This window comes from Populus nigra, chromosome 9, assembly GCF_951802175.1.
Source record: "Populus nigra chromosome 9, ddPopNigr1.1, whole genome shotgun sequence".
NCBI classification, from domain to species: domain Eukaryota; kingdom Viridiplantae; phylum Streptophyta; class Magnoliopsida; order Malpighiales; family Salicaceae; genus Populus; species Populus nigra.
In genome coordinates this window covers 9,953,575-10,015,782 of record NC_084860.1, presented here as the reverse complement: position 1 = coordinate 10,015,782, position 62,208 = coordinate 9,953,575, and the positions used below count along the sequence as shown (strand labels likewise).

The following is a 62,208-nucleotide window of genomic DNA, read 5'->3' as shown; positions in this document are numbered from 1 at the left end:
CTTTGCCAAAGCAACTTTGATGTAAGCATCATTAGAGAACATTCGAATTTGGTAGAGGAGGTGCACACATTTTGTTTGGATTCAACCTTGCTCAATTTAAAAATCTATAGCTTCACATTTATTCGTTTGAAAATGCTAACTTGATTAGCCCAAAATTGCCCAAAAAGAAGATAAATAGTGGGCAGATAACATGTTATATGCCCTCTATTCCGAACTGTGTGTTTTGAACATAAACCAAACAATGTATCATCTAGGTTAACCATTAAGAGATTAAGGTTTTTAATTTGGGATTTGATCAAAATTCAATTTAGTCCATAATCTTTTAATTTGTTTTAATTGTACCAATAATTGCCTTTAAACTTTTAATTTCATACAATTTTACCCGTGATTAAACCAATGTCAGTCCTTGAAGTTCAATGTTTTTTTCAGTTCGATCCTTGGTTATCAATTCGTGCATTTTGACTCTTAATTGATCAATAAATTTCCAATTTTATTCATTTTGACCCTGATTAAACCAATATCAATCCCTAAAGTTTTGTGCCTTTTACAAATTGGTCCTTAGTTTTGAATTTCTTCAATCAAGTCCCTAATTGCCCATCAAACTTCAATGTTTATGCAATTAAGACCCAGGTTTGACCAAATTAACTTTTCAAAACTGCAATTTAACCATAAACTTTAATTTCTTCTAATTAAAGCCCAAATTGAATTAAAAACTCATTTTTCTTACAATTAAACCATTAATAAATTCAATTGAGTTATTAAATAACTAATTTTGAATTTTTCTCTCTAAATTAAAATTTTCTTATCAATAGAGCTTTCATCAATTAAAATTGAACTGCCAATTTTTCTTGTCATTACTTGGCGTAATGAATTTGTTAAATAAAATATCAAGGTATCAAGCATCTTTTCCACAACAACATCCATTCATGTGCTGGCTATCTCACTCATCAATTATTTTAGAGTTCTCGTCACACACACACACACACACATTGAGATTAATTTCTGTGTGGTGGTCTAAAAAGAATTACACATAATTTCCACAATTTCAGTCGATAATAGATCATACATCGAATCTCTCCAATGTGGTCAATAATAATTCTTGTATAGAAATTCTTCCATTGCGGTAAATCACATCTCAAAATATACTTCACATTATCACCTATACGATTAACTATAAATTACATATCAATTTATGAAGAAGTATGAAATAAAAAAATTTTCAATTTCATAAATTATTTCAAATAAAATAAATAGCAATCAAAAGAACGGGGGACCAAATCTAATATATGAAAAAGTTAAAAGATAATGAAATTGAAAAAAAAATAATTCTAATTTAATAAATTATTTTAAATACAATAAAAAGTTGATATAAATATCAAATTAAAAAGATAGATAAAAAGTCTTAATTAAAAAACGATAAGAGAAAAATAAATAATAATAATAAAATAAGAAACAAAGTTGATATAAATATCAAATTAAATTAAATTTAAAGGGATGAAATTAAAAATTAAAAATAAAAAATAAAAATTATATAAAAATATTAAAGACCAAATCTAATATAATCAATAAATAACAAATTATTTTTATAACTTCCAAAAAGTGTATTTCACAAAAAATAAAAAGAAAAATACTTCTTGAAAATTTAAAATTATTTTTCTTTGATCAACTTTTTTTAATAGTAAATAAATAAGAAAAAAAATTTAGAAATCATTTTACATAAATCAAATAAACATAGTATAAATAAAATCATCAAAGAATGGAGTAAATAATACAGCCCTCCAAATTACAACCCATTTGGCAACGCATTTGTCAAAAACTTAATTTTTATATTTAAAATTATTTTTGTTACTATTTTTAAATTATTTTAATATATTGATATAAAAAATAAATTATTTAAAAATAAAATAAAAATATTATTTTTATATATTTACAAATAAAAAACAGACTGTTATATTAAACAAATTTGACTCGTATAATAAAAAAGAAGGAGCACGCAAGCAAATACGAAATGGCGCAACGTGTTTTATTTTCATTCAACTTTGCAGCAAAGTCCTCCTTTTCCCTGGAGCCAAACCCTACGTAAAAAACACTATAGACACCCCTTTCTCTCCCGATTCAAAATCAAAGAGCCTCGCTCTCGCTGGCGAACACTCTGATCAGGTCTAAATCTACTAACAATCATAATAGGGATTGTTTCTTTTCTTTTTTTAATTAACAGCTTCTTTTCTTATTTTTTTCTTATATATAAATTAAAAAAAAAACAGATAGAGATAGAAAGAATCCTACAAGATGCTTGGTGTTATAAGAAGAAGAGTCGCTAGTGGAGGCTCGTCTTCTTCTTCATCTTCGGTTAGAAAATTCATTTTTACTTCTATCTATCTATTATTAACTAATTTATGTATGGAATTTATTTGTTCATTACTGATATTTGTGATCTTCAGATCTTGAAGCAGTCATTGCAAACTATTCGACCTGTGTCTTCGTCTACCTCCAGAGTCTCCGAGGAGGTTTTAATGGCTTTCATTTATTTATATATTTATTACTGTAGAAAATAGTTTATAATAATTTGATTTCAATAATCCTATCTTGTCTGTCAACAGATTTTAAGTCATCCCAGAGGATTTGGACATGTTCGGAAATTCAGTTGCCTTGCTCCTCTACGAGGTAATATTTAATACTGATTGCGCCATGATGTTCCTTTTATAAACATAATTATATTAGTCATAATCTGTCACTAATCATGTTTTTCCTTTTTTGTATTTGCAGGTAGGGCAATCAGTTCAAGAACCATGAGGTAAGTGGCACCCATTCTATTTCCGTGCTTTGAATTGAAGAGACTCTATTTGAATTAGTGTTTCTAGGATCAGAATTTAGACTGTAAAAGTGATAATTAGATGACTCAGTTAAACTGTTTTTAGGTTATTGTTTGATTGTGTTCATTTGATTGTCTATATCATGTCCTTTTCTGTAACTTTTATGAATCCTACTCTACTTTTTATATCTCAAAGGTTGAAATACATGCTCCTGTTGTTGATACTCTTGCGCTTCAATGGGGTGGGTTAACTAATTTAACCTGTGGTGTAGAACTACATTTTCCATCTTTCATCCACCATCGAATTTCTAAATTGGAGATTACCTGTCCTTTCTAATTCTCTAATAAAAATGTAGATTAGGTGAAAAAGGCTGAAGAACTTTCATGTTAATTAAAGTTGTTTATTGTTTATTATGTGCTGCTTGTAGTGCTCTCTCTCTATCTCTGTTTTTTTCTTTTAATTTTTTAGTTTTTCTTGTTATGCAGAGAAGGTGTTTCCAACATGGAGCTCACAGCTAGCAAGCTAATCTTGAGCAGGCCATTTTCTTCAGACAGTGGTTTGTTGTTGACTGGACTCTATGAATTTCCTTCATTTGTGTATCGCACAGCGCTCTTCTCCATGTCTGTGCTCTGGTGTGTGGTCTATTGGTGAAGGAGAAATGCATGGATCCTAGTTCACACAGGATTTCTTAATCCTTTTGATTTTATAATTGTTAATTTCCATCACTTATCTAGGATGTTAGCATTCCTCTTATCCCACTTAGCTTTGATGTTGCTTATATACAAAGAATGCAGTTTGAAGCTCTTTTCATATAGTTTTATCATGGGAAAACATAATTAATGGGAAATTTTGAATCAAGCTGCTGTGTCATAGTTGACAGAAATGTGGTATGTTGGTTCAGATTGTGGTAGCCTTTGGAGCACCTATTTGGCTCGTCACCAAGTGTTGATTCTTACCACCATGGTTAAATACTTTGTTAAGTTGACTTGGATGTGATGACATAGATGGTTTACTGTCAATTTAGTTTTATATCTTTTAAGAGGAACCTGCAGCTGTTTCTTATCGTGGTGATATTGTATCTTAAATTTTTTCTATATCTTGATAAATGATAATTTTGTGTTCTGATTTAGGGGATTTGGTTGATGCCGTTGTTCCTTTTATGGGTGAATCCATCACTGATGGCACTCTGGCAAAATTCTTAAAGAGTATGTCTTACTAGTGATAATTTCTCATTTCTTCTGTTTGCAAACACATTTTCTGTCATTTATATAGTTGCCAGTTCCTAATTGTGTTGAATGCGATATTCTGAGAGCAGATCCTGGTGATAGAGTAGAAGTTGATGAGCCAATTGCTCAAATTGAGACCGATAAGGTGTTGTTGTCAACATGCTTTCCCACCCTTGCTTTCTGTCTAATGTAATAGAAAATTTGTTGTGTTTCTAATACTTGTAATGCCAATTTATGTTCAGGTGACAATTGATGTTGCTAGTCCAGAAGCAGGTGTGATAAAAGAGGTAATACATAAACTGTTTTTTTAATGATATTTTTGTGTTCCTCTGGGGATGTTTGATGATTGAGGTTGTGGATTTTAATTCAACTTCCGAGCATGATTTCTAACAGCTTATAGCCAAGGAAGGGGATACTGTAGAACCGGGTACCAAGATTGCTGTTATTTCAAAGTCTGGTGAAGGTGTAGCTCATGCTGCTCCCTCTGAGAATGCATCAAAGAAAGCTGCTCCTAAGCAATCTGCTCCTGAAATGAAGGATGAAGAAAAGATAAAGCCTAAGGTTGAAGCTAGTCCTGTCCCAGCAAAGCCTAAAACTCCAGCACCACCACCTCCTAAACGCTCTGCTACAGAACCCCAGCTTCCTCCCAAGGAAAAGGAAAGAAGAGTAAGTATCTTTTCTCTTTCATCATTATGTGGTAGAGCAATGTTCTCTGTGTCTCAAGCAGTGTGGCTTGAAATGCTTCCTTGATTACAGGTTCCTATGACAAGGCTTCGAAAAAGGGTTGCAACCCGATTGAAGGACTCTCAGAACACGTTTGCTCTGTTGACAACATTCAATGAAGTTGATATGTGAGTTCAATTTGAATTTGATGACTCATTGCTTATAGCACTTTTCTCATAGCTCTAAAAGTTCCAACCCTTTGATAATAGTTGGTAGTCCATATCTTATTGGTTTGGTTTAGCCAACATAGACCATGTACTTTCTTCATGAGTTTTCCTTCCCTATTAAAGCTTCTATCCCTAAGAAAACAGAAAACGGTGCTTTGGAAGGGGTAGATCAGTTCCTGAGTTTTATCCAACAAAATAACGTTATCTTTAATTGTTTTTCCTACCTTTTCTCATGTGTATTGTCCCATCATTGATTTTCTGCTTATTGTAGGACTAATTTGATGAAGCTTCGCTCTGAATACAAAGATGCCTTTGTTGAGAAACATGGAGTGAAATTGGGCCTTATGTCAGGATTTATAAAGGTACACAATGCGTGATCTACAATGATACAAATAATTCGCGAAATATACCCTTGACCATTAAGATGTGTGGTATCCTTTTTCTTGTTTCCTCTTTACAATATCTCAGGCTGCTGTCAGTGGTCTCCAGAATCAGCCTATTATAAATGCAGTTATTGATGGGGATGATATCATATACAGAGACTATATAGACATTAGCATAGCTGTCGGCACTCCAAAGGTTTGTCTTCATCTCTTTCGTTGACTGACTTATTATTTGTGCACACTTGTATGCTACCTTTGGTACTAATGGTATGGTGAAGCTCCAATGGTAATGCACTGGACTTGCTTTCTTTATATGTATCTGCTTTTTGTGGTGCTGACATTCAGTCTATTGGTTAGGCATCTTTCTCGCCCCTTACATTTTTAAAAGAATCTTCTTGTGCATGCTTTTTTTATCCCAACTAAATTGTGGGACGCTATTATAGTTTGATTCTGGTTTTTAAACATGGTTTTATTTAAAGAATTGGAGCATTTATGTGTATGATGAGTTCATCAAAATAATGTTTTAATTATAATTTATTAGGTGGCTAGGGCCTAATATCATCTAATCTAAATTTCCCTTTAATCTAGTCTCTCTGAATGCAATTTTTCCCTTGCTATTGGTTATTCAGCGTAAGGATTATTTGTTAGGTGAAGAAATTACATGCTTGACTTCTGTTTGTGATATGTGGGGGTGGGAAGATTTGAACCTGGGTAGTCCTAACATCCATAGCCTCAACCTAAGTCTTTAATTGGATCAATGCCTCATTGGCATATTATACTATACTTTAAAAGGCATGGGAAAAACATTGTGCATGTACTGTGGACATAGACTCATTTCACTGTGGACCACAATGTAAACAAAGAATGTTTACATTGTGGACGACACTGTAGCACCTGAGGAGCATTGTCTTTTCTGTTTTCTACGCCAAAAGCTACTGGGTCTGACTGCCAGGGGTGTTGTCTTTTCTATTTTCTATGCCAAAAGTTGCCGAGTCTGGCTTGTCAGCTAGACCCAACGCTATTGGGTCTAGCTTGGAAACCAAGCCCAAATCGCTTCAACACGAATACGAATGCTCCATTGGCAGTGACGTAGGTCCCCAAAACTTTGAATTTTCCAAGAAAAGTGACTACAAGCTTCATATAAAGGAGAGAATGATTAATGAAGAACAATGATAGAAGATTATTGGGTCTGGCTGGGCAGTCAGACCCAAGGAATCTTGGGCCTGGCTCGACAACCTTTTTTCTTTTAAGATATTTTCAATTTTATTTTTTTTCCATTTCCTCTTATTTTTGTTTCATATGATAGAGGAAATAAATTGATGAGATTTTTTTTTATATTGTACAAAAGTTGGGTGACGATAAATTTTTTTTCATTTGAGGTTGGGTTGAATTTTCTTATCAAAGCATGTTTGTTTTTGGGTTTCAAAAATGCTTTGAGAAGCCCCTATGAAAATACGCTAAAAATTTCACACAATCATGAAAATACAAGTGAAGCCCTTATTTTTGTATTGAGAAGCAAATCAATAAATGTGAGAACCTGTCATCAGAGAGATCAATGTCGGCCTTAGGTCTTGAGCCTTTGAGAAAACCCATGTTACATCACAAAAACTCTACAAAACCATGCAATATCACTAAAGATCAAACCTGAAATTTTATTCATGATCCAAATCCCAAGAACTTAAAATTTCAGCATAGATTATCAAATTAAAACCACAACAATCCATGAAACGAAACAAGCTGAAATTTTCTCAAAGGCCCACCTTCCATTTGGCATCATCGTTGGCTAACTTCAATTTACCCCCAAGATTTTTACCACAACCAAAAAAGAAGAAAAACCGAACACACAAACAAGCATGCTTCCTATCTCCACCTATTATCAAAACAGACAAGGCAAAACAATGAAAAATCAAAACCAGGCCGGATGTGAACATAAACAAAACAACAACTTCTAGCCTAAATTATTCTTAACTCCAAGTTTCAAGCTTTAACTTAAGTATTTCCACCCAAAAACTCGAGCATTTAGCACAAGACCACCCTCACATTGATTCACACCTAGCCTTGAACCTCAGCAGACTCATCTCTGTATGTCAAACCTCAAGCGTAGTGTTTTTGTTTTTGTCTATTTTAACGGGTATGAACACTCAGAGATACATGATAATAATCTTCATAAGGTTACAGTAATAACATTCATTACCATGCATCTTCAAGCACCTGACTAGTAAAGCATGGACATTTAGCAAACAAGTAAAGGATAAAGGAAAGAAATGACACTTATGAGACTTTGATAAGTTAAGGATTTGGGACCCTTTTATTTGCATTCTATCCTTTGAAAATCTCCACCAGTTTAGTAGCCAAGCCCAAGGTCATTGAATCTAACTGAGTTGCCAGACCCAATGCTATTGGGTCTGGCATTGCTTTCAGATCCAAGGTTATTGGGTTTGGCTCCGCAGCTAGATCCAAGGCTCTTGGGTCTGACATGACCGCCAGATCTAAGACATTCAAAATATTTGCTATACTTTTCATATATATTTTTTAAAATTTAAAATTAAAATTGTTATTGACCCGCTGCGGAGCGCAGGCTAATATGCTAGTATATTTGATTTGTGGAATACTATTCCATAGTAAATACTGCACCTGAGTTGTTGAGGACCACGAGACATAATATTCCAAGGACACCGGTTATTGCTTTGAGTGACCATTGTTGAGGCGTGTATTCTCTGCTCTGGAGGTGCCAGTCTTTACAAAGCTTCTGCCATGTTTAATCTCTGACTAACTGTATGCTTGAAGCATCTAGTTCAAACATTGTGATTGAATTAAAGTATTTGTTCTTTGGTTTGGTATTTCTCAATGTTAATCTAGCTGAAGTTGCCATTTGGAATTTCATGAACGAATAAATAGGAGAAAAAAAATGCTGCAGTCCTGCATTCCTTGTTGGGTTTCACTTTCTTTCCACCTCTGTTACTTTGTTGAAGTTTCATTTAATCATAGAGGATCTCAAATGATAACCTTGCAAACTTTTTTTTAATCGCGATTCCTTCATGTTTCATCCCTATGATGTCCAGGGCCTTGTAGTTCCGGTTATCCGTAATGCTGAAAAGATGAACTTTGCTGAGATAGAGAAGGAAATCAACACTCTTGCAAAGAAGGCAAATGATGGAACTATTTCAATTGATGAAATGGCTGGAGGTTCATTTACAATATCCAATGGAGGTGTTTATGGAAGCCTTTTGAGTACACCCATTATCAACCCCCCTCAGGTTTGGCATTCTAGTGTGATAAAAATTTAAATGACCTATGTATTTTCAGATACACTTGTCTTAACTGATCGAGACACAAAGCACAAATTTACTAGTTGGCTGAACTTGCAAACTCGTCTATTTAAATTAATTAAGATATGCATCTCTTTTGGGCTCTGTAGTTCTCCAACTAGATGTTAGAGGTCATGATTATCAGAAACGGGCTGGCCTTTTGGATCCGAAAACTGTTGAACCAGCTACTAAGCTGGTCTGGTTTTAATTTGGACCTTTTAAGCAAAGAAAATCAGAAAGGTCTGTTTTAACAGGTGTTTAAATGTGGGCTGACTGGCTCTCAAAGCATATGAAATTTAGAAATATTTGCTCATTGTTAATCCAATCTGGCAATGATTCGAGTTTAGACAAACGAAACCTAGCTGCCTGAACGTGACTTGGTGATCTGGCATACTTGTTTGGTCCCTGCGTGGTCTGGTCCTGGTTGTGCAGATATGGACAGCAACGCATTTTCTTGGATAAATGACTGCTTGTGTTTTATTTTTTATTTTTTTTATGGTTCTCATAACAAATAATTTTTTGGCAGTCGGCTATTTTGGGCATGCACTCGATTGTGAGTCGCCCAATGGTTGTTGGAGGCAACGTTGTTCCGAGGCCAATGATGTACATTGCTCTGACATACGACCATAGGCTAATTGATGGTAGAGAGGCAGTTTTTTTCTTGCGTCGAATCAAAGATGTTGTGGAGGATCCTCGCAGGCTGCTTCTGGATGTATAAAAATGGCATTAAATTTAATGAGTTTTCTGCCACACTGCCATTGAACATGCTTTTTATTTGACATGAATAAATACTTTGAGATTGAAATTTTGTTGGGTTTGGATTGTTAATTCACCCCTATGAGTTTCACTTGCGGCTTGCCATGATTTAATCTAAAATGAGGGACAGTCTACATGTTCTTTATATTCCAAAATGTTCATCAAACTCCTCTTTATTTATGTATGTAGAGATTTCAGATTCTGGCAGATGGCATGTATAATGCACCTGTATTTTCGTTATAAATCTATATGTAGTTTTAAATTTCCTTGGTCCTCGTTAGATTTATGGGCGTGGATTTCTTATTTTATTGCACTTGATTTATGTTTTACCAAGTTATTGCCCGCTCTGCTGGCGGGATTAAATCTTTTTGATTGTTAAGAAAGAAATCTAAGGTTATTGTTATTAAATCTAGTTTAGCAGCTTAAATTTGAGAAGTTTTGACTTGATTTTTTTCCAAGCTCAGATTTCAAATTAAATCACTTTGAAGTTTTCTTTACATGATCTAGTTTAAATAATTGGTGAAAATATGGTTTGTTTAGAAAAACATTTATGAAATTATATTTTTTTAAATATTAAGGTAATTATATATTGTATCAATTTGGGTTTTGTGGTATAACACATTAAATTTGTGACTTGGATTATGAATTTTATAGGGTCTAATAATTTTTTTGTAATTAATCTTTTACTTAATTATATGATAACAAAAATAGAAACTTATAAAATTAGACGCCAACCAAATGTGAGATGTTTTTTTTCCGTTAAACTATGATAATTTTATAAAAAATAAATTAAAATAAATCTTGAACAATTAAATATAGAATGATAAAATTAAAAAAAAAACAAATAAACAAAGGACACAAAAAAACCAAAGAACAAAAAAAAAACTTAGCTGCGCGGGTTTTTTAATTTTGTTCGGCTGACACAACATGTTCGGCTTTTAAAAAGAAACCAAGTGTGGGCTTGAAATAGGCCCACACGCTTGAGCTTTGTTTATTTTTTTAAAAGGTGTATGACATGTAGTTTGTCTTTTTTATTTATTGAAAAAAAGAGCAAGCACGTGTCATTGCTTTGCCTAGAATCCAAACATCACTATGGTGGCTTAAAAATCTTGGGTGGGGAAATTTTAGTCTAAAAATGTATTTTTCAATTCATTTTCAATTGTAAACAACTAACAAAACACCATTAGAATCCAAAGAAAACCAATTTAACAACAAAAAATCTCAAAACGATCTAAAAATACATAATTAAATTGAGCAATTTTTCTCTCTAGACTTCGATCTTCTTTTTTAGGAAAGATCAAGGTTTGAAACCATAATTTTTGAACCCTCGTCGTTGAATGAAACTTGTGAACACCATCAAAAAGTGGTCAAACCAATGATTTTCTCTCTATTTGCAGTTTTCAAGCGACATTATCTCCCATATCAAAACTAGAGACCAAAACATAAAAAAAAGAAGCTTTTGGACCAAAACAAATTGTCACGAGTTTGAGATTAACCATGTATTTTCACAATGTTTTACATTTCAATCCTATTTATTTTAATTTGATAGTTGTACCATAATTTGATAACTAATTTAATTTAATTAGGCTTAAGAAGGGCAAAATTGAAATGAAACAAAAATTAGGGATTTGACTATTCATATACACAATGAAGCCCCATAACAAACACCACATCACCCTTTTTAGGCGACTTTCCTCCTCTCTTAAAGTCAGGGATCAACAAAAAAAAGAAGAAGCTTCATTGTTTATTTGAGCAATTGACATAATCCATTTTTTACGCTTAATTTTTCTATTTATCTAACTTAATTTGTGGTTTTTATTTTAAATTTTATTATGATGATAATATAAATAAAAAAAAAGAGAGAGAAAAAAAAGAGTGTAATAAAGAGTAGAAAGAAAAACGGGACAGACGTGAGTAGAGACTAAAGAAAGTTACAAGGAAAAAGAATGCAAAAAAAGAAGATGAGATTTAATTAATTAGAAATTCATAATCAAGAAGAAAGAAAACATAATTGTCTAACATTAGTTTTTCAATTTAATTCTTCCTGTTTTGCATAGGATCCTAGACTATAAAAATATAAGAAATTCAGACAATGAAGGAAGGACACATATAAAAATTAAAAAGAGAAACTCTTATAAAAAAAACCTAGCCAAATAAAAGACCTAGTAAAGAGAGGACAAGAACACAAAAAAAAAAACCTAGCCCTCTAAAGTTGTTGTTGTGGACAACCTAGAAAATCAGTAGTATAGCAATCTTTCTGCCCTTTGATCTCCCATCTTCAACCATCTTCAATGGAGGTAGTTGACACTGTCCTTGTCAAAAGGAAAAGGATCGGGTTGGGAATAAGGTGGAGTGGTCCACGTGCCTTTGCCACTCATCGATGTATGCAAAAAACACTCGTAATCTAGCTTGTCATCTCATACGCGTAGATCATGCGCTGAGATTGTTTCTATTTTTCCAACAAATTTCTTCCCAATCTCTAATAACTCGTAAGTGTCAATTTTGAATTCTTATATGTGATTTATTTATTTTCAAACAATTTTGTGATTTGTTTGTCAACTTTTGACTCGCGGATGTATATCAATGTGTATTTTGTTTTGGATTAATTCACGATGTGTACATAATTTTCTTTTCATGTTTGATTATGCCCGTTTATATTAAATGAATTGCTTGAAACTTTTTTTTTTAGTTTAACGTGAGTGTCCGGGTCAGCTTGCGTGCACCTCGACTAATCCCACAGGCCCTAAAGTTAACGACCATGTAAGCCTCCAGTGGCCATCATATGAGCAACCACAAGACTCGAACCTGAGATCACAGAGGGAGCAAACCTCTTGGTCTCAAGCTCTTACCACTGGACCACCATCTAAATGGTTAAATTGCTTGAAACTTTAGTGATTATTTATGGTGGGTATGGTTGGTGAAATAGTTAATTTATAGTGGATTAACTTAAATTGTGTAATGGAAAGAAACAAGTCAAAATTCGAGTCTCCATTTACTATCATTTTCAATCTTGGCCCATAATAAAAAACATGAGGATTAGACTGGTGTTTTAGAATTAAGAAAACAATAACATCTAGGGAAGTGAATTAAGTGTTTCATTGACAATAACAATTATTGCAATTTACTCAATTAAACACAATTAACCAATAATATAATTAAAGTGGTTAAAGTAAAGAGTATATGGATATAAATTACCAACTCGGTTTTTAACGTGGTTCGATAAGCCTGCATCCATACCTAAGCACCAAACCAGTCTTAAGTATTGTATTTTTTACTGATCTAAGCTAAAGATTACAATGTCCTTGATAAATCCTCACCTAGCCCTCATCCCCATTTTAAGAAATGCCCTCTTCAAGATTTCTCACCTTAGTGATTTACCTCACCAATGACCAAGAGTTTTTCACTTAAACTAAAGGATCATAATTGTTTGAAATGTAACAACACTCTCTCAAAGAGTAGATAATACAATTGAAGCTTATATCTCTATAGCTCATTCAATAACACTTAGAATGTATGAAGGTGTTTAAGTGTGATAATTTATACTTTTGTATAAGAATATAAAGGTTTTAAAGCACAAATATGAGTATGATTTAGGATTGGTGATTTGTAGTTATTTTTTCTCTTAAAATAACTTGTATATGATATATATTCAAAATGTATATTTAATTCCGCAATTAGACAATATATATATGTTTATAGAAAAAACTAGTCGTTTAATAGCTATTACTGTTCCTTTGACAGATGAAATAGTCGAACGGTTCAGATTGGTCAAGCCAATCGATTGATTGATTCCTACAGATTCCCAAGTGTTCATCTTAATGAACAAGCGGTTGATCGATTCATTTGGTATGGCAAAGCGGTTTACCAGTTCAACTTAAAATTTAGTTTTAATAGTTTTAAGCCTGGTGAATCTTGAATCGAGTAAATGCATATCAATCCTATAATGCATGTAATATGAAGTGTGTGAATTCATTTTAATTTTTGCTATCAAGTAAGATATAAAGATTTACATAATTTGTGTGGGTTTTTTCTCCTTTAGGAATAGAGCAAATTTAGTTTGGGGTCTTTTCAATGAAGCAGTTTTTCAAAAACAACAAAAAGTGAAAGTAAAAAGTTAGAAGCAAGAATGGCTAGAGTTATAATAAAAAAATCTTTTCACTCCCACTATTGAATGAAAAACTTTTTATGTCATCACAAATCATAAGAAGTCTACTCAATTATTGCATTGAAAGACAATCATCGTTTTATTTCCCAAACACCTCCTCCTAGTAAAGACAAGCCACTTGGTCCTGAGGATCCCAACAATTCTATGTAGGACACACAAAATCTTATTGAGAAGATAAAAAGACTTTCATTCACTACTGATACAAACTTTCAAAATCTTTGTGTATTGAATACACAAAGATTTGGGGAGCTACTAATGGTTCAACATGTTTTGTTTTTACTTGGATCCTCTTTTCTAAAATAATCAAAGATAAGGTGATAACCCAATGCCCACGAGCTCAATCAAGCAGTGAACTTAGAGACATATGTGGGTCTAGTGAACTGCCAGACCCACCATCCCTAGGCTCAGTTAAGTACTAAGCTCACAACATACGTGGGCTTGGTAAGCTGCCAAACCCACCATCGCTAGGCTTAACTAAGCATTTAGTCTAGGCTCCTTTTGACCTCGGGGATCTTAGGTTCCATGTATAGACCATCAGTCATAAATATTTTATCCTCTAATGAATCATATATATATTTTCTTATACTTTAACCTTTTCTCTTTAAAAAGAGACAAGCCACATGGGTTATAAGAAGGGACCATGAAATCTTTCAAAGGGGTTATGGAATTTCTCCATTCTTTAATACACATCTATTCTCAATTCTTCTATAAAATATGATTGTTTTTTTTTTCTTTAAAACGGTACTTACTTAAGCATCAAAGAGTGCTCATATTTGTCGCGGGGGTTAAGCCGACGTGACTTGTCTGGTGACAGTGGAGGCTCTCGTCATGCCTCCTGATGTAAGGTGTAGTGTGTTGGGAATGTTTTTTGGATTTAATCATAAAATTATGATTAAGGTTCAAGAGTCGCCGCCTAGTATTATAATCACTAGGAATCTATGATCTGTGAAAGTCTGGGTAAGGGGCTGGTTTTGCAAAGAGAAGACGCATCACCCCAGTGCACCATACCTAAGATAAGCTACATTGTCGTTTGATTGTTTTTTTTTCTAAGTCGAGTTTCTATTCGTTGGTCTTTTCTAACGTTCAAGGCAGATTTCTCTTCATGAGAGAGTCTCTACCTTATCGGGTTAAATCCTAACCGTTCTAAAGTCTGAATTTTAACACTGTATTTTTACACCTTGTATCTTTAATACCTGAGGGTGTACTTTATCGTGTAATTTTACATCCTACAAATATTAAAGTCTACATCTAGATCCTAAAAAAAAAAGATTGGAAAAAAGATTTTTGACATGTTGGCCAAATCCTAATGGATAATCATAAACTGGTTACAATATCTATTTTTGGATTTTTTTAAACATGAAAAAGATGCAATTTTTGTTTTTTTATGAAAAACATGCTTGGAAAAATTTTAGGATTTGGCCGAATGCATGAAAATAATTTTTTTTAAAAGGGAAAATTAGTTTAAACGTTTTTAAGATTTATTTTTGAAAATGTTTTGAATTTTTTTGAAATATTTCGGAGAAAAGCAGGTATTTTAATACTGAATTTGTATTTTACAGTGTAAATATACAACCTGATATTATGCAAAATTGATAGAAAAACATGTGAGAAAATCACAATTTTTAGTTTAATGATTTATGAAATTTTTTGGAATTTTTTTTGTTTTTTTTAAATGGGGGCTGGGCCGAATCCAGCCAAGTTAATTATTCTACCAAAACTGGCCCGACCCACAACCAAGTTAATTATTCTGCCGCTGTATGTAGCGGCCTCGACGAAGAAGAAGGAGGCAACACAAGAAAGAGAAAGTTGCCTGGTTTGGGGGTCTTAGACGTGCTGAGGATGTCTGGCTGGTGGCTCAAGAGGCTTTGGCTAAGGTGACGAAGGTCGGAGTCAGTTGTGGGAGGAAGAAGAAAAAGTTGCAGAGGAGAGAGAAAGGCTGGAAGGAGAAGAGAGAGAGAAACGCAGTGGCAGCTTGGTGGTCGATTGGTGGCTTCCTGTGGTGTAGAAGTTGGTGGTGGCTGGAACGGCGGGGAGAGAGAGAGAGAAAAAACTGCAGAAACGGGGCAGAGAGGCTGGTTTTTGGCCGACTTTGGACCCGATTTTCTCCTCTCTCAGGTCATTAATGGAGCCTCTATTTATAAGCGGTGAAAGAGGGTAATCTTTTCTACACCGGGGTAAAATTTCAGCCCTTGATTTGGTTGGGAAGGATCCCAACCGTTGGTTCAAAGTAGCCTTCATGAGTTGTCAAATCTGCAGAAAAAGGCTGCCTGAGTTGACCTCTTCACGCCGTCGTCGGTGTCGTCGTGCTGTCATTCATCCTGAAACGTTCACATGGGGTTGTAGAGAAACTACAGGGGATCCGTTTCGTGCAAGTTTTGTTCGATTTGATGGAGAAATCAAGCATTAAATGCACCTACAAATAAGGCTCCCACACTGTTTCTTTCGGGTAAAACAGGGAAGACAATGAATAGTGACCAGACGACGCGTTGTCTGATCCTCCTTTTTTTTTTAAATACTCAAAACGACACCATTTTGGATTAAATTAGGGATTTTAACTTATTTTCAATTTAGTCCTCCATCTTTCAATTAGTTTTAATTGAACCCCTAATTGACCATAAACTTTTGATTTAATGCAATTAGGTTCCTTTGGAACTTCAACTTCAGCCCTAGATTTACACGTCTTTTTCAATTTGGTCCTTGGTCTCGGATTTATGCAATTTAACCCCTAATTAACCATTAAACTTTCAATTTCGTCAATTTCACCCTTGATTTTTGTCAATTAAGCCCCTATAGTTTGGCGCCTTTTACAAATTGGTCCTTGGCTATGAATTTCTTTAATTAAGCCCCTAATTGACCCCAAAACTTCAATTTTCTTGCAATTTGGCCCCTAATTTCATTCAATTATCTTGGTAAAAATTAATTTTGGTCTCTTAAAATTTCAATCTTCTCAATTAAGCCTAAATTAGGCTCTCAAACTTAATTTTTCACCAATTAAGCCCCATATAAAGTTAATTTGACCCACTTAAAGTTTAATTAAGTCCTTGCACTTAATTAAATCCTTCAATTGGATCCAAATTAATTCTTAAACATAATTAAAATTTAATTTGGCCCATGATTAAATCAAATTGGCCTATTAAAAATTTAATTATGTCATTGAATTAATTTTTATGCAAATTCATCAAATAATCATTTAATTTGATCTTGAATTTGCATTTTCTCTCTATTTTGGGGCATAATAGAGTACAATTAGGTTTTTAATTTCCTTAAAAAATTGCAGCTTGATTTCCCAGCCTGCTTTTTCCACATTGCCAGCCTTTATTCTTATTTTTTGATTTTTATTTTGAAAAAAAAATTGATTTTTGAGGGAATAACCAAGAATTGAGTTATGACAATATTCATCAAATGAAATCTTTTGCAAATACGAGGCATTAGCCATCTTGATTAGAAAGAATGGATGAAATTACCAGAATTAGAAGATTAATTAATTATTCAAAATATAAACTAGGCCTCTTGGCATAGCTAATAGGGGTTTTTTGGACATCATTTTCCTCTTGGCAAATTATACATGAGGTCTGGTAAAAGATTCCTCTCTAGTGTTAAACGTGTACAAGTTGATACCCCGAAGTAAAGATATTCTATTCTATATATGATTTCCAGGGTCATGGAAAGAATTATTCTTTAGCTAAACTGTAAGTCTTGAAAAGAATATACAAGTTCGAACGAAACTGCACAATTAATATACTAAAGGCAGTACTCTCGCCTTTTATCTCTCTCTCTCTCTCTATATATATATATATCCTAAAGCTAGCTAAGTTCTCCTTCATTCCACCACAGAAAGAACCTTTTATAAACATGATCAATCTTTTGTTCACCGTAGTATTCACCGAAATGGTTTTGATCCTGATCCTTTTGTTTAGGACCCCTGTAAGGAAGCTAGTGATCATGGCGATGGACCAGTTGAAGCAAGGGAAGGGTCCGTTGGTGGCGAAAACTGTGGCGACAACCTTGATTGTGGTGTTCACTTCCGTCTTGCACAACGCGCTGCAGATTAGGAAACGTTTGCTAGATGCCGGCGCGGTTAATTCTGCCGACGAGGTTCTTATGGTAGAACGCATCCTGGAGGCATCTCTTCTAGGTAACTTCTGACCGTTCATCTTGATGTGCATTGCTTTAATTTTTGGATTTCTGGAGAATAAAATACTGCCGCCGAGGTTCTTATGGTAGAACGCATACTGCTGTGATCAAATTACAAACAGTCAAAGCACTTCAAAAAATGCGCAACTTGCTATAAATTGCTTTAACCATGGCAGGTCAGACAATATTATTATTCCTTGAGTAGACAGAACGAATCGTAAGAAGTGCAAATACATATTAAGTTAGGGTTCATCATCACTCTCAGGGTTGCTTTGCAGGATTTTCTCTGTTTCTGGCAATGATGATAGATAGACTACATTGCTATATCAAAGAACTACTTCAGGTTAGAAATGAATTGGAAGCGGTGAAAAGATTAAACTAGCTGGATTTTAAAGACAAGAAAAGCAGCAGCAGGAGAAGAAGACGTCAAACTGATCTGACTCCAGAACATGAAAGAAAGGCAAACTAAAGGAAGCAAAGGCTCCGAAAAGAATCAAACATCTGTACATACAAGGATGTGATCACCCTTCATCTCTCTCTCTAACATAAAATCTATCAATAATATTTAATAATGCTACAGAATTTATACTAGTTATGATGACTACAATATCTATTGCTCGCTTTGATTCATTATAAATTTGTGTTTCCTTTGTAGTAATTTAAATGAATATAACAAAAGAATATCTCCAGTATGTATAATGAATAGTGAAAAAAACAGTTATAACCCAATTTTTTATCCTTTTATTTTAATTATTATTATTTTATTTACTGAAAATAAAAAAATGATGAAAAATAATGATGAAAAACAAGTAAAAACAAAACAAATGAAGAATGAATTAAAATTTGGGTTAATGACAACATGATTGGAAGGTTAAAGATTTAATTAAATTTTTGACTAGTTTAATTAATCAAGTCAAGAGTTTAATTGGAGAATTGACAAGTTTTGAGACTTGATTAAGCTTGAAATTGATTTAATTAATCCAATCAAGGGTTTGATTGGAAAATTGATAAATTTTTGAGACTTAATTAAGCTTGAAATTAATTTAATTAATCCAATCAAGGGTTTAATTGGAGAGTTGATAAGTTTTGAGACTTAATTGAGCTTAGAATTAACTTATTCAGGGACTTAATTGAAGAAATATTAAAGTTTGTTGTTAAAATCACAAAATTAAAATCCAAGGACTACATTGAAAAGGGCGTGCAAATACACGGGGCCAATTATAGTTTAGACCAGGAGCTTAATTACAAGACTTTCGAAATTGCACAAGTCAAAATGTAAAATGACCACCTTTTATCTCCAAACAACGTCGTTTTAAAGATGTTGTTCATCTTCTTCTTCTTTAAACCAGAAACCATTTTTAGCAGTAAAAGCTGAGAAACGTCGCAGTAGTAATCGTTGTCCATTACCGACCCGCCGTACTTTATACAAACAAATGAGCATCGAAAAAACAGAGTTTGGTTAGAGAGAGGGACGAAAGAAACCGGAAAGAAAAGAAATACAAGTAAAGCACAGGAACTTTCAGGTTTATCTCCAAAACCCCATACCAGAAAAGAACTTTCCCTCACCAGCACCGACCTAAAACAGACCGAGAGAGAGTAGAGATAGTTTGAAAAATAGAGCACGGGGAGAATTTTTCAGACGAGAGCAAAAGAAACAGAGGGCAAGAAGGCAGAGGTAGAAGGAGGAATCCCAGTTTCCTATCAACGGATGCCATCACCGATCTTTGCCCAAGATACTAACACTCCGGCAAAGCAACCTGCAACAAGGTAGGCTTTCTCTGTTTCTTCGTTTTGTTTTGAAAATTTCAGTGCATTTAGCACTGTGTGAAGGTACACAATGCCATGCACACAAGAAGCTAGTTCATTTGTGTTGTGGCCTAGCCGGGTCATTGGCTTGGCCAGTGACCGGGCTGGGTTGGTTGGGTCTAACCCAGTCCATGTGGGCTGAGCCCAAAAACATAAATAAAAAAATAGAAAAAATAATAAAATAATAAAAAATATAGAAAAATAGAAAAAAATAATATGTGTATGCATGAATAAAAATAATGTAAATTTATTGGTTTATTCACCGATGCCAGAGTCGGGAATAAAATACTGGTTTAAATTTATATTATTTTTATTTGTTATATTTTATTTTATTTAGCTAGAAAAATAAAAAAAATATGTGCATGTGTAAAAATAAATTTATTTCATTGGTTTATTCAATGACGCTAGAGTCAAGAATAAAAATACTGATTTAATTGTATTTTATTTTTATTTAGCTATAAAAAATATAAAAAATATGTGAATGCATAATAAAATAAATTTATTTTATTATTCACTAGTGTCAGGAATAAAAATATTGATCTAAATTTATAGCTACATAATATTTACCAACACCAAAGTTGGAAATATCCGTAGTTGAATATTTACTAGCGCCAGATTGAGGAATATTATAAGCAAATCATCATAGCATAAACGAATAAATGTTTAGCAATTTAAGACAAAATTAGTAACGCAGTCTGTCTTAGGCAGAACGTTTAAGGGGTGATAATATCTTCCCTTTTACGTAACCAGTCCCGTACCATAAAATCTCTGTTGACCAGTTAGGGTTCATAGTGACCATAATACTAGGTGGTGACTCCTTAAACGAGACCTTTTTCCTAAAAGAACAAGATGTTAGATATCTTTTTTTTCCATATTCGAGATTTAATTTTAAGGCCGCTGCGATGTCGGGTGCGACAAAAACTATCAAGTAATTATCACTAGATATATAGTGGTATAGTTAAGACAAAAGAAGAAGAAAGCAATACTGATCTTTCTTAATAATTTTATATTGAATTTTGATATTATTGATTATATAAAAAAAGTTTTAATCATCAACAATTATTGACATGTTGATCAATCATTTATTTCTCAATCAATATATTATTTGTTTTTTATTTTTTTTATTTTAAAAACAAGAAACTACATTTAAAAACTTAATTGTTAGAAGAAGCAAATAGCATCCTTGATAATCAAATATAATGTGAAGTTTTAAACTTGATCCTAACAGGTTTAAAATAATATTGAAATACATATCAAAGAAAACATAACATGAAAGGATAACGATACAAGAAAGCTATAAATTGTAATAAGTAAAAGAAAGTGATAAATGACATAAAAATGTGAATAAATTGGAGAAATAAATTATTTATAGAGTTGACCGTCATTCTAAAATTCTAGATGACCTATTTACATTGTTACAAAGATAGAATTTCAAGTAAATATAAATTAAATCCTAATCATATAACATATAAGAACTAGACAATCTTAAACCTAGTTGAATTTGTTCTTATATCCACACATATTTTGTTGGCATTCATATGTATTTGTGTTAATTTGTAATATATACCAGTATTCATGCCAAAATTTCTTTTATTTTGCATAGAACTTGATCGATCGATCACCAATGTGAATTCTAACCTTCTTGTTGATAATAATTTTTTTTTTCTTGTAAAATAATAGAGAACAACTACTAATTTTAACCACTAAACACATTGATAATTTATTTTGGTATAAGAAATTCTCTTATAATTTTTTTTATTTAAAATAAATAAAAGAATATTGACTTAGCATTTTACACTCATATTGATTGATAAATCAACCATGGATCATGTGAAAATATAAACATTATTCATTAAAAAAGTTAATCATGTTTCACTGCCTAACTTGTCATGCAATTAAAAAAAATTAAAACAAAATATTTTCAAGCTTTTAGACATTAGGATTACAAGAACAACAACTTTATATTGTAATTAATGCATCAATTCTTCAATTAATACCCACCCCTTAACCTTCTTCATCGCATCTCCAATTATTTTCTTCAAAAAAAAAAATTTAGAAAAAAAAGAAAGAACCAAAAACCCTGAACTCCTTTATTTTCAAACACAAAAAAAGACTTCCTTAAGTTGTACTCCTCAAAGACCTTTCCTTGTTATTTATATTCAAAACTGTGCTAGTTTTGTCCCATATATAAACAATCAATTGTAATACACCTGCAAATATGACCAAAGAATGTGTTAGTCCATACCAAGAAGAAATACCATGAAAAAGAGATAATTTGTTCCTTTTGGATGTAGAGAGAGAGAGAGAGAGTTCCATTCTTAGCTTGTGGAAGAAGTCCATCCTGACATGATCCAACATTGCTAGAGCAAATTACATCAAGTGGCTAGATAAAATATAGAAATATTTTGGCAAATAATAGAAATGCTAGAGGATTTTCAAGGCAATCTAGTTGTCTAAGATTCTCATTAAGCCCAAATAAAGAACAATTTGTTGCCTTTTCTAATAAAAGTGTAATAATTTCTTCTTATTTAGGTATGGGATGTAAACCATCCCTTTATATGATTTGTCCTTAAAAGAAAGCCTTTTTGTTAAAGAGGGAGAAAAAAAAAAACCAACTTCTTCACCTAGAGAAAAAATGTGGCTTTTCTTCTCTATTAGGTATGTAAATACCTCATATGTTTTAGGTCTAAGAAGCCAACCTAGGTATATTTAAAGATGGTAATAGCTTTGGTTGAAGGTAAAATAATTGTTTTATAACCTTTTGTACTAACCAACACATAAAGGGATTAAAAGAATGTCAAGAAAGAAAAGAAGATCACCATATCACCTTTTCATGGTGAAGGGTAATGTTTACAGAGTCTTGAAGTAGGTTCAAAGATGGACAATTACCTATTTTTAAGAGTTTAACAACATTCGATTTGACCCTAGATCATTATTAATTTACATAAGAGAGAATTTAAAGACGTTCCCTTTCATGACTTTCCTTTTTTAAGGCATGTTCAGACCTTAGTTGTCTTGGAAGTTTTAGTCTATACTTGTTGTGTCGGTTGATGCTTTTTATTTTTATCCTCTACCTCTTCCTCATCCTTAAAATCCACCATGTCATTTGCCTCTTTTTAGAGATGATCCTTTAGGAGTGGTGGCCTTTAAAGCTTGCTCCTCCTCAACATGACTCATAATCCTCTGCTTACGGATCAATAATTAACAAAAACCTAAAAGACATCATGAAAACACTGTAGCACAAGACATAAAATACCATGTAGTGGAACAATGTTTTAGTATTTTTGCTTTTCTAAAAGAAAACTAATAACCTTGTTGATAAGACAAAATGATCTTTTTCACATGACCAATTGGTTATTTACCAAGTTGATTTGGAAAAATTAGTCTTTTTATATTTTTAGCACAATTTAATTACTTAATTACACCTAAAAGTAAAAAAAAAAGACAATTAAACTAGCATCCATGGATTTATTTGTCTTTCCTTTATTTAAAAACATTGAAATGACAATCTTGCCCTTAAATTAAAAAATCAGCTTACGTGCATGGTTTTTTTTTTGTGTTTTTAATTTGGTTTTTAGTTATAATCAATTTAAATGAGGTATAATTCAATCTTTTAAAAAATCTAAATATAATTAAAAAAAATTAAAGTGGTTAACACGTGCTGCATATATACCGACACAAGAGAGGTGCCTGGGTTCTTTGAGCGGCACATGTGACACTTTGCAATGGTCAAACTTTGCCATCCATAAAGTCATTGGAAGTGTCACGCTATCCTTTTCATGGTGATCAGGTGCATGTACACAACGAGGCAACGATTAACTTTGCTAGACTTTTTTTTTTCTTTTCCTCCCTATTTTCTCTCTTATAGTCTCAGATTTCATGACAGACCTTTTAGAAATCAAATATGTTTTGTTACTTTGTATTTGTATCAATTTTGATCTTTATTCTTTTGAATGCTATTTGTTTTGTTTTTAATGCTTTTTAAAGTTGATTTTTTTAATTTCATCATTCAACAATTTATTTCATTTAATTTTTGTATCCAATTTGACTCTCATTCTTTTAAATGTTTTTTGTTTTTATCATTTTCTTGATTTTTTTTCAATTTCATTCATCAACATTTTATTTAATTTAATTTTTATATCGATATTTTTTACTCATTCTTTTGATTGCTATTTATTTTTGTTTTATCATTTTTTAATTTAATTTATTTTTCAATTTAGTCCCTCTTGATTTTCTTCGATTTAGTTTTTATACCAGATTTGGTCATCATTGTTTTATTTTTTATAATTATGGATGATTATGAATTCTGTTTTGTTATTGTCTTTTTCAAGGTAATCCTAACCTCATGACCTATGTTGTAGGTTTTAAAGATTAACCAAATTTAACTTTGATATTTTTAGGACACTTTTAAAAACAAAATTGATTTTTTTTAATGTCACCATTTGACATTAGGTTATCGGGCATTGAGCTTCATGATTTTCTTCATTTTTATTTTTGTGGGGTTATCTCGATTGATCTCATATTATAGGTCAGAGACTAATCGAGTTAACTTAAGTTGGTTTGAGTTATTTATTCTGATGTTTTTTTTAATTGATTTTTTTAAAATTGTTTTTCTTTAATCAGTTAGTTTGCTTAAGAGTTGACCTTCATTTGTTTATTCAATTTCTTCTATGTATAGTTATTTTAGTCTCATAATTAGACCGTGAATTTAATATGATAACTTGATTACTCTTCATTGTCATGCTCCGGTGATCGTAATGACCATTAAAGCGCTTTGATTTTCTGGTTTTTTCTCTACTGCTATTATTTTTGTAAGGCTCTTCCGATACCGGAATCCAGCAAGAAACTAAATTGCGTCGGACGAAGAGATGGCTTAAATAGCCTTTTTCAAAAGAACAAACCGAATTAAAAAGCTGCAACTAAGAAATCTAACATCTAACAAATCTTGAACATTTGGGCACACAAGCAATTAAGCAACCATTTCTCTGGGCACATAAGCAGCCCTCTGTAGCCTCTTCTCTACCTTTTTCTCAAAAGACAGTTTGGTGAGAGCTGGCGAAGGGTAAGAATCCAATGAAATATCCTTGACTTGGTTTTCATGGAGGGACGATGATCACTTGGAAGAAAACGCAATGTGCAGTCTTTCCTCTACTTGTATTCTTTAAAACCCTTACCTTCATCAATGGATCCAGCCACATTCAAAAATTGGAATTATTCGAGGGATAAAATCTGGGAATCTTTTTTTTTTTTTTTATTATTATCGTGGGGTGTCCGGGCCAGCTTGCATGCACCACGACTATTTCCCACGATCCACTGAACATCCTGCAAGTTCAGTGAACATGTATGGCACCGCGGGGGTGACAAACGTGCACATAGAAGATCGAACTCGAGACGGGGACGGAACAAGTCACACGGTTGACTACTAAGCTAGACCCTCAAGTACAAATCTGGGAATCTTTTATTTATATGGACGAGTGTTTCATATTTTGCTTCTAGTCTAATCTTTTCGCATTGCAAATTGCAATCCATGTTTTAAATTATTTTTTTTTAATGTTTTTTAATTATTTTAATAAGTTATTAAAAAAAATATTTTTATATATATTTTTAAAATAAAAAACATTTTAATAAACAAATTTTATTGAACCCAAATCAGATATTAATTACATTTTATCTTACAACTTGAGCGAAAGGAAAAAATAACCGCTACAGTTGCCTAAGAGAAAACCTGCCGCTACCCTAGAACCCCTTCAGTCTCCAGCGCGTTAGGAACAACTTTTCTTCCCCTCCACGCATTTCTCTTCTCCGCTTCTTCATCCTCCGTTTTATACTATCATTTTTATTTGCCTCCTTGTAATATTTTCTCATACCCGTCCTTGTAATCAACCAACCATGTTAATGACCAGGATGTTGTCACGCCTTTCGAGGAGCGTGGGCCACCGCTCTCTGCATCTATGCTCTCCGTCCCAGAATCACCACCTGTTGCTGATTCCCTCTAATCAGTTTCATGAATATCCTAACAAGGTGCTGCGCTCGTTTATCACCCAAAAGCTCTCAGATTCTTGGTTTTAAATTCTCGCGCAGGGTTTTACTAGGGTTTGACTCGAGTTTTTTTTTTGTATCCGTTCTTTTCGTGTCTGATTTCGTTGAAGGTTTTGCTGGGGTTTTGAGGATTTTTTCCTCTTTCTTGAATTGTTATTTTTGTGTCTGGCTTCATAGCAGGGGTTTTATAATCTTGAAAATTTTATGATCATTTAAGTGCTAGTGTTTGGGGCATCATTTAGTTTTGAAATCATTATATGACTAATTTTCTATGTTAGATTGCATTTATGTGTCCTTTGCTTGAAATATGCAAATTCTAATAGGTTACTGAGAGAGAGAGCAATTCAAAAGCAGTGACTTGAATGAATGGATTGCTTTTCTATCATCATTCTGGGGTTTCAAATTCAGAGTAATAATAATGGCTTTCCATTTATGCTGTTGAATTAACCTGTATTCCTTTGAATTAAAACATTTGATCACATGTCCATGGCATGCAAAATAAGCTAGATGTGTTTATTGTATTGGTGCCATTTGAAGGTTTTTGGGTTCAGTTTATGGAGGGGAAGTCAAGTTTGTGTTTCCTTTTCTATGTCAAAAATATGGTTCCTTTTTGTTATTGTTGTTTTATGATTTCCAAGTAGCATGCACAAGTATGTTAGCTCCTCTTATCTATTTAAGTGCCCACCAATATTTCTGCCATAGTACAAATCCTTGGATTTGACTTCTATTCATTTCAAATACTTGAATGGGTTTTTAATATTTGATCTCTTCTTGACAAGTTCGGGTTCCCCTTTTGAATTTTTCTTTCAGTGTATTACAAGTAAGGTTTGCCTGTTTCATCATTCAGCCCTCAATTCCTCCCTTTTTCAAAATTTTGGGTTCACTTCATCTGCATCTCCTGAGCCTGGCGAAAAGGAGCAGGGGAGCGCTGTAGAAAACGATGGTGCTCCCACTGATGCGAAGTCAGAAGAAACAAATGGAAGTGCAAAGCTTTCTGATCCGACAAAAGTTTCAGTTTCACGAGAGACCAAAGAGTCAGGTTTTAACTCAGAATCCCATCAAACCACTTTCCAATCTGTTAAAAGGAGGAGGAGAGGTATTAAACGAACTGCATTTTCTGATTCAGATGCTGAGGCTGTGAGCGATCTGTCAATGGATGATCTGGTGAAGCTTGTGATGGAGAAGGAGGAGCTCTTGAAGGAAAAGCACAAGGAGATGGAGACGATGCAAGATAAAGTTCTCCGCACATATGCAGAAATGGAAAATGTCAAGGAAAGAACAAAACGTGAAGCAGAGAACTCTAAAAAGTTTGCTATCCAGGTCAGCTTTGCCAAATGACAGCATGTTTTTCTTTCTTTCTTTCCTTTAGGAAATGTGGATTCGTTAATTACTTGGTTATTCTTTGTCTCTGGAATTTTAACTGAATGCACTCTCAAAACATGTACCTCAGAATTTTGCAAAGAGCCTACTTGATGTGGCAGACAATTTGGGAAGAGCTTCATCAGTTGTCAAAGGAAATTTCTCAAAAATCAATGTGTCAAATGATGCTGCTGATGTAGTACCACTCCTTAAAACACTTTTGGAAGGAGTTGAAATGACTGAGAAACAGCTTGGAGAGGTAACATTTCTTGTTAATTGCCAGCTATCACCTCAGCCTCACACCCTTCTCTTTATTTGTACATTTTGCATCTGGTATTTAAGCTACCGAGTAGGAAAAAAAAATCATTGCTCAAACAACCTTATGATTTTTTGGATCTCAGGTATTTAAGAAGTATGGAGTAGAAAAATTTGATCCAATAAATGAGCCATTTGATCCGCACAGGCATAATGCAATATTCGAAGTACCAGATGCTCTTAAGCCTCCGGGGATAGTAGCTGCTGTTCTCAAGGTTATAATTTAATAAAATCAAGCTCTTTGCTCTTTATTGAATAACCATCTCGCTCACCATCACAAACCGTTATCCTGAAATTACTGTTGACATGGTTTCATTTTTTTCATCAACTGGGAAAACACTATTTAGTTATTGATGTGATTATGATTTTCATTGTTTCTTTTTGTTATTGTTCCATTGTGGCAATTAGAATTGTTTCTTGGAGAATGCTAGCAGTACTCACATTGACAGCTGCTAGCAACAGTTGCCCTTAAGAGAAAACCTGTTGTAAGCTGAGTTAGAAAAGAACATGAGCAACTGATTACCCTTGTTGTATCAACTTTATTCTTTTTAATTGACAAAAATACTCTCATATCTCTCTCTTTTTCCATTCCTTGTCACTCATTTTATCAAAACTAGGAAATGTTGAAACCATGTGTGAACTATGTAGAGACAAACATGAAGCATAAATAGCATTGTGAAACAGATCCTTTTCTTTGTACTTTCAGTTTCTTTCTTGCATCTGGCTAATCTGACATAAAGCTTTTATCCTTAAAGATCATGCAATTTAGAGATTTGCCTCCATGCCCAATTTGAAATGAAGCACTGTGTTTTTTCCAAGACCTAGTTGAATATCTATAAACCAATTGGGTTTTGAGCATGCTCATCCTATGGTATGGGGATATGAGTTTAAATCTTGGGTTGATTCTAATCTAACAAGGGTGTTAGATTCCATTCAAGGATGTGTGTGTGTGTGTGTATCCAAGTGAGATTTGTTGATTGGGTGTGTTTCATTAGTGAAGGCTGGATTGACTATTGGTTTTTGGTGTGATTTTGGAAACTAGGGCATATGATTGTGTTTTCCTTTTCCTTGCTGGTTCAGTTTGGGGTTATAGGATGGAAGGGAACGTGGTGGGTTTCTCGTGCACAGATTGTGATAATTATACAACTTGCCTTTTCTTTTTCTTCAACTAACGGTTGCCAGCAGTGTTCCTGGCTATGTAGACTTGTGATCAGAGTGCTGCTAGTTACTATCAAAATTAGTGTTTCTAGCTTTCCCCCTGTTTTTTTTGGTAGAGTATCTTGCTTTCCTCCATGACCGAGCCTGATGTATCTGTTATAATATCCCTGCTAATTGCTCTTGACTATAATTTGATTTCAAGTGTCAATTGAAAAGGCTGACTACATACTGAACTGTTACTTCTGTTATATATTACAGGCAGGATATATGCTACATGAAAGAGTCATTCGGCCAGCTGAAGTTGGCGTTACTCGAGCAGTTGAGAAGGATCTGTAGCAAATAGCGAGTAGGAAGGCACTGATGCTCGGAGATATGTCATGCAGGAGATTCTAAAATTTTGTTTCTTTCAAGAAGACTGAGATGTGATATTTAGTTTCTACTTTGTTTCTTCTTCTTCATCATCATCTTCTTCTTCTGCTCCGCCTCTCGTTCTCCATCCTTGATTTCATTTCTTGTAATCCATAAAAATGCTGCAATGAGCGGGCTTTTGCTCTAAATATTCTTTATGCTTTAGATGCAGTTTTGAGCTAGGATGAGGATGGCTATTTGTTTAGACTTAGGACATCAATGGAAGGTGGGGTCATCCCTTTCATCTTATTTTGTGATCGTGGCCTGAGAGGACTGCTTTATCACGTGCTATAAAGAGAAAAGCTCATTGGCTTGAGTTACCCTCATGGTCGGATTAATATATATATATATTTTTTTAACACAAGTATGTGCAAGATATAAAAAATTATTTGAAATTATGTGTTAATGTTATTAAATCTGATTTAGTGAATTAATTATGAAATTTATTTTTTATTTAACCCTAATTTGAACTTTATTGTGTAAGAATTGTGAAAAACATAACTTTTCTTAATTTAGTGGGTTGAAAGTGATTGGTAAAAGTATGGTTATATTAGGTTTTTTTTTTTTAATTCAAGATTATGTATTTTTTTTTATTTTTTTAATATTGAGATGGTTAATTTGGTGGGTTAAAAGTAACTTGGATAATTAGTAAAAGTATGGTTATATTAGTATTTTTTTTAATTCAAGATTATGTATTTTTTGTTTTTTTAATATTGAGATGGTTAATTTGGTGGGTTAAAAGTAACTTGGATAATCGGTAAAAGTGTGGTTATATTAATATTGTTTTAATTCAAGATTATGTTTTTTTTTTAATATTGAGATGATAATATATTAGATTAATTTGCTAAACTTAACTAAGATTATGGACTTTATTGGATTTATTAATTTTGTTTTTTAATTATTTTTTATGAAATGATATAATAATAAAAATAGATTTTTTTTATAAAATTAAGTTAATATTTATTTTATATTATGATAATCTTATAAAAAGTAAATCAAAACAAATTATTAAGATCAACAGGTAAACATTGAAACTTTTTAACCTAACTCCTTGTTTAGTTTTAATATAAAATTAACTTGCAAAAAAATTGTCCTAACATGACCTAGTTAGCTTATAAACACAACTCGGATAATCGGTAAAAAAACATGATTAGACTTTTAAAAAAATTTAAGATAATGTTTTTTTTTAATATTGAGATAGTGATATATTAGATTGATTCGAGCTTCACTGTTTAATCTGCTAAACATGTGATCTGAATCATAGACTCCACTGGTTTTAACAATTTTTTTTTAAAAAAACTATTTTTTACTTAATAATATAATAACAAAAATAAACACTCATAAAATTCAGCACAAACCAAATATTAAGATGTTTGTTTGAAACTGTATAAATTTATAAAAAATAAACCTAAATAAATTATAAAAATTAATTTAAAATTAATATAACATTAAATGATGAAATTAAAAAAATAAAATATTTAATTAAAAGGAAAAAAATACAGGATATAATTTTTTTTTTAAAGAAGAGAAAACAAAAAGGGCATCTCCTTCACTGTTCACAGTGAAGAAACTGGGGAGTTGGGAGGTAACGAGGGTATCATGGTAGCAAATGTTTGCTAACGTCCTTCCGATCATAACTTGAGAGTATTTCTGCATTTAAAAAAAGTCATGATTTAGATGGCTCCCCATTTTCAAGGGTTTTTGGTTCAATACCTGATCCGCGTACCTGGAGAAGAATAATCCCTGACACTTGCCAGCACACTGCACACGCACCATGTTTAGCGGTGTAGTGGTGGGTGGAAGGTGTCTCCTAGGAGGACCAAGCCTCAGGCAGCAAAATATGCTTAGGGTTAGGGTAATCCAGGGGGGCAAGAGGAGTGTCAAACTTCTTGGGGAGAGCACTGAGAAAATCGCAAATGTTGATGGCCTCTCCTAATGGGTGGGGGGGTGGAAATTTGATCAGGAGAGCACATGACTTTCTTTCCTTCCCTTGAGCAGGACTGAGCCTTAGGCAGCACTAGAGAGGCTATTAGATACTCCTCCCATCCACATAAGAGAAAAAAACCCAGTGCGAGAGCAATGCCCTTGAAGTAATGCTATGAAAGCACCTAACAATAGATGGCGAGCAACGGTGTGCCGGTGCATGTTGCAGGATCGCAGTAGAGTAAAGACATTGATTAATGGTTTCCTAGAGCTCCAAATAATTGCAGTAGCTCGATAAGGTAAAAAGGATATCCCGCCGTACAAGTGCACGTACCAGCCTTCCTTGTCAGCCTCAATCTCTTGCAGATCCATGAGTACAGAGCTTGCAATTCTGTTCATGAGACCTTTAATAAGACAACAGACGAGATACTGTATGCTACAGAGTCGCAGTAATGACACTGCAAACAAACCCATAAGTTCAGGACTGGGCAGATAGCTATGGGGGTTAAAAATACATACAGATTGCAGAAACTAGTACAGAGAACATTCATCAATGAACTAGAAAAGATGCCTACAATTAATTACAATGTGAAGTAATGTTGCACAACCTAATTCAAAAGAGCTACACAGGTATTGCAATGAGAAACCAAATCAGACTTTCATGCCAGTGCACAACTTATAGGTTTCTGTTTCTTGGGTCATCCAATTGTCCACAAACCACCTGAGCTTGCTCTCTTCACTTGATCCTCTTTGCTCTGGCCGACAGAATCAAGGTCATTGTTGCGGCCTTTTACTCACAAACCCAAATCCAAATGGCTCAGGTTTGAATCCTGCAGGAGAAGTGGATTCTTGCTTGACACCAGTATCACAGAGATAACAATCCAACGAATTGAAGCTTAGACACAAACAAAATCCCTATCTGTGAGTATGGAAACAACCAAGAACAACACATTTCATGATCATTGGATGGCATGCATTCTTGGGACCTGGTGATGTGCCAACCTTAATGTGAGGCAGCGCTGATCAAGTCTTTGACATCTTTATACCATGAATTCTTTTGCATATAGCAGCAAATAGAAGTTCAAACTCCATTAATTTTATCCCAGGAAGTCCTGAAAAGGCTGATCTGTTTGCCTAATGGAAATAAGAAGTAAAAATTCGCATATCCAAATATATATAAGAAAATAATTTAAAATAACTCTTGATTCAGTTACAAGTCAAAAAGTTTCTTGTGAAATTTTATAGTCATTTGCCGCTAGTTACTAACAAGAGAAACCTACTTAACATAAAAGAAGAAATGTCACCCTGTGGATGCCAAACCAATTCTTACTGTCCAATATGGAATTCATATATAAAATATATTTGTGCTTTTCACCTGAGCTAATATCATTTATTTTGCTGCCACGAATCAGACTGTTTTTGAGGCTCTTGGCAAACCCAGGATGATATGACCACGAGACTATGAGGCATCTGAACATTTTTCAGAATAGTTCACCTGGAGAGTGGAACTCTAAACATCATAATAGCAATTTGAACCACCATCTTAAGTCCTAACAAAAGCTAAAAAAAAATAAAAATCGTAGAGCATGAAAAGATTTGCACTTTTGTAGATCCGCAAGTATGGATTTGCCTTTTTCATTTCCTAAATGATGACAGACTCCTAGTTATATATTGGACCAAGAAGTTAAGCACAAAGCAAGAATGTTATTATCAATTCAGGGTAACAAATGTTAATAAGCGGGTGAGACCTGAGTTTCACTCTTTAAATCATCTTCATCATTTTGTTCATCATTCTTAGCAGTTTGCCACGCTACCAACTGCTTCTCAACTTCTTGTTCAGCCTTCTTTTCTGCCTTGCTGCGTTCCTTTAGTACAGCAATCTACAACATTCAATAAAACAAAATATTATCAAATTTCCAAACCTTATTTCTACCAAAATAAACAGCACCCTACTTTACTTCATTCCATCTCTTCTCTTACAAAACCCAAAGTGCGACAAGTGGAAAACCAAAGAAAAATTAAACAAAATTTACTGACAAAAGCCCATGCCATGTTGTGTTTTACTCACTGGGGTATATCGGAATTTGCGTTTAGGTGGATCCTCGGTGGTTGTGCTGGTGGCGGCCGCGGGGGTGAGTGGGGTCCACCGACAGAGGAGGAGGCGAGACCCGTTGTTGTTTTGGTCGTTATGGCCGTTGGAGGGGTTATTGTTGCGGTAATTGAGGGTGGGAGAAGGGGACACGTGGACCCACTTCCTCTTCCACTTCCTCACCGGGCCATTGACAACAGTGGCCGTCGCTGATAGGCCGTACCGAGACGAAGTCCGGCCCATCCGAGACCCCACTCCTTCCATTATTTTCTCACCCCCAAATCTCGGCTCCTTTTTCGGGTTCGTTTGGGTGCCAACTAGGTATTTCAGTAGAGTAGAAGACGAGTGACGAGTCGAAGCTTCCGAACTTTCCTTAAAGGCATGAAGCCAACGATGCCGTTTCTTTGAGAAAAGAACTAGAAGAGACTCAAAAGTTAAATAAATAACTTTTTAAATATTTTACTTTAAAAGCATGCTTATTGATCAAGATAAAACGTTAATTCACTGTACTTGGACTGTTCATCATATCACTTTAACATGTTTCACAACTATTCATGGTCTTTTTTTACTTTGAAATCTCTGAAAATTTTCAATTCAGTCATTGAATTTAATTTCTTTTTAATTTAATCCTTGTGAGTTCTATTGACATTGTTTTTTATGTTATGATTGGTTTCACTTTTCATGCTTTGTGGAATGCTTGAGAATATTTTGATATTAAATTAAATATTAATATTGTAAAATAGAATTTTAAGATATAATTGAAAAAAATGAATGAATAGGGACCAAAATTTAAAAAAATACCTTTTCAGTTCCATTATTAAAAAGGCTTGGAAAACTTCAATTTGCTCCTTCAAGTTTCAAATTAGTCATATTTGATCTCTGTTATTTAAAGATTTTATGTTTTAGTTTTAAATTTTATTTTTGTCATATTTTAGTCCTAAAATATAGAGAGATTAAAGAAAAAGTTAACAGAAAAATAGGGGAGTAAAGAGAGGTTAGGTCTGCTATATTCCAACAAAAAAATAATTAATTTTAATGTTAATAAATTTGTCTTAGAGAGGAAGTTCAATGAACGTGATTTTTCATTTCAAATATGCTAGAAAAGGTAAATGGGGACCTTTGATTTTTCTTAAGTTAGACTTGATTTTTGGTTTTTACATTGGTTAGAGGTTGTTTTAAGATTATAAATGTGTTTATTGAAGTTTTAGGATGTTTTAAAGGTATTTTTAGGTGAAAATAAATTAAAAACTAAATTTTTGAGGTCTCAAAACGTAGTTCCTAATTTTTTGATCATATGAGGTGATTGAAACTTTAGTGGTGAATGAAACGCCATGTGTCCCAAGTAGGGGTGATAAAAAAAACCAAGAAACTAAAAAACAAGATGAAACTAAAAAAATTAATTGAAAAACTGAACTGAGGAAAAAGATATGAAAATTTGATTAAAAAATTCAAATTTTTTTGGTTTAGTTCAATTTTGATTATAGAAGTCTAAAACCGACTGTATTGAACTATTTTGGTTTAAAATCCTGATCCCAACTCAATATAAATTGAAATTTTCTGAAACCATCATCTAAATTAGCCACCCTTACTTACCTCTCTCAAGTCTTAATCTCTCCATTCCCAAAGCGCACCCTCCCTTTCTATCTCTAGTCTCTACTCTCTCAAACTCTTATGTAATATGATGAAAATCAGCAAACATCACCCAATGATACATTTGAGGTGCCTATTGGGCTTATTACTAAGTCAAGATCCAAGAATATCAAAAAGGTATTAAATGGACTAATTCAAAAGGCAAGTCAAACATCAAAATGAGTTCAAGTTATGATCAGGCTTTCATTAATATAATCCACACAAGAGAAGAAATTGAGAAAGCCTGGTAGCTTATGGATTGGGCAAGAAATCATGGTTGCTTGCAGATTGGACAATGAGAGACAATTTTGGGCTTGTTTTTTCTAACATGCAGTTTTAAGGTAACAAGTATAACTTTTGATCCGACCACTGGATCAAAATAATTTTTTTTTTCAAGAAAATCCTAAAGGCCTTGTTTTCTATAGAGTTAAACTTTCTTAGCAATCAAAGTTCATAAAGATCTTGCGATAAAGCCCAAAATCTACTTGCAGAAATTGCATTATTTTCCTAGTTGGTTTAGGATTATTTTTTCTATTTTATCCAGAACTATTTTGTTATTTTTTAGCCTTGTTTAAAACGTTTTACCTAGTATAAATATGGTTATTTAGCTTGTTTTTAGGGTTTTATTAGACATTTCTTATTATTCAAAAATAATATTGTTGGTGTGATGGTTGCTAATACTTTTGGTTTTTCTTTGAACTCTTCAGGATTTTTTAAAGATTAATTGTTTTTATGGTATTCATCCTTATACTTCTAGTTTTAGATTCTTTATAATACAAGGGTTGGGGTCTTTCATCTAATTACTTCAATTCCTTGATTTCAGTAATCATTATGTCAAGTTTTCTATCAATATGATTTTAGTTTATTTGGGTTGTTTTCTATCTTTATAATGGGCGTTAGGATTTTTACCCTTCAAGTTTGCATTAGTTATTATCAAAGTAAAGCTCTAAAATCATATTTAATCTATCTATTTATCTTTAAATTTTTACATAATTTGTTTTGAACTTTATTCTTAATTTTTTGGTAGCCTTATAAAATAAAGACAAAAGTTTTTGTTATGCTATATTCATTGTCAAATAGTTAAAAAAAAAAAAAGAAGAAATCACATTAGTTTAGTTTCTACTGAAATAATAGAGACTATATAATTTGAATTTGGATTCTTGAGAAATTGCAATTCACATTAGTTTGTCTTTGATCAATAGGTATTGTTTGCTTGAAAATTGATTTTGGGTTGTTAAAACTATAAAACTTTGATTTCAAGTTTGAAAGAACATTACAAATAAGTGTTTCACAAGTAAGGTTTGTTGTTTTAGAATTTTAATTTTAGGATATTGCGTATATGTTGTTTTTGGGTTTCATAGAGTCATTCGTGAATTTCATACTCTTTCTATTTTTATTCTCGTAATCATTTGTTTTTGTTTTTTCTTGATTGTCTTGTGTCTTAAAATCTTTGGTTAGACATTATGAACTAAATTTTTTATTATTATTTTGATTAGTTTCCTATAGAACTGAAAAGAAAAGCATAAGCGGTAAAAGGAGAAAATATGGGACTATTATTGTGAAAAGCCAAGATTTGAGTGGAACATGAGTGAAGTGGTGTGTTATTAAGTGTAAACACATAAGTAAGTGTGTGAGGATATTTTTTTTGTCACCGACATAAAATTTTAACGGCAAGTCATCACCTAAAGAGGAGAAGAGCACACTCCTTTTGTTACAGGAAACACAACTGTATGAATGTTGTGTTTAGTGATACAAAAGATTAAAATATTATTATTATGAGCTTGTGACAAAAGTCATCTTAATAGGCTCCTAATGACAGAATGCTACAAAGACATTTTTACCACACCTACGAATAAGTTGGTTGATGAGAATGAAGATGAAGAAGCCAATGAATTTGACCATACATCACTTGGTCAGAAGGAAGATTTTGGTAGCAAAGAAAGCATTGTGAAAAGAGTTTTGATAAGCTAAGAGTTTTGTCTATAAAGGAGTATGAAGAGATATGGGGTTTCATGATGACTTTGATAAAAATATAGAAAGCATTAAGATGAGTGTTCTAGTCTTTCAAGGGAGGAATGATATCAAAGCTTATTTAAAATAGGAAAAGAAGGTGGATTTGATCTTTGATTGTCAAAACTACTTGGAAGAGAAAAAGATAAAGCTTATTGTGGTTGGATTTATTGATTATGTTATTATTTGGTGGGATCAACTTGTTTTGAGTAAGAGGAGAAATCATGAAAGACCTATTAATACATGGGATAAGATAAAGATAATCATGAGAATGAGATTTGTCCCAAGTCACTATTATTGGAATTTATATCATAAATAAAAAATTATAACTCAAGGTTCTAAGAGTGTAAAGGATAATCATAAAAAGATGGAAGTACCTATTATTCAAATGAATACAATGGATGAGAGAAAAACTATTATGGCTAGGTTTTTGAATGGTTTGAATCGTGAGATGGTGAATGTGGTTGTGTTGTAGCACTATAAAGTTAAAAGACATAGTGTATATGATTATAAAGTAGAACAACAACTTAATAGTAAGGGTAGTACATGACAAGTCTAAAATTTAGGGTTTTTTTTTATATGAAGGCCTTCCCAAGCCAAACCAATTATAGGAGCTAAAACCAAGCCACCTAAGGGTAAAAAAGAAGTCTTCACTGATACTAAATGTAAATTCTATACTCAAACACCTTGTAATCATGATATTAAATGTTTTTGATTGGAAATCAATTGCATAATGTCTCAATATCCAAATAAGATAGCTATAATATCACTTTATTATAGAAGAGATTGAATCTAAAAGTGATAACAATGATGAGGAGATGTCACCATTTGAGGATGTTAGTGATGATAATGTGGAGTATCTGGTTAAGGGTGAATCGTTGGTGATTAAGTAAGCATTGAATGTTCATGTAAAAAGGATGATTTCATATGATATACCACATCAATAATAAGGTACGTAATATAATTATACATAATGAGAGTTGTACTAATGGAGTACTATACTTATTAGAAAGTTGAATTTGAATACTACAAAGTATCATAAACCTTATAAACTTATGATGGAGAAGTGAAGGTTAATATATAGGTTTTGGTTTTGTTTTTTATTAGGAGATATAATGATTAAGCTTTATGTGATATTATTCCTATGATTGCAAATCATTTGTTATCGGGGAGGTTGTGGTAGTTTAATAGGAAGGTTATATATGATGGGTTTAAGAATAGGTATCATTTATAAGATATGAGTAATTTATTATTTTTGTACCGTTGTCACCAAAGCAAGTTTATAAGGACCAATTTAAATAGAAAAAAGAAATTAAGGTCGAAGGAAGTGAAAATGCATATTTGATTGTAAGCCATGAGAGGAGAGAAAAGTTAGATTTATATGAGAGGTAAGAGAATAATCAAGGATAAAAGAAATAAATGAAGAGAAAATAGAGTGTTGAGGGGAAAATATAGAAACAAGAGAATGCGTTTAATTCTTTTAAAGAAATGTTATGTTCAACACCTTTGTTAGCATTACCTAACTTTTATAAATCTTTTAAGATTGAGTGTGATGCCTTAGGAATAAATATTTGAATTGTTTTAATATTAGAAAAGTGACCAATTGCCTATTTTAATGAAAACTTTAATGAAGTAGTATTGAATTACCCAACTTATGACAATGAGCCTTATGTATTGGTGAAGACCTTAGAATCTTGGCAACATTACTTGTGGCAAAAAAAAAAGTTATCTACTTGGACCACGAGTCACTAAAGCACCTGAAAGGACAAGGTAAGTAGAATAGTAATCATGCTAAATAGGTAAGATTCATTGAAACCTTTCCATATATGATTAAGTATAAGTAAGGTAAGGATAATATAGTGGTTGATGCATTATCTAGGAGGTACATTATTCTTTCTACTTTGAATGCAAAATTACTAGGTTTTGATTATGTTAAAGATTTCTACGCCAAAGATATTGATTTTTCTAATATATATAATTTTTATGAGAAATCAACCTATGGTAAGTTTTATAGACTTGGATGTTATTTGTTTAAAGAGAATAATTTTTGTATGTCTGATAGTTCTATACTTGAATTACTTGTGTGTGAAGCTCATAAGGGTAGTTTAGTGAGATACTTTGGTGTTAGGAAGACTTTAGAAGTTTTGTATGAATATTTTTATTGTTCTAAAATAAAATATGATGTACAAAAGGTATGTGATAAATGGATCAAATGTAGGCAAGCTAAATCTAAGGTCTTATCGTATGAGTTATAAAATCCTTTACCTGTACCTAAGAAATCTTGGGTAGATATTTTTGTGGATTGTATATTAGGTTTACCTAGGTCAAAAAAGGGTAGGAATTCAATTTTTATGTGTTAGATAGGTTATCGAAAATGACACATTTTATATTATATCATAAAACTGATGAGGTAACCAACATTGTTAATTTATTCTTTAGGAAGATATCACAACTTCATAGTGTTAATAAGAGCATTATTTCTGATTGTGATGTTAAATTTCTTTACTATTTTTGAAAGGTTTTATGAGAAAAGTTAGGAACTAAGTTATTGTTTTGAACTATTTGCCATCCACAAGTGGATGGTTAAACATAAATAATTAATAGACCTTTAATTACTCTATTCTACACTGTCATTTAAGAGAATCTAAAACAATTGAGAGGATAGTTTGTTGTTCATTGAATTTGCATATAATAGGAGTGTGCATTCTACTACTAATCATTCACCATTTGAAATTAAACCCCTTTAGATTTGATTCATTTACTTGTTGATAAATGATTAGTCTTGATAGTAGTTGAAAAACAGGTGGTGAATGCACTCTGTAAGAGTTTTCAATGATCTATAGAGAAAATAAATGAATAATATATATCTAAAGCTAACAAAGATCGTTGATGCATTATATTTAAACTAGGTGATCAGGCTTGGGTGCATATGAGAAATGACATATGAGATCTAAATTGAAACATATAGGAGATGGTCCATTCCAAGTTCTTGAATAAGTCAATGACAATGCATATAAAGTTGATCTTCCAAGTGAGTATAATATTAATGCTACTTTTAATATTTCTAATCTTTTACTGTTTGGTGCACGTGACGATTCAAGATTTAAGAAGAGTAGAAATGATGAGAATCAATAAGTATTACTAAATGATTTATTAAAGGTACCAATTGAGCCTATTATAAAGTCAAGAGCCAAGAAGGTTAGAGAGGCATTTAATAGGTCAATTCAAAATATCTAGGCCGAGTCAAATATCAAGATGAGTTTAAGAGATGATCAAGCTTTAATTAATATAATACACACAAGATAAGGAGTTAGGAAAGCCTAATAGCTTGCGAATTGGTTAAGAAATCTTGGTAGCTTGCGAAATGGATAAGAAATCTTGGTAGCTTGCCAATTGGAGAAGGAGAGGTGGTTTTGGATTAATTTTTTTTTCTTCTAATGTACAGTTTTATGCTAACAAATATAACTTTAGATCCAACTATTGGATAAGGCTAAAATTATGCTAGACAATTTTAAAAGCCTTTTTTTTTTATATAGGATTAATTTTTTATAGAAATCAAAGTTTGGTAAAGCCTTGCAATAAAGTCCAAAAACTATTGTACAATAATTACATTATTTTTTTAGTTAGATTAAGATTATTTTATTTTATTTTATTTAGAACTCTTTCGTTATTTTTTCAACCTTGTTTAGGATGTTTTACCTAGTATAAATAGGTTATTTAGCTTGTATTTAGTGTTTTTGTTTTTAGATTTCTTATTATCTTAAAATAATGGAAATTTTTTTTATCTATTATTGAATAATATTGATTGTGAAATCCTTATGAAAGGTAGAATAATACTTGAAAATAGTTTCAAATATTATTTAAAGAATCAATTACTACAATATTGAAAATAAATATGATTTGACAAAGCAATACAATGATGAATTGAAAAAAGAGATTTTTATTGGTTTTACCTTCTATTTATATGAAAAGATATATGCTCAGATGTTCAAATTAAAACATTCTTGATAAAGGGATAATAATTACATAAAAAAATTGATAATTGAAAGGTTATGTCAAATCACAGATGACTTTTTTAATATTTGAAAGACCATAATATGTTGTTAGACGATGCACTTGATCTTTAAATATAAATAAATCAATTATTGAATTGATAATAAATTAAATTATTTAATTTATTTAATCCTATTTTACTTAGAAATATGATTTATAATTGGCCAACATCTTAGAAATCTAATGAGTTACACACATTAAGATATTGTTTGTTCATGAAAAATAGTTTTATGGAAACCACTTTCCAAACTTTTTATACATATATATTTGGTAGGGTCTAGAAAAACTGATTAAAGGAAAGTGGTTTCCAATCAACTTAAGAAAATATGCCTTTTTGTTAGAAAAACATTTTCCTCTTCTTAGCAAAGGAATAAACTTTTCTTTCTCACTTTTCTTCGTTTACTTACGTTAAAGAAAAATAACTATCTTTTTCTAACAAAACAACTTTCTCCATAACCAAATCAAACTACAGGTAATTATTCTCTTTATATATTTCTTTTATTTTAGGGTTTTATTTTTTCAATTTCAAATATCACTTGTCATAGTCAATTAAGTCTTGCCTTTTCCAATTCTCCCTTACTAAGTAGTCAATTAGGCCTTACTTTCTGCAATTCTCCCTTACTAAATAGTCTATCTAGGTTAGATGTAACCATTAGTATTATTGTTTTGAGGAATAAATTATTCATTTTCATACTTTTATCCCAAAAGTAAACATGACTAGCTTCTAGTCACTTTTGAATCTAGTTTCTAAAGACAACATAATTGTTAGTATCATGTTTTCATGAGTTATGCCACTTACAATACTTCTTTCTTTTAATGTAATCATATCAGTGGGGATGGTATGATTACCAATGAGTTTAATTATCCCCTCATATATCAACTAGTCGATTATTTGATCGGTTCATTTAATGTTAAAGAATATTCCTTGTTTTCTTCAATCATTTTGGTAGCCTTTATCTCTTTATTACTAGGTTTAATAGCCTTTTTATGCTCTCTTGATATCTCGATCAAACGATCTCTCTTCTTTTATTTTTTTCTACTAATATGATTTGTTGTTATACTTCTTCAAACTCCTCATCTAATTCTGAATCACCTAGTGAATTTATTTTCAAGACATTGTCTAAATAGCCAGCTATTTATATTCCCTAAAATGTCTTCTTCTCTGCTCATTTTTCCCACATCTTTTCATAAGAAGCAATATCATCTATTAGGGTAAAGGTGTTTAAGATTTGGCTTTTATAAGTCACTTTTTTATATTCCACAACATGTTTCTAAAAATGAGTTTAATGAACTTCTAATCTAATATAGTTATAATGTGCTTAGTTTTTAATGTACTAAACTATAAGGCATAACTCATAATTGACTCCCCTAAATCCTGAACTATTAAGGCTAAGTCATCCAATGTCACATATGATTATGTCCTGTAGAAGTGCTCATGGAAATGAGCCTTAATCTATTCCTAATTATTAATGGAGTTAAGAGGCAATGTAGAAAACTATTGGAAGACTATTTTAATTAGTGATAAGCCAAACAACCTATAAGCTTTATAAAGGGGCTTGCTACACTATTTTCATAATGGTCTGTGAACTTGGTGACGTGTTCCTTCATAAATTGTTTATCTTTTCTAGAGAGTTGTTTGAAGTTTACAATCTTTATTTCTTTGGGATTTGGGTGCAACTTATCAATCTATTTAGGATATGAAAAATTATATGGAGGTCTGGTTGTTCGTCTAATTTTTAACCTCATATTCCTTAGGAGTTGGGCTAGTTCAATCCTATTTATCCTTCCCCTTACTTGTTGATAGATAACATGAGCTTGTTATGCAAAATAAATTAAGGTTCCCTTGTCATAAAACATGTGAGGTGTTAACATGCATAGTAATAAGTTATTGCACAAGATAATAAGGTTGTAGGTTCATATAATCAATTAATGGTTGCTTGTATATTTGTGGGGGCAATTAGTGTATTGGGGTTTATTAAACCCAGGTTAAGCTATTGTTGTTATTATGTCTTAAACGTTGGAATATATCCCACATATGAGACATTATGTTTTCAAACACTCCTATAGGAGTGCTTATGGCTATAAAAGTTTCTAAGACTTACCTCGTAGGTGTATAAGCCCATGAAACTCCTTACCTACTTTGCTATAGTTCATTCTAGATCTAATCCAGTTGATCAAATATGGCCTACATAATTCTATTGACTATCATAATATTATTGTCATAAGTTGTGTTTATTGTATTTTTTTTGTTAACCGTGGGTGTCTGGGCCAGCTTACGCGTATCTCGACTAATCCCCCGAGGCCTTAAAGTTAACGACCATGTAAGCTTCCAGTGTCCCTCAAGTTTGTGGCACTCGAATTGGTGACCTCTGAAGAGCAAACCCAAGGCCTGACCAGTTGAGCTATACCTCTCAGGGTTGTGTCTTCTCTATATAGATGGCCTTTATATTAGCATTTGAAAGATTTAAAGGTTGATAGAAAAATGTTCCTTCAAGTCATAATTGGTTGGCTCATACTTGTCATATATGGTTATGAACACCTTACAACACCATTTGACAGGATATGTGTCTAATCGTATTTAAGGCATACATACACCTATATGCTAATCCATAGCTGGTTGTGATAATATTGTTGAAAAAGGAAAAAACATGAGCAAGTATATAGAAATAATAAGGCTATGTCTAGATATAAATTTATATTATAGAGGTGAGTTAGACAATGGAGATCTTCTCATGCCATGTCTAATACTAGCTAAATCTATAATGATGAAGAGATATGAAGTTCTTCATTGCTAAAAAAACTAACCCCTTTGTTGCTTATATTAACTTTAATAGCATCAAGAAGAATACTTGTATTTTTTTAATGGTATATTTATTATATAATGGAACAAATGTTGAATATATTCCATTGAGCATGTTAATCTATTAATCAAGATTCAAGTACTTTGAGATCAATTACACTGCTTATTCTTTGTTTCTTCCTTCCAACAAGAGTAAAAACATGTGGCAACGTCGCAAAATCAAGTCTTAGATTGCTAAAATCCTATTCAATAAAAAAATTTGAAAGATGGGCAAAACTGGTTTCAACTTCAATTTCTCATCTCATCGCAAGTTTTGCATCCAAAAGAAAGAAAGATATGGAAAAATTGTAAGACCTGATCTGAATATGAAGTTCACATAACAAAATTTTAGGTAGCCCCAACTCCTTTTCCCTTCTTCCTCTATGTCTTTTTTATATAAAACTCTAGCTCTTGGCCCTTCAAGATGTATCTATAAAGGAAGTTAATTAGCATTCTTTTGCAATGCCTTCATCTTTAACCATAGAATACAGATAGCAACCTAAATAGAGAAGTAGAAGAAAGTAGCATACCCATCAGCACGACCACACTAACCAGGCCGTGATGAAATAATTGCCATTAAATGACCGCCACCAAATTGCTCCTCGATGTGTGGGTCAAGTTCGCGAGTCTGTTGTCTTTTCTCCAACTTTCTCTACACATGATTGCTCTTCTTCACCTTCCTATAAATAAATCAATAGAGACATTTATAGACTGATTCCAACATAATTACCATAAGATTATATAAGAAAGATAAGCCATGCCTATACCACTAAAAAGGTTTAAAGAAATCTTGATGTGTCCAAGATGTGAGAGGAAAATTCTCACATGAGTAGTGGGGATGAGAAGTAGGATTCGTGCTTCACTCCTGAACGAGGGTTTGTACAACCCTATCACTTACCCATGATGCTTTGATGTCTTCTATAAATGTAGTGGAGATAGTAGAAACTGTGCTTAACTTTTTGCAAGACACTATGGATAATGCATCCATAACCACATTGTCCTTACTCTTCTTAAAATTGATCTCATAATCAAAGCCAAGTAGTTTAGCTAACAGCACATGCTGTGATGGGCAGGTCACCTCTTGTTCCAACAAGTATTTTAGACTAATATGATCAGTACGGATAATGAAATGTTTATCCTATAAGTAATGCCTCTATTTAGTGACAACTAGCAGAATAGTTAGCATCTTTCTTTCATAAGTGCAAAGTGTCTATTGTTTATGCCCAAACGACTTACTGATGAATGCAATTAGGTGACCTTTCTGCATCAAAACTGCCTTCATGCCCCTATTGCTGAGATCTGTCTCCATGATAAATTCTTTATCCAAGTCTGGTAATATTAGCATTGGGGGATTAGTCATAATGTTCTTGAGCTGATGTAAGACTGTGATTGCCCCTTCATTCCATATATAGATGTCATTCTTAAGCAGATGTGTCAAAGGTTTGCATATAGTGCCATCGCCTTTGACAAATCTCCTATAGTATGACCTTAATTTTTTATGGATCAGTCGACACCCCTGTTGCAAAGATAATATGACTAAGGTACTTAACTTGGTTACTGTAGAAGACACATTTATTGGCATTGGCATATAACTTGTTAGACTTTAAAATCTCAAATACAATCTTCAGGTGCCTTAAGTGCTCAGTCATGGTGTTGTTGTATATGAGGATATCATCAAAGAACACAAAGATAAACTTTAACAAATGGCTCCGAAATGCCTCATTCATTAGACTTTGGAATGTGGTAGGAGCATTAGTCAAGCCAAAAAGCATGACCAGGAATTCATAGTGCCTATTGTGAGTCTTGAATGCCATCTTATAAACATCCTCAGGAAACATTCTGATCTGGTGGTAACTAGATCTGAGGTCTATCTTAGAAAAGATAGTGGCACCAACCAACTCCTTTAGGAGTTTGTCTATTAGAGGAATAAGGAATTTATCCCTCACTATAAGCTTGTTTAATGTGTAGTCAATACATAGCCTCCAGGATCTATCCTTCTTCTTAACTAGGACCATTGGGGAAGCAAAAAGGTTAGACTGTGTTAGATGGTTCCTGAATTCAGCATCTCTTTAATCATCCTCTCCACTACATCCTTTTGTATACTCGAGTGTCTATAAGGCCTGAGGTTGACTAGATTAGATCCCTCCTTTAGAGATATATTGTGGTAATGGCTGCGTGGTGGTGGTAAGCTCCCAGGATCTTCAAATACTTCTTGGTATTTTGCCTGCAAAACTTCCAAGGCAATATTCTCAATAACACAGGGTCGTAACTCAGTGGACATTGATTGCCCCCTCGTGATCTTGATTCTTAATAAGGCGTAGACTGCATAGATTAATTTCAGAAACTAATCTAGTACTGCATAATAAGCCATTAAGTTGCTCAAATCTAACAGTCTTTTCTGATATGGGACCATCCCCTTTGATAAAGACTTATTGGCCTTACCACATAAATGCCATCCACATCTCATTATAATTGCAGAAAATGGTTTTCAATTTAGCTAGCCACTGAATTCCTAGGATCATGTCATAATTTTTAAGTTCCAAGATAAAAACATCAGTCACGAATTCAACTCCCTACATTGACCATTGGAAGTTTTTTCACACTAAAGTGCAGGACATGGTTCTACTATCAGCGACTTGTATAGTTAAAGCCTTAATACTGGTGAGTTTACAGTGCAACATGTTTGCCACTTGGTTGCTGATGAAATTGTGTATGCTTCTAGAGTCCACAAGGATAAACAATTGTTGTTTTCCTACTCTGCCAATGACTCTAAGAGTATTTAGGTCAATCAATCCTTCTAATGCATTAAGAGATATCTGTGGGTTGTGAGTGTCATGTTCTACTTCGATCACTCCTTCTCCCTCACTACTCTTCTTGTCTTCTTCAACAACACACAAAGAGTAAAGTTTCTTATTCTAACACCTGTGACCAGGTATAAATTTTTCATCACACCAAAAACAAAGGTCCTTAGCTCTTTTCTCATCCAAGTCTCTGTTCCTGATAGGTCTAGTGGTTCTATTAGTATTGTTAGGGTTATAAGGTAGGGGAGTTGGTAGGATAACATTGTAGAATGGCTTAAAACTAGTATTAAGAGGTCCTGGTAGGCTTTTGTTGTAGTTGGGTGATGCAACCATATTATTTGATAGTTTTACTTACATTTACCTAATATTTTGTATATGTTTTATATATATAATGTCTTGATATTCTTTGTTTTATGTTTTGAAGGCACTTTTGGATGCAAGATTAAAAAAGAAGTAAATTCGCAAATTTAACCTCAGATCGATGTTTTGTGCAGAACTTAAGCTCTAGAAGTGAAAAGGAAGTGATTCTAGTGGCATTAGAAAGCTAAAATCCATACATTTCTGTACATATATGGCAAGAAAAATTAAAAGAGAAAGAGCAAGAAGATCACAACCTTCAAATTCAGATCTCATATTCTACCAATGTTGACCTTCAGCCATTCCAACTTGAATATCTTGAGCTAAAAAAGTCCATTTGATGCAAACTAAATTTTTTTAGATTTCTGACTCGAAAACCTATCATCCTACTAAATTTCAGTAGAAAAGGAGCTCATATGAGAGACATTTGATTTTTCTAAGTTGACACATGAATTTTGTCAGTAGATAGGTTTTGTGAAGAAACAAGTCTAAATTATGTCCAAAGCATCCAAACCGACATCCAAGTCTTTATTTCAGCAATTTAGCTTCTCTAAATCAAAAGTCAAAGCTTAAAAATTTTATACAAGGCTATTTATCCTTTTTAGGAAAATAATAATTGAAATACTTAAATGTAAATTGTCTATTTAGAAAAGGATTATTTTGTAGAAAAGGGATTAGGGTTTTTTAGGATATAAAAAGAAAGAGAGAAGGGAAAGAGGGAACGACCAACCAAGAGAGAAAGAATACACCTTCCTCCAACAGAACCCGAAATCATGCATTCTTCTTTCTTTTTAATTAATTATTCAGTAGACATGCAAGGTTAAACTATTTTTCTTGGTTACAAGGACATAGAAACCTTCAGATTTCGAGAACTGTGAGATTTATTTTACCTTTTCTTTTCAGTTTATATGATGAATGAAGATGTTTGTTCTCTTATGCTTATTTCTTATGATTGATTATTTTAATTGCTAGAGCGGACTCTAACTTATTACTATGAACAATCTATTGCTTAGTTTGCTATCAAAACTGGAGTTGTGGTATATAAACTTGCGAAACAACTGATATTAATAATTGTGGCGGATCCAAATTAATAATCTTAGGGAGAACATTCGATTGATCAAATTAAACATGGATTACGGACAATTATGTTGTCTAGATTAATCAACTTATCTAATTCTTAAGGTTACCATTGAATTAAATTACTAGTGTCCGGACATTGTGGTTGTTTGATGGTTAGGATTATATACAGCAGATCTGTTAACTAATCAACGTAACAAAAGATAAATATTCAGAGTATAAATTGACGTTTTGTTTCCATGATCAGTTTTGATTATTTAGGTGAATGTTTACTTGTGACTAAGGTTTGTTCTCTTGATAATTTTCTGATTTTATTTAATTTTGCTTGATAGTTTTCTGTTTTCTTTTGCGTTAGCCTAGATAACCTCTAACCCCCCCCAAATGCATATCATCTAGCATAAAAATCTGACTTGAACCTTCCTCGTGGGATCGACTTCTTACTTGCTCTATACTATATTATGTGTTGTGTTTTAAGTTAGGGTAATTAATTTGTGTGACCACGATATTGCAACAAATTTTGGCGCCGTTGCCTGGGAAGTGGTTTTAGTTGATTCTTGTGTTGTGATTTTTATTTATTTTGTTGGAAAAAAAAGAGAAACAAATTTTTTTCTTGTAGCGGTACTATACAGTACGGTACAGTTACTATTCAAAATCAACTTTTTGGTGGAATTAGATCTCGGCCTTATATTTCCTGAAGGGAAACGATGTTTTGAATAGGACTAATTGCCTTTGGCTACTAGCTCCACCCTATCGAGGCTAAATTACACTGTTTTTTAGGGTTTTAGGCAGTTTTTATTTTCTAGCGTAGGATTTTCATTCAATTTACACTACTTTCAATCTCTTATGTGGTTGGTTTCTTTTGAGTTTTTTTTATGATTTATGCCTATAACCCGTTCTACTAACCAAAGACAAGTGCAAGTAGATCACGAAATAAAAAACACTTTACACAGGTTATGAAAGGAAGCTCGTGTCAACATCATGGTTGTTGCACGACAATAAACACTTAAAGAGCTCGTTGCTTATAACATAGAGAATTAACCATTATGCATAAACATGGACACCAATGTCAACTTCGAGCTCAAGTCTGGTTTTATACACTTACTGCCAATATTCAATGGACTTGCCGAAGAAGATCCTCATACTCATCTAAAGGAGTTCCACATGGTTTGTGTTTGTATGAAACCGAACATAGTTAACAAAGAACATGTTAAGTTGAAAGTTTTCCCTTTCTCTTTAAAAGAGGCAGCAAAAGCATGGTTTTTCTCTATTCTCCCATGTTCCATTGGGACTTGGAATGACATGAAAAAGATTTTCCTTGAAAAGTATTTCCCAGCATCTCGAGTTTCCAACATAAGAAAAGAAATATATGGGATTCGACAATCTAATGGGGAGACACTTTCCAAGTATTGGGAAAGATTTAAGCAATTATGCATTCAATGCCCTCATCATTAGATACCCGATTAACTGCTCATTAAATATTTCTATGAAGAACTGATGCCTATTGACCGTAGTATCATCGATGTGGCAAGTGGAGGGGTATTGGTAGATAAGACACCCGAGGCTGCATGCCAATTGATCTTAAATATGGTAACCAACTCCAAATAATTTGGCACTCATGAAGACTTCCCAAGCAAACGAGTAAATGAGTTAAGTATTTCTAACCTTGAGAATAAAGTTAATGATCTTACTTCTCTTCTGCGTTCTTTGGCTTGTGGAAATGTAAAGTAGGTGAAAGTTTGTAGCATATGCTCCTTATAAGGACATGTTTCAGATATGTGCCCAACAATGCAAGAAGATTACAATGAACAAGCTAATGCAGTTGATGGAGCATTTAATGGGTAACCTTAGCGTAAGTATGATCCCTTTTACAACACGTACAATCCCGGATGGAGGGATCATCCAAACTTATGCTATGGGAACCCGCCTCAACAAGGCAATCAAGGCCGACAGTTCCATCCCCATGGATTTCAGTCCCAACAGAATTATCAAGTGAGACAGTCCCCTGCATTCACAAATTCCAATGCTATGTGGTCATCAAGTGATGATCTTCATGAGATGATGAAAACTTTGGCTTCTAACATAGTGACCTTACAATAAAATGTCATGTATTTTCAACAGGAAATAAGGTCAAGCATTCACAACTTATAGAAGCAAATGGGGTAAGTAGCTTCAAATGTAGGAAAATTGGAAGCACAAATGAATGAAAAGTTGCCCTCCCAAGCATTGAATCCAAAAGAGAATGTTAGTGTGATCACGCTGTGAAGTGGGAAAGAACTCGAAGAGCAAAGGTCGAAACAAATTGAGATAGAGGAAGAAGAGGAGATAGAAACTGAATTAAGTATAAAGAAAAACATCATCCTCCTTCACAAACTGAAACAATGACCAATACTACATAGGTAAGTCCTAATTCAATGAATTTCAGTTTTAAGATAATTCCCCCCTTTCCTGTGAGTTCTTCTAGGTCTAAGAAAGAGGACAAAGAAAAAAGAGATTTTAGAGGTTTTCATGAAAGTGAAACTCAACATTCCTTTGATTGATGCTATTAAGCAAATTTCCAAGTATGCCAAATTCTTGAAGGAGTTGTGTACTATCAAAAGACTCTACAAGCCAAAAGGCTATAAAATGGTAAGTATGGGTGAAGTTATATCTGCTGTTGTTCAAAAGAATATGTCTTTGAAGCAAAAGGATCCAGGTGTGTTTACTATCCCATGTGTTATTGGTAATGCTAGTTTTAAAAGGTTTTTATGCGATTTGGGTGCATCCATTAGTGTTATGCCTAAACATGTTTATGATTCTCTTAGTTTGGAGCCTTTGATTAAAACTAGCATTGTAATACAACTTGCAGATCGTAACTTTTTTTATCCACTTGATGTGATAAAAGATGTCCTAGTCAAGATTGATAATTTGGTTATTCCATGCGACTTTTATATTCTTGATATGGAACATGATTCATCAAACAACACTCCTATATTGTTTGGGAGACCATTCTTGAAAACTGCCAATACAAAATTGATTGTGGTAAGGATACTTTGTCCATAGACGTGTGATTAGTACTTAGAAGTATATTTTTATCAAGGTTTTATATCATCATTTTGCACTTGAAGTATTAATAACTCCTTAACTAGAGCATGTTTTATAATAACAAGTCTGATAATATAAGATAGCTTTAATTTATCGTAAATGCTCATTTTAAATGCAGGCATATCTCATAATTCAAAGGATTGATTGATGTGATTAACTATTAAAAGTGAAAGGACAAAGAAAAGGCTAAGTTTAGAAAGGAGATACCGATTCAATTCAAATTAGAACACTGTTTAGTTATTGGGTCATATCTGGAGCTGTAGATCTTAGATTTCAATTTGATTTATATGGATAGAAAGCTAAGAAATAGGCCTATAATGTTCATGAATAGTGGAAGACCCAAATCTGCCATTTTTAAATTCAAAGTTTGGTCACAAAAGAGAAGTCAGAATCTATTTTGCAATCCAGCCTAAACACTGCTCAGAATTGTAACCATATCTAGAGTTCTAGAAGGCTAAATGATGTCAAATTTGGTGGGTGGAAGGATATGACAATTTTCAACAACTTTCATGAGACAACCTGCTCAAATTCTGATGTTAGCAATGACATTTCATCCAAACAAGAGCTTGAGAGCTATCCACCACCTCCACCAGAAGCACTACTCAATATTTTAGTCATATCATGAGCTCTGGTGATCTAAATGCTCTGAAATTTTATAGGTGGAAAGATAAGATGATTTCCAACAATTTTCATGATTAACACTTTGTCAAATTTCGATTGCAGCAATGTCATTTCATCCAGCCAAAATGCTTGAGTGCTGTTGTCTACCAAGTCCACTAAATCAATAGTTGGCCACTACATCAATAATCAATTACCAAATGAATAGTTCCAAATTTTAGCCTATAAAATGAGGCATTTGCCATTTATTTAGGAATCTTGGTTCTTAGATCAAGATCATGTTCTTGCTCTCTCCCTTTATATTTTTGTAATACTTAAGTTTTGCTTTCATTAATCTCTTGTTTATGCTTTTCATTTCCTTTACTATACTTAGTTAAGTTATATCATGTTTATGTTCTTATATTGTTTACTTATATTTTTCTTCTTCATAATGTCTAGCTAAGTTAATTATGTCAAGGTGAAAAGGTTTCACTAATGGTGTTAGAATATGTATAATATAAACTTAACATGGACTTAATGTTTATATCCAAGAAAGTTTGCTATTAACATGTCTTATCATTTTTATCTTATTAATTCTTAATACCTTGCTTGTTAAATGGTTAATCTAGATTTGTGTTGTATAACACTTGGTACATCAAATACTTGATCCTTCATAGTCTTCGGCCGACATTGTTATTATAAGAGGAATTTGATTTGTTGTCAACATAAGTTAGCATCATGAATACCTGATAAAATTTATAAGTATGTTATTACGTAAATAAGATGATTAATATGATCATGTTGATAATTTATAAAGAATTTATACTTTACTTATCTATAATACTATTAGTGAATCCTCTAACCTTGACATTTGTTTTTATCATTGTTTAATCTTCACATTTATCTTACATCTCAAAGTCCTCTTTAACTCATCATCACCATCACCATCATCATCATTGTTGTTGTTGTTATAATTATTATTGTTATTTATAATTTATATATTTCACCTCTCTATGGTTCGAACCCGGTCTTGCCGGGTTATTTATTACTTTGACACTCCTGCACTTGGAATAAGACATCAACTCTTTGATCATGTCAACATGGGAGATGAAAAGATTGAATTTAATTTTCATGATGTAATGAAATATCCTTACAACAATTTTTATTCTATCACATGCTATGATCAAGTTGATAACTGTATGCAACAAGTTTTTTATTTTGATTGTGATGATGGATTAAGCATGACTTTGAGCTATAGCTATGATTTTACTTAGATAAAAAAGATGGAGAGGCACATGGGTATTCCCTAAAATGTGTAAGAATCAACATTAGCTTTGCAAGCTTTGTAAACCGTTCCTCATGGTAATGTCTTTGTTGATTTAGTACTTTCACATGAAAAGCTTTTGTCATCTATTTTATAGGCCCTCGAGTTAGAGTTGAAACATTTGCCTGATAATATGAAGTACGTATTCATTGAAGATTAATACACTTCCTGTTATCATAGCAAAAGGGTTGACAAGTTTGTAAGAGGAAAATTTTTTGAAGTTGTGCGATCACAAAACAACCATTGTATGGACTTTAGACATCAAGGGTATTAGTCCTTCGATATGTATACATAACATACTATTGGAGGACAATGCGAAACCAACGAGGAAAATGCAAAAGAGGTTGAATCCGCCTATGATGGAGGTAGTGAAAGCTGAGATTTTGAAATTATTAGATGCAGGAGTCATTTATCCCATCATGGATAGTAAATGGGTGGCGCTTATCCATATGGTGCCAAAAAAGACCGGAATCATGTTGGTAAAGAACAAAAATGATGAACTCATTCCTACTTGTATCTTGAGTGCATGAAGAATGTGTTGATTATAGAAAGCTTAATCTTTTTACACACAAAGATCATTTTTCATTACCATCCATGAACCAAATGTTTGAAACCAAATGTTTGAACGCCTAGTAAATAAGTCTTTTATTGCTTTCTTGATAGACATAGTAGATATAATCAAATTGTTATTAATTCTAAAGATCAAGAAAAGACTATATTTATATATTTATTTGGTACATAAAATACCTTTATATCTATTTGGTACATAGAATACCTTTTGGTCTTGTAATGCAGCTGTAACTTTTCAAAGATACATGATAAGAAATTTTTCTGTAATGATCCCGAATTTCCGAATTTTTACGATTTCTGTACCAAAGAACGTACGACAAAAAAAAATGCCTCTAGGCCAAGATGAAATTGCATACCACGCAAGAAATCAATTTCATTGTCCAAGCCTGCAACAAGCTTCAGAAGCTAAAATACAGATTTACATGATACAATGTCGCCATACCAGCAATCTAAACATAATCAATCTGCTTCGGGTTTTATCAGGAAACAGCAGGAAAATTTCCACTCTTGGGCTTCCGCAGGGACTTGCAGAAAAAGGAGAAGGCCCTTTTTAGTTCATCTGGAAGAGGGACTGCAATATGGAGAGCTACGGGACAGGTTACATTGTGATAGTCACGTTTGTTCCTTAAAGAAAATGAGTGAGCCAGCGCTGGTTGCTGCTTGTTCAGCCCTTCAATTATGAATGAGAATGCTCCAAATGTAAGGCAACTCTGCAGAAGTGCCTGAGGTGCGCCTGCAAATCCAGAAGAGAAACTTATAAGACTCTAAATAGACATCTACATGATTTTTATTTTTCTTATTTTTTTTATAAAACAAAAAAGGAAAAATCAGAGGTACCAAAATGTGGCCATCAATCACGTACATCATATTCAATTAGAGAATAACTTGTTAATGTTCGTTAACGTTTCCATGCAACTCCTTTTGGTTCACAGTTACGCATTGAAAATAAGATACTTTTAATAGTCAGCTTCCTTTTTTAGTTATCTGTAATTTGTTGTCTTCCATTCTGGGTTTATATATATATATATATATAGGGTTTATATATATATATATATATATATATATATCCTCGATCGAGATCTTAAAATTCCTCCTACAAAAACATAATGGCAAACCAAACCCATAAAATTCAGAATATGACCTCTTTAAAAATAGACTTCTTTTTTTTCTTTTCTGAACAAACATCAGAGTACATCCCATGGAAGTACCAATTAGAGTTGGAAGAAGAAACTACTTATTGTGGTCATGTGTGAATTCATTGCTAATTTACTTTGACAAGAAAAATAAATTACTTATTAATTGTAAATAAGAAGTGAAAACATTTTATTATTGTAGAATCGTATGGAAAAATATAAATAACAGTGGATGAGAGAGAGCTACAACTCTAAATACAAACTGCAATAGAGAAATAATTTCTAAAGGCCAAACCAGAAAGCAGTCTTCTCAAAGGAAAAAAAATGATGGCAAAATTACAGCAAAAGTAGAAAACATAAATTACAGCAAAATAATGGCTAAATTTAAAGTACAATTGAGATTTGGAACTAGCTAATAGGGTTTAGAGTTCATAAGAAACCTCCAGAATCTGAATAGATTGATAAAATAACGTCAGTAGCTTGTTAACATTAGTTAACGCCTAAATCTACAGGAAAAGGATTCCTAGTCTTGGTCTCCTAAGTAAAGCTACTTAATCTCTAAGGAAATGCTTTAACAACTCACATGCCAATCATATGACCTTCGATTAATTAATCCTAATATCCTATATATAATATAAGGAATCTAAAGAAAGCTCTAGCATCATTCTCCTCAAGTTGAAAGAAACTAGTTCTCGAGGTGGAAACCATTCTTGCCTTGATTTTGTGAGTGTTCATTCAAGACTTGTCAACCTCTTTCCTTTTTTTTGCTTTAGGTGCATAACAATTTTAGATATCGGCTTTAGCTTTTCCATGATCAGTTTTGCATAAGGAACATCAATTGACAATTTATTTATGTTTTATTGACTTCTTGAGTAATGAAGTGCAAATCTTAAACTTACTTCATCAACATGTGTTCTATCCAAATAAAATTTGCACAATTCATCTACCTTTGGGATAATATCATACTTGTAATCAATAAAGGTTAAACATGGTGTAAATTAACAAATTTCCTTTGTTGAGCAACTCCCATGATATCTTTGCGAACTTCTACCTTTTCAATGAGGTTACCATTGATAACATCATCATTGCTATTATTGTCAACATTGATTGCTCAATTATCATCATAATCATCATTGCACTATAACATCGTACATTGATGGGAGAATCCCAACCTAGACCTACTTCTTTCTCTACTAATTCTTCATCTTTTAGAACTTGTTGCTCTTTAACTCTCTTCCTCTATAGAAATTCAATTTTTTTCTTCATCCATACAACCACCACCACCTTCTACTATGTCTAAAGAGTCATGGCCGCCTTGAATCTCCACTATAGCTCCCACGAATTCTTGTTGCTGCAAAGCATCAGTAATGAGGAACAATCGTTCAATTAACTACTTATCTCAACCATAATTGTTTTCCTATCTTGATTTCTCCATCTACAAACTCCAACACATCCTTCCATGGTTAAAGGATTGAAACCCTAACACACTCTTGGGGATCTTTTTGGTTCACTGCCAACTTGACATAGTGTGGGAAGAGGAAAATGGTAGACAACAGAAATTACAGCAGAATAATGGCTAATTAGGATAGCATTGAGGTTTTAACAAGGTAATAGAGTTTAAGATTCACAACAAACCTCCAGAATCTAAATATATCAATAAATTAACAAAGAACAACTATAAAATAACCCTAGTAGCCTATTTATATTATTTGTGAAAAGGATTCCTAGTTTAAGTCCCCAAGTAAAACAACTTAACCTCTAATGAAATGCTATAAAAAGTCACATGCAAATCATGACCCTAGATAAATTAAATAACCTTAATATCTCTGAAATAAAATAAAATGAATTGTAAAGAAAGCTACCGCGTCAATACAAGCAGTGGAGTTTGTTGGAATTGATGACTTCAAATAAACATTAAGAATTGAAACAAAGAAAAATTGCATGGAGCCAAAAGGTAACTCAAGTAGTAATCTGATTAATGATACTTATAAGCTAATTCTTGTTCTACATGATTATGTATAAATGTGCAACGGTGTGAAGCTATGATGCTTGGACCCTTTGGTTTTGCCTAAGCACTAGTGTTGAAACAACCTGACATGAGTACACTTATGAAATACAAGTCCAACCTGACATGAGTACACTTATGAAATATAAGAAATTCTTACGCAAATAGATGATGGGAGGAAGAAGATGAAGAAAGAAGTCATAAAGGTGAGAGAAAAGAAGACAAATGCAGTGATCATGTGTACAAGCATTTTATCCGAGAAGTGATTTGGTCACAAGCAATGTTATCAAAGGCAAAGGCGCCAAGCCTGTAAAATGACTGAGATGCTAGGTGCATGACCAAGCGCTCGCCAGAATGAACCAAGGCAATATGCTACAGGTTAAAAAAATATATTATATTATATAAATCTAAAATATATATCTTTCCAATTAAGATTAGATCATTAGAAAATCAAAAGAAAATATAAAATACCATAACATAGTTGTATAAAGTTATATTTTTCACAAGATAATTTAAAATAATAAGTAGCCAAATAGATTAAAAAGCAAGCTTAAATATCATCATCATTATTGAATAATCTTCAAATACATCTTCATATATGCGTACTTGTTATGTACTTGTGTCGTTGTTCTTTGACTCTGTTCAATGTAAAGTGTGGTTGTGTTTCTCTTCAAGTGTCATTCCTTGACTGTATGCCTCTCATTTTAATGAATTTTTATTTTTTTTACCCTAATCTTTGTTTTTTACAAAAACACCCCTAAGTTGTTTCTTGTGGTAAATTAAAAAATGGTCAAAACATAAATCAGTTGAAAAAAAAAAGAAAAATTCAACACAAAAGGAAGTATTTCAATTAGGTGCTCGCTTTAATGCCCGACGCCCACTCATGAGGTGCTCGCCTAGGCAGCATTTCATTGAAATTTATCGACTAAGGCTAATAAAGGTCATGTCACCTCGCCTGGAGCGCCTTAATGAGCGTCTTAACACCTCTTGACAACACTAGTTACAAGTGGGTGATAATATAACATGGCGACATGATTTGATAGGATTTTGCCATGTATTAAGGTGTTACAACTCAGAAGTTATTTTCTTTTAGCTTGCTTTGAAGAAAATCGTATATTTCTAATAAAACCAATTTTTAAAATAGTTCAAAGTACTCCTAACCACATTAACTCATCAATCAAACCTCTATATCTTCCCTATTTTTAATTATTTGTTATATGTTTACTTACACATGTGTCCCCATACTCGTATCCAATTTTTGGACACATCTTGTTGGGTCTACATATCCTAGTTTTGGGAGATTTCACTTGTCAATCATTTGGACACATGCCTGTATCTGAGAATCATACACAAGTTCAAGCAACACGGGTATTTTTATGTTTTGTTTTGGGTAGCAAATCCAGCAAACATGCTTTTTACATTTCCATGAAACAAATGACAATGATGAACAATGAGAAACAAAGATTGATGTTGAAGAGTTGATCAACTGAGAAGAATAGAAATTAAAGAAAGAAGTTGAAAAAAATAAGGAAAATCAAAGTTTAAAAAGTAGAGGAAACTAAATAGAGATAGGCGAGCGAGAACCTATCACCACGAAGGAGCATTGACCAATTAAGGAAGCCAACTTTAACTAGTCTCCCCTCTATGAAAATATCCAGTAGCTAACAACATTTTCCATTTTTAAGAACTTGAAACCAATCATGAGTTACACGTAGAACTTGTTCTTCGTGCAGACATTGTGTAGTTATTAGTTATGCCAATATTGAATTTGGAAATGATTATATCATGATTGAAATTTTGGAAGTTCGGTAGTTTCAAGTATTTGGATTATTGCAAAATATTTCTTTTGGGATGAATTTTGATGTAGAAAAATAAAGTTTCAACAAAATGACAGAAAGGGCTTAGATTTTCAAAGTAGGTGAGTACCCAAATGTTTGGAAGTTCTCAGCAAATAAAAGATAGGCGAAGGGTCCAAATTTTGGCATCAAATGGAAAATAAGATGATATGCTTAAAAGAAAATGATAGATGATAAAAGATTTGAGAAATGTGTCAAAAAATTGAAAAAATAAATTGAGAGCAAAGGTCACTAGCATCGTAGGCATGAAGTATTGCTTGCTATGGAACTGTAAAACCACCTCCACAACAAGAAAAAGAAAAAAAAAAGATATGCTAGCAAGTAACAAGGCATACCTAAAAACAATCTAGCGAGGATAACTTTTTTTTCCCAAAATGCCAAAAACATTGAGCATACAAGGAGATGTGTGTGCACATCAAGGGAAAATATGCTTGGACGATTGCCAATGATGGATGTGCACATGATCATAAAACTTAAGCTTCAGAGATACAATGAAAATGAATGGCTAATATTTTTTTTTTTTAATTCAGACATAATTCATGTCTTATTGCAACTTAATGTGTTACATATGACATTGAATACCTGGAAAACTCAAAGCAAGACCAGTACAGCATCCAGCTACCCCAGCATTGATAACTGCAAAGAAAGAAGCATGAATAAAATAAAATATAAACAAGTAATGTGAAAGAACCAGTTTAACTATTGACATGTCATACCATCATCCTTCCCTCGCAGCCTCTTCAAAAAGCAGACAACTAAACTGTGTACTCCGGATAGGACTGCAAATGTCTAATACAAAACAGATAAGAAGAGGGAGAACCAAAAAAAAAAAAGATTTTATCAGCTGAAGATCTGAAGATACAGTATGGGCATAAATTTCTCCTGCACAAATTATAATTGAAAGCAAATAAATTCACCACTGCATTATAAAAAAAAAACAAAAAAAAACATAAGCATGTCTTATAACCAACATGCATATGCACAAATGCTATAGATGAAAATTAATTCATATCTCACACCTTGGCACAAGATCCTGCTTCCCCAAAGGATCCTTTGAAACCTTTCCTTTTAATCAAACCAGAACCTGAAAGGCTTCTATGTGAGGCATCCTCCAAAAATAGTTAATCCTCAAAACAGTCCACATAAAACAATGAAAAGCTGGCAAAACAATGCCCGATTAATGCATGCAACAGGAAATTAGTAGACTTCCACAACTGATATCTACATGCAGCAATGTGGGCTACACTTTAATAAAAAAAATAAAAAGATGATTGATACCAATAAAAAAGCAGAATCCATATAGGCATATCACAGCCAATGCCTTAGTAACACCCATTTGACAGCAAACTAAAGACAGGAACTATCACTACTGGCTTACTTTGGAGCTGCCTAATGCATCAAGACAAAAAGTAAAAATTCCTATAAAGCGTTCCATGAGCTGACACCAACCAACTCGTGAACGCAATTGGAACAAAGAACTGCATACAAATGATTAAAAAGTAGAAACCACTAAAGTTTTATGCCTTATCACTCTTTTAAGTAATTAACCTCAAGAAAAGAACACATACATACAGCTCTACCCGTTAAAATAAAACTTGAAACAACATCACGTTGTGTGTGTATCAAAAGCCTCCTTCATTTGAACCCAAATTTTTTTTCTTTTATTTTCAAAAAAGAGCAATAAGAAATTCAGGGTCTCAATTATCGCCATTGATTCCAAAACCACTAGACAACACTATTGAGAAAAATCCCAAAATGTCAAGTCATGAAAAACAGTAGTATTATAATAGATATATGTATCTATAGAGAGAGGACCGTAGCCGAAGATGGAGCCCATAAAGGCCCCAGCAGCAGAGTCACCAGCGAAGCGGAGGAGGCAGACGGAAGGGGAACTGGACTCAGCAGAAGATATAAGAAATCCATTGTTTTTATTAATTGAAAGATTAGGGTTAGGGCTTGTGTCTTCGACATCGGAATCAGTATTGTTGTTGTTGCTGGCATCTGGAGAATTCGCCGTCGCCATTTCTCTCACTCTTTCTATGTATGAAAAATATCCTCTCAAGCGATAATAGCTAACTGCGTTTAATAAGCTTACTGGCTATGTTACCGCTACGTGACACGGAACAAATATTTTTATTTGTTTATAAGAATTTATTTATATAAATTTTTTAATGTATTTTAGTAATTTAAAAAATATAACAAATTAAAAAATTTATGGATACATGTAATCAAATAAATTAAAAATTATATGTGTTAATAAATCAATAAAAAGTAATTAATAATATATAAAAAAAACTTGAAAAACTAAGACAAATATAGATCAAGATATTAAATCTTGAAAAATAAAACGTTAAATTGATTGAATAAAATAAAAGAAAAAACTAACATATAAGATTACACATATTAAGAATATTATCTAAAAAAATTATTTTTTATTTTTAAAAATATAATTTATCTATGTAAAAAATAAAAATAAAATCATAGATGAACTAGAAAAATCACTCCAAAAACTAAACACATAACAAAAAAATCAATACTTTTTAAATGAGACCGCTGAACAAAATAAAAAAGATGAGGTTTTGTCTATTTTTTTAGGTTTTTAACTGGTCATGTCACTTTATTTCTTTTAAATTATATTCTTTAAAGTTATATTTTCAAGGCAACTATAGTTATCAAACCTGGCTTAGGGGTTGACTCAGTCAAAGAATCGGGTCCCGGGTTACACGAGTTAACTCGAGTCAACCCAAAAAAATTGAAAAAAAAATATTTGAGGTTTTAATATTTTATATGAAAAAAATTAAGAAACAATTCATGTGGATATAAACTATACATGTTGTAAACAATTAAGTTTAAAAGATTATTTCAAAAGGTTTTTTATTCCATATTAAAAATATATTATCTTATTCTTCTAAGTTGAAGTATTTAAATAAAAAAGGTTTTTTTTATCTCACATTGAAAAAACATAACTTTTTTGTTGTGAACATAGAGTATATTTACTAAAGGCTTTCAAATCCCACATTGAAAAAATAAAACATTCTTCTTGTATTTACATAGTAAACTTTGAAATGAGTTAGTAACAAACGGAAATATATGAAAAAATAAGGGTCTCTCGGTAGGAGAAAAAAAACATTTGAAAAAAAAGGGTCTCTATCCTGCGAGTCAACCGGTTTACTCTGGGCCAATTGCATGACCGGATTTTGAATGAAACAGACTCGGTCAAGGCCTCGGGTCACCTAGAAAAGTTTTTAAAAAATATTTGATGTTTTAATATTTTATATGAAAAATTAAGAAACAATACATGTTGATATAGGCTATACATATTGTAAACAATTAAGTTTAAAAAATTATTTCAAAAGGTTTTTTTATCTCACATTGGAAAAATATTATCTTATTTTTCTAAGTATAAGTATTTAAATTAAAAATTTTTTTTATCTCACATTAAAAAAACATAACTTTTTTTCTTGTAAACATAAAGTATATATACTAAAGGGTTTCAAATCTCACATTGAAAAAATAAAACATTCTTCTAGTATTTATATAGTGAACTTTGAAATGAATTAGTAACCAATTAAAAATAAAAAATAAAAAAACAAGGGTATCTGAGTAAGGGAAAAAACACATTTGAAAAAAAAAAAAGTTTTAACCTGACAGGTCGACCGGTTTACTCCGGGCAAATTGCAAGTCTGGATTTTAAATGAAACAGACCCGGCCAAGGCCCCGAGTCACTCGAAAAAATTAAAAAAAAATATTTGACATTTTAATACTTTATATGAAAAAAATAAGAAACAATTCATGTGGATATAAGTTATATATGTTGTTTAAACATCCAACATAAAAAAAAAAAAGTAAAGCCAGAAATGACTCCACTGTCAGAAATCGGCAGCGACACAGTTTTTGTTGTCGATTTCTGAATCCATAACACCATAGTTTTTTGCTGCTGATTTCTAAATCAGAAGCGACACTGTAAAACCTAACAAAAATTAGTGTTGGATTTGCCTATGCTAGGGGAGAATTGGAATAGAAACCAATCTAAGACAACCCAAAAGAGAGATAAAGACGACCCTTGTCCAGCACCCAAAAACCTTACCTCATTTAAGAGGGGGT

At 32.7% G+C, this 62,208-nt stretch overlaps 5 protein-coding genes, 1 long non-coding RNA gene and 1 other non-coding gene across 13 annotated transcripts; 3 read left to right on the top strand and 4 right to left on the bottom strand.

The window, feature by feature from the left end:
- Positions 1-1,999: 1,999 nt before the first annotated feature.
- Positions 2,000-9,638, top strand: LOC133703650 (dihydrolipoyllysine-residue succinyltransferase component of 2-oxoglutarate dehydrogenase complex 2, mitochondrial-like). The gene is made up of 15 exons (XM_062128264.1): positions 2,000-2,160; positions 2,265-2,349; positions 2,442-2,507; positions 2,601-2,664; positions 2,767-2,794; positions 3,299-3,369; positions 3,944-4,018; positions 4,129-4,184; positions 4,282-4,326; positions 4,433-4,705; positions 4,796-4,890; positions 5,201-5,291; positions 5,398-5,508; positions 8,375-8,569; positions 9,147-9,638. The coding sequence occupies exons 2-15, from the start codon at positions 2,290-2,292 to the stop codon at positions 9,336-9,338; spliced, it is 1,422 nt and encodes a 473-aa protein (XP_061984248.1). The 5' UTR covers positions 2,000-2,160; positions 2,265-2,289; the 3' UTR covers positions 9,339-9,638.
- A 7,689-nt stretch (positions 9,639-17,327) lies between these two features.
- Positions 17,328-18,266, top strand: LOC133703922 (uncharacterized). Its single transcript, XM_062128669.1, has 2 exons — positions 17,328-17,676; positions 17,954-18,266. The coding sequence occupies exons 1-2, from the start codon at positions 17,394-17,396 to the stop codon at positions 18,055-18,057; spliced, it is 387 nt and encodes a 128-aa protein (XP_061984653.1). The 5' UTR covers positions 17,328-17,393; the 3' UTR covers positions 18,058-18,266.
- A 6,903-nt stretch (positions 18,267-25,169) lies between these two features.
- Positions 25,170-29,086, top strand: LOC133702852 (grpE protein homolog 2, mitochondrial-like). Its single transcript, XM_062127174.1, has 6 exons — positions 25,170-25,502; positions 26,331-26,559; positions 26,647-26,840; positions 26,971-27,138; positions 27,281-27,409; positions 28,611-29,086. The coding sequence occupies exons 1-6, from the start codon at positions 25,371-25,373 to the stop codon at positions 28,686-28,688; spliced, it is 930 nt and encodes a 309-aa protein (XP_061983158.1). The 5' UTR covers positions 25,170-25,370; the 3' UTR covers positions 28,689-29,086.
- Positions 29,087-30,845: 1,759 nt separating this feature from the next.
- Positions 30,846-33,152, bottom strand: LOC133703046 (uncharacterized). 7 transcript variants are annotated; one of them, XR_009843823.1, is made up of 4 exons: positions 32,752-33,151; positions 32,432-32,563; positions 31,686-31,809; positions 31,143-31,513 (listed from the first exon to the last, which is right to left on the bottom strand). XR_009843823.1 is itself a non-coding variant. In XM_062127443.1 (4 exons), the coding sequence occupies exons 1-3, from the start codon at positions 33,034-33,036 to the stop codon at positions 31,707-31,709; spliced, it is 528 nt and encodes a 175-aa protein (XP_061983427.1). In that variant the 5' UTR covers positions 33,037-33,152; the 3' UTR covers positions 31,143-31,513; positions 31,686-31,706. The 7 variants fall into 7 exon arrangements, 6 of the variants coding, with proteins under 6 accessions (XP_061983428.1, XP_061983427.1, XP_061983426.1 ...); XM_062127443.1 differs by having other exon boundaries at positions 31,686-31,817; positions 32,752-33,152; XM_062127444.1 differs by lacking the exons at positions 31,143-31,513; positions 31,686-31,809 and adding an exon at positions 30,846-31,141 and having other exon boundaries at positions 32,752-33,152.
- Positions 33,153-48,885: 15,733 nt separating this feature from the next.
- Positions 48,886-48,992, bottom strand: LOC133704010 (small nucleolar RNA R71). The gene has a single exon (XR_009843978.1). It is a non-coding gene; the product is annotated as a small nucleolar RNA R71 (small nucleolar RNA).
- Positions 48,993-53,429: 4,437 nt separating this feature from the next.
- LOC133702542 (chloroplastic import inner membrane translocase subunit TIM22-2-like) lies at positions 53,430-60,207 on the bottom strand. The gene is made up of 5 exons (XM_062126848.1): positions 59,920-60,207; positions 59,124-59,188; positions 58,821-58,893; positions 58,687-58,740; positions 53,430-53,843 (listed from the first exon to the last, which is right to left on the bottom strand). The coding sequence occupies exons 1-5, from the start codon at positions 60,125-60,127 to the stop codon at positions 53,590-53,592; spliced, it is 654 nt and encodes a 217-aa protein (XP_061982832.1). The 5' UTR covers positions 60,128-60,207; the 3' UTR covers positions 53,430-53,589.
- Positions 55,188-58,678, bottom strand: LOC133702543 (uncharacterized). Its single transcript, XR_009843762.1, has 2 exons — positions 56,370-58,678; positions 55,188-56,334 (listed from the first exon to the last, which is right to left on the bottom strand). It is a non-coding gene; the product is annotated as an uncharacterized LOC133702543 (long non-coding RNA).
- Positions 60,208-62,208: the final 2,001 nt, after the last annotated feature.

What these genes read in the sequence shown, in the direction of transcription:
- LOC133703650 (XM_062128264.1), top strand. Translation starts at nt 2,290, where the DNA reads ATGCTTGGTGTTATAAGAAGAAGAGTCGCTAGTGGAGGCTCGTCTTCT. An exon ending in CGTCTTCTTCTTCATCTTCG is followed by an intron (nt 2,350 to 2,441) that starts GTTAGAAAATTC and finishes TGTGATCTTCAG; the next exon opens with ATCTTGAAGCAGTCATTGCA. An exon ending in TCTGGCAAAATTCTTAAAGA is followed by an intron (nt 4,019 to 4,128) that starts GTATGTCTTACT and finishes TTCTGAGAGCAG; the next exon opens with ATCCTGGTGATAGAGTAGAA.
- LOC133703922 (XM_062128669.1), top strand. Translation starts at nt 17,394, where the DNA reads ATGATCAATCTTTTGTTCACCGTAGTATTCACCGAAATGGTTTTGATC. An exon ending in CCTGGAGGCATCTCTTCTAG is followed by an intron (nt 17,677 to 17,953) that starts GTAACTTCTGAC and finishes GTTGCTTTGCAG; the next exon opens with GATTTTCTCTGTTTCTGGCA.
- LOC133702852 (XM_062127174.1), top strand. Translation starts at nt 25,371, where the DNA reads ATGTTAATGACCAGGATGTTGTCACGCCTTTCGAGGAGCGTGGGCCAC. An exon ending in CTGAGAAACAGCTTGGAGAG is followed by an intron (nt 27,139 to 27,280) that starts GTAACATTTCTT and finishes TTTGGATCTCAG; the next exon opens with GTATTTAAGAAGTATGGAGT. An exon ending in TAGTAGCTGCTGTTCTCAAG is followed by an intron (nt 27,410 to 28,610) that starts GTTATAATTTAA and finishes TATATATTACAG; the next exon opens with GCAGGATATATGCTACATGA.
- LOC133703046 (XM_062127442.1), bottom strand. Translation starts at nt 33,036, where the DNA reads ATGGAAGGAGTGGGGTCTCGGATGGGCCGGACTTCGTCTCGGTACGGC. An exon ending in GCAAATTCCGATATACCCCA is followed by an intron (nt 32,564 to 32,751) that starts GTGAGTAAAACA and finishes TGAATGTTGTAG; the next exon opens with ATTGCTGTACTAAAGGAACG. An exon ending in ATTTAAAGAGTGAAACTCAG is followed by an intron (nt 31,818 to 32,431) that starts GTCTCACCCGCT and finishes TATTTCCATTAG; the next exon opens with GCAAACAGATCAGCCTTTTC.
- LOC133702542 (XM_062126848.1), bottom strand. Translation starts at nt 60,127, where the DNA reads ATGGCGACGGCGAATTCTCCAGATGCCAGCAACAACAACAATACTGAT. An exon ending in AAGCAGGATCTTGTGCCAAG is followed by an intron (nt 58,894 to 59,123) that starts GTGTGAGATATG and finishes GTTTTGTATTAG; the next exon opens with ACATTTGCAGTCCTATCCGG. An exon ending in GCTGCGAGGGAAGGATGATG is followed by an intron (nt 58,741 to 58,820) that starts GTATGACATGTC and finishes CTTTCTTTGCAG; the next exon opens with TTATCAATGCTGGGGTAGCT.